This window comes from Delphinapterus leucas, chromosome 11 (assembly GCF_059928025.1).
Source record: "Delphinapterus leucas isolate spDelLeu-1000000601 "Yukka" chromosome 11, BTC_Dleu_Yukka2, whole genome shotgun sequence".
NCBI lineage: Eukaryota > Metazoa > Chordata > Mammalia > Artiodactyla > Monodontidae > Delphinapterus > Delphinapterus leucas.
This window is the reverse complement of record NC_143139.1, coordinates 50,958,527-51,013,861: the sequence shown is the minus strand read 5'-3', so window position 1 is coordinate 51,013,861 and position 55,335 is coordinate 50,958,527. Positions and strand designations below refer to the sequence as shown.

The window sequence follows — 55,335 nt, the reverse complement described above, 5'->3', positions numbered from 1 at the left end:
AGTATAGTTGATTTGAAGTGTTGTGTTAGTTTCTGCTGTACAGCAAAGTGAATCAGTTATACATACATTAATACATATATCCACTCTTTTTTAGATTCTTTTCCCATATAGGTCATTAAAGAGTACTGAAAAGAGTTCCCTGTGCTATACAGTAGGTCCTTACCAATTTTCTATTTTATATATTCTACTTCATTTTTAAAAATTCTCTTGTCTTCTGTAGACTTACTTTTTAAAAAGTAATAAAACTAAGGATGTTTCCTTTTGCATAAGCCTGAGAGTTGTGTGTATGACATTCCCAAGCACTTCCATAGTTATTTTTCCTTATACTACAGTGCTTTCACAGATTTGAAGACTTCCAGTTGGAGGGTTCAGCTTAGAGAAAATACACCTTATTTGTTAGGAACCAGGAGGTACAGCCTGTTGTTCTCAGTTGGGAATAAGGCTTGGTGGTTCACCTTGCCAGGGATATTTCCTTTGTTATTGTTATATTCACCAGTTTCTTTTATTTTTTAGACTCCACACATAAGTGATATCATACAGTATTTATCTTTCTCTGTCTGACTTATTTCACTAAGCATAATACCCTCCAAGGCCAGAGATACTTCTATTTTCCTAGACTTGGGCAGAGGGGCAGGGTAGAGCTGTTCTAGAGCTATCACAGAAATATTTGGAGCCCTAGTGTCATGGAATTTTTATCCCTAAACATTACTTAATAACTTGGTTGGGTGACCATGTCGCAGTGTTTTGGTTTTAGTTCAATGTGCACATCCTCCAACATCATCTAAAAGGTCTTTCAAAAAGTCACCAATTTTTAACAATCCACCTGCCAATGCAGGGGACACAGGTTCACGCCCTGGTCCAGGAAGATCCCACATTCCGCGGAGCAACTAAGCGTGCGTGCTACAACTACTGAAGCCCGCACTCCTAGAGCCCGTGCTCCGCAACAAGAGAAGCCACCGCAATGAGAAGCCCGCGCACCTCAACGAAGAGTAGCCCCCCACTCGCTGAAACTAGAGAAACCCAGTGAGCAGCAACGAAGACCCAAAGCAGCCAAAAAGAAATAAATAAATTTTTTTTAATTCACCAATTTAATGTTAGAGTAAATATTCCAAAATTCATCAAGGAATATTAGGCTGTCAGAATATCCCTAAATCGTTTGTTTGAAACCACGATATCAGCTGAGGAACAGCATAACCAGGCTTGGACTTAAACTGAGTTGTAGGGAAAATTAAAAGCGATTAAATATAAGGGCACTCAATAAGTGTTGTTGACTCGGGGATTAAATAGGGTACGGCCCAGACTTTGCCCACCAGCTGATCTTACTACCTCGTAGGCACATGCCTCCTTTCTCTTAACTGCTTCCTATTGGCTGATTCCCTTCCCCTCTTATCTGATCGTCCCCCCCTCCCATTTTAATCCCTGAACAAAGGGGTCCTACCAAAACCCAACGCCTGCCTGAGTCGGGAGCAAGCTCGGGTCCTGCTCCCCTATGGCTTTTCCCCCCTTTCCGCCCACTTCCGGGTTTCCCTCCCTGCTGCTGTCTCCCCTCTTCCTTTCGGTCCGGAGCCCGCCCCTCCACCCGTCACGTGACCGCATGGCGTGCTCCGCCTCCTGCCCCCGGTTCACGTGATCGCGCCCGGTTAGAAAACGCCCGGCCACAGACGCCGGCCTTCACAGTGCAGTCTTTTTTTTCCAGCTGCTCGTGGCTTTCTCGCTCTCTAGCCTTCTGCACGTCTTTCCCCTCCGCCCGGGGTCCCCCCCGGAGCCCTGTCCGCCATGCGGCTCCTGCCTCTGGCCCTGGGTGAGCCCCAGCGGGGCAGCCCTCGCCACCTGCCCTACTGCAACTCAGCGCCGCTGCTGCTGCTGCTGCTGCTGGGAGGCTGCCTGGGGGTCTCCGGGGCGGCGGCGGGCTCTCGGAGGCCCAATGTGGTGCTGCTTCTCGCCGACGACCAGGACGAAGTGCTCGGCGGCATGGTAACTCTTCTTTCTGTTTCTGCCCCGCCCCTCCATCTCCCGGGCTGACTCCCTGGTTTCTGGCCCTCGTTCCCCATTTCTAACTAGCTGCCTCGACCCTGGGTAGGTTTGCTTTTGCCGCGCCAGGCCCTTTGCGCAGGCTTATGGAGCTGCGGGACTCTATTTCCTCTTTCCCCCGAGCCTCTCCTGGGTCCACACAGAGCTTCTAGTCTGGACCTTACTCCTGAGGAGTTTGCTTCATGTCTCAAGACAAACATGTGGACGCCTGTTAGGGATGGGATGAACCAATGAGGAGCAGGTGCTGGCTAAGAGCACGCCAGCCTTGATTGTTTGTCTTTCAGGTTAGAGGACAAATCCAGCCCCTCTTTGAGGAGCCTAGGCCACTTCTGCATTTGACCCTGTGTGCAGTGTCTGTGCCTGATATTTATAAAATAAGTGCTGATACGAACTATTCTGGTAGGTAGGTTGTAGAACTCTTCAGGGTGTGCTTTGCCTCACAAGAATCAAGAAAATTCAATTAGCCTAATTGGACACCTGGCTGATGCATTAGATACTGTCAGCGTTCCGTTTTATATCAGATGGGTGGTGGGTGGTGTTATGAGACTTAATTCTTTCCCAGAGTGAATTTTGCTTCTGGATCTTAGAATTCTCGAATTTGTGACCTTCAAGAACATCTACCCAACCCTCTACTCTCGGAGGCCTAGAAAGTGGCTTGCCCCAGGCTCACGAGTAGTTGTGGCAGTCCAGACAAAATCCTGACTAGGGCTCTCATCCTGGGTATGGCATTACTCCTACCTTTTTAAAAACAAGTACTTTATTGCTTTCTTCCTTTCAGTTCCCTTTTTGCTTTCAGCTAAATGCTATGAAAGCACTTTTGGCACGAGGTTCCTAACTTTTACTGTGTGGGAACACCCTAGCTGAGTGTCTTTCAAACTGCTGATTTCAACCCATAAGTGAGTTGTGAAATCAGTTTAGTGAGTAGCTACCAGCATTTTTACTTCCCTGTGGAATAGAGTAGAATAGAAAATGTCTGTGTGATACATGAGGTCAAGGTAAGCATATCCATATATAGATATGTCTTAGTTGTGCATTAAAATGTATTTCTTCCTCAGGGCTGTGTTCAGTGGTATGAGAGTCTTTTCTAAATGATATTTAAGATGCTTGCGTTTTGACTCCCTGCTGGTTCCTGCCACATGTACCTCATTGCCTTTTAGTTTCTATCCAGCCCCACTGACAATGAAGAGTGTTGACTTAATGGCCCTCCTGGATTTTACTTTGTTTTTTCCACCATTCCAACTGCTACACTTATCCTCCACACAAAACTCCTTTTAACAGATTTTTGAGTGTGCTTTTGAAGTGTTTTGTCCAGAAAAAGCAAGCCATCTCTATCAAAACTTAATAATGATTTAGTGGCTTAATTAAAAGACCCAGGGCTTCCCTGGTGGTGCAGTGGTTGGGAGTCTGCCTGCCGATGCAGGGGACTCGGGTTCGTGCCCTGGTCCGGGGAGATCCCACATGCCGCGCAGCGGCTGGGCCCGTGAGCCATGGCCACTGAGCCTGCGCGTCCGGAGCCTGTGCTCCGCAACGGGAGAGGCCACAACAGTGAGAGGCCCGCGTACCGCCAAAAAAAAAAAAAAAGAGACCCAGCTTTCACGGCTCTGTTGAAAACAAAATCCATCACTTAAATATAAGGTATTCAGAATTCAGTTTCTTCAGTCCTTGTAGACCACCAGTGTGGTCTGTGTATATTTGAGGTTTCTTCCCTTTAGCCTGTTAATCCTATTTGCTCCTTTAAACCAGTAGTAGATTCTTTTATACGGATGTTTGTGCTGGAGAGAAGAGCCAAAATTAAGTGGAGGGAAAAAGTCAAATTTAATACTCCCAGTTCTCTGGAGAATTCTGTCATCTCCTGTAACCTTTTACAGAATACTCTAAACACCACTAATTGTGAAACAGGACTTGACGGGGAAGAACTAAGAAATAACAGCATTTGAGAACCTACTTGGAGCTAGTCAGAGTGTGAAGTGTTTTATACAGTGCTTCAGTTATCACAGGAATCCCCTGCTGTAGGTATTGTCCTTATCTTAAAAAATGAGAAACTAAAACTTAGAAGGGGTTAAGTAACTTGGCCAAGGTTCATATAGCTATAATAAGGGGCAAAGCCCGGTGTCTTACAGTGTAAGAGCCCTGAGATTATATGCTTTTTCTCCTATTCTAGAATACTATGGTAATACTGATTTACCAGATGTCATTCCACATACCCACATCAGCATAGTCACACCATAGATCAGAGATTTTTTCAGGTGACATGGAACTCCTTAATTTTTTTTTTGCATCTTTATTGGAGTATAATTGCTTTGCAATGGTGTGTTAGTTTCTGCTTCATAACAAAGTGAATCAGTTATACATATACATATGTTCCCATATCTCTTCCCTCTTGCGTCTCCCTCCCTCCCACCCTCCCTATCCCACCCCTCCAGGTGGTCACAAAGCACGGAGCTGATCTCCCTGTGCTATGCAGCTGCTTCCCACTAGCTATCTACCTTACGTTTGGTAGTGTATATATGTCCATGCCTCTCTCTCGCTTTGTCACAGCTTACCCTTCCTGCTCCCCATATCCTCAAGTCCATTCTCTAGTAGGTCTGTGTCTTTATTCCTGTCTTACCCCTAGGTTCTTCATGACATTGTTTTTTTCTTATATTCCATATATATGTGTTAGCATACGGTATTTGTCTTTCTCTTTCTGACTTACTTCACTCTGTATGACAGACTCTAGGTCTATCCACCGCATTACAAATAGCTCCATTTCGTTTCTTTTTATGGCTGAGTAATATTCCATTGTATATATGTGCCACATCTTTATCCATTCATCCGATGATGGACACTCAGGTTGTTTCCATCTCTGGGCTATTGTAAATAGAGCTGCAATGAACATTTTGGTACATGACTCTTTTTGAATTATGGTTTTCTCAGGGTATATGCCCAGTAGTGGGATTGCTGGGTCATATGGTAGTTCTATTTGTCCTTTTCTAAGGAGCCTCCGTACTGTTCTCCACAGTGGCGGAACTCCTTAATTTACACATAATACTTCGTGTGTATTATTTTCATTTTTATGGAGAGAGTGAGGTCTCTGACCCAAAACAAGATTATGAATTGCTGCCATAGTTGGCAAATAAACAAGTATCAGTCCCCAGACTAACTCCGTCAAAGGATTATAGCACTTGTATGATAGTGGTCTGATGTGGAATCTTGCGATCATCTTTGAAGTAGTCTTTTATGTGGTAGCATCATCTTTAACAGTTCATTGTATTTGTTGTAGCTTTCATCTGTGGGACTCCATTTTTAGGTTTGTTTTTTTTTTTTTTTTTGCGGTACGCGGGCCTCTCACTGTTGTGGCCTCTCCCGTTGCGGAGCACAGGCTCCAGACGCGCAGGCTCAGCAGCCATGGCTCATGGGCCCAGCCGCTCTGCAGCATGTGGGATCTTCCCAGACCCGGGCACAAACCCCTGTCCCCTGCATCAGCAGGCGGACTCTCAACAACTGCGCCACCAGGGAACCCCCCATTTCTAGTTTTTGCCCAGGGAACCGTTCATCCATTTCTTGATTTTACTTGAATGTTGTTATGGGGTGACGGACACACTGTTCTTCACTGAAGCACAGGTTAGTATTTTTAAAATCATTCTCTAGGAAAACTGACACTTGGTCAAAACCTCAAGGAAGTGAGGGAAGGAGATGTAGGGGAAGAATGAATACATCATGTCTTTGCTTAAGGCAAAGTGATCTTTCGTTGTTAAAAGTTAGCCATAGAATTATCCGAATTGTCAAAACTTTATTTCAGAGCAGCTGTATATGGGGCCCAGGAAAGCAGATGACTCCTTAGGGGTTTTTTTGCTTCAGATGAGTAAAGTAGCACATTAGTCATATGCAAGTGTAAGATTGTCTGTTTCTTAAAGAATGTAGTTTGGCCTTAACGTGACCAGCCACTATCTTTGCTTAGATCTTAAGGATCCACTTTATCATTCAGGTTAGCATGGACGCACACACACGTTTTTTGGTACAGTGTGGTTTCCTGTTTGGGACTTGTCTGATTAAGCACAGAGTATGGTTATCACTTGTACTACCATTAGCAGTATAAAGGTCATGGTTATTAATATACATTTGTTACTTAAACCAAAATCTGATTCCTATGCAGCCCTGCATCATCATCTGGCTCCCGCCTACCTCTGTGACCTGGTCTTATTACCCCATTCTTCCCTTTACTTACTGCGCTGCTTCTAGCACGCTGGCCTTTGTTCTGCCCTCACATGTGTTGCTTTCCTTCTCTGGCAGCATGTTACTTGTTCCCTCAACCTGAAAGCATCTTCTTCTGGGGCTTTGCCTGGCTGACTCATCGTGTGACTCAGTACTGAAGTTACATCCTGAAGGAGGCCTTTCCTGACCACCTGTTGAAAGTAGTTTTCCCCTTTGCTCTCATCACCTGCAAGCACATGGTCCTGGTTTATAGTACTCTTCACTGCCTGAAATAATTGTTTGTTTCCCTGTTGTTTGAGTACAAGGATCATGAGGGCAGGGACCTTCTATCTTCTGTCCACCATTGCCTAGATCAATGCCTGGCACACATTAAGTGTTTAGTAAATGTGTTATAATCACAAAATTTAGTCTTACTATAAATCATATATTCTTCGGTAGCTTTGCATAAATACCAGACAGTTTGACCATTGTTCCCTGTAATCAGCTCACGTAGTCCTTTTCCTATTTATACTTTGCATTCCTGTTTCCCCTGCCTGTGTACTACTGTAACTCAGATTCTTCATCAAACCAATGTTTCATTCAGCCCAGTGGTTTTTGCTTGAGGATAGCACCCAGTGATGTTTTGTGGGAAATCATGGCTGGTGACATTCCTTCTGAAGGTTAGCAAAGACCTTATGTATCTCTAGCATCCCCTGGCAACCTATTGTGGATCTACTGAAAATCATCAAAGACCTTTTTTTTCCTTTAAATTTATTTCTTTTATTGAGGCGTAATTGACATAAAACTTTATGTTAGTTTCAGGTGTACAACATGGTGATATTTGTATATATTGCAAAATGATCACAGCAATCAATATAGTGAACATTCATCATAATGTATAGTTACAGAATTTTTTTTCTTGTGATGAGAACTTTTAAGATCTACTCTCTTAGCCACTCTCAAATGTGCGATACAATATTATTAGCTGTAGTTGCCGTGCTGTGCGTGACATCCCCATGACTTCTTTATTTTATAACTATAAGTTTTTACCTTTGGACACCCTTCACCCATTTCACTGCACCCACCCTCACCCCTCACTTCCTGTCTCTGAAAACCACTAGTCCGATCTCTGTATCTGAACTTGGGTTTTCTTGTTTTTTTAGATTCCACATACAAGTGAGGTTATACAGTATTTGTCTTTCTCTGACTTAATTCACTTAGCATAATGCCCTCAGAGTCTACCCATGTTATCAAAATGGCAATATTTCATTCTTTTTTATGACTGAGTAATATTCCATTGTATATATATACCACATCTTCCTTTCCATTCATCCATTGATGGACATTTAGGTTGTTTCCATTGTCTTGGCTATTGTAAATAATGCTGCAGTGAACATGGGGGTATATATATCTTCGAGTTACTGTTTTCATTTTCTTCAGATAAATACTCAGAAGTGGATTTGCTGGACCACATGGTAGTTCTATTGTTAAATTTTTGAGTAACCTCCACATGATTTTTCATACTGGCTGAACCAGTTTACATTCCCACCAACAGTTGCACAAGGGTTCCCTATTGTCTACATCCTTACCAACACTTTTTATCTCTTGTCTTTTTGATGATGGCCTTTCTAACAGGTGTGAGGTGCTATCTCATTGTGGTTTTGATTTGCATTTCCCTAACAATTAGTGATGTTAAACATCTTTTCATTTACCTGTTGGCCATTTGTATGTCTTTTTTGGAAAAAGGTCTTTTCAGATCCTCTGTCCATTTTGTTTTGTTTTGTTTTAAGACTTACTTACTTATTTATTTATGGCTGCGTCCAGTCTTAGTTGCAGCACACGGGACCTTCATTGAGGCGTGAGGGATCTTTCGTTGCAGTGCACGGGCTTCTCTAGTTGTAGTGTTTGGGTTTTCTCTTCTTTATTTGTGGTGCACAGGCTCCAGGGCGCATGGGCTTTGTAGTTGTGGTCTGCGTGCTCTAGAGTGCGTGGGCTCTGTTGTTTGTGGCATGCAGGCTCTCTAGTTGAGGCACGTGAGCTCAGTAGTTGTGGTACGCAGGCTTAGTTGCCCCGTGGCATGTGGGATCTTAGCTCCCTGACCAGGGATCAAACCTGTGTCCCCTGCATTATAAGGCAGATTCTTTACCACTGGACCACCAGCGACGTCCCCTCTCCCCATTTTTTAATTGGCTGTTTTTTTGCTATTGTATGAGTTTTTTATATATTTTGCATATTAACCCTTTATCAAATATAAGACTTGCAAATATTTTCTCCCATTCAGTATAAGTTGCCTTTTCATTTTGTTAATGGTTTTCTTGGCTCTGCAGAAGCTTTTTATTTATTCTTTAATTGAGCTAGAGTTGATTTACAATGTTGTGTTTCAGGTGTACAGCAAAGTGATTTAGTCATAAATACATATATATCCTTTTTCAGATTCTTTTCCATTATAGGTTATTACAAGATAATTGAGTATAGTTCCTTGTGCTATACAGTAAATCCTTGTTTTTTAATCTGTTTTATATATACTCCCATACTCCTAATTTATCTCTTCACACACCCCCACTTTGCTAACCATAAGTTTGTTTTCTATGTCTGTGAGTCTGTTTCTGTTTTGTAAATGAGTTCATTTGTATTATTTTTTTAGATTCCACATAAAAGTGATACCATATAATATTATATGTCTTTCTCTGTCTGACTTACTTAGTATGATAATCTTCAGGTCCATCCATGTTGCTGCAAATGGCAAAATTCCATTCTTTTTATAGCTGAGTAATATTCCACTGTATATATATGTATACCACATCTTCTTTATCTGTTCATCTGTTGATGGACATTTAGGTTGCTTCCATGTCTTGGCTATTGTAAATAGTGCCGCTGTGTACATTGGGGTGCGTGTATCTTTCCAAATTAGAGTTTTTGTCTTTTCCAGATACAGGCTGAGGAGTGAGATTCTGGACCATATCATAACTATACTTATAGTTTTTTAAGGAACCTCTATACTGTTTTCTGTAGTGGCTGCACCAATTTACATTCTCACCAACAGTGTAGGAAGGTTCCCTTTTCTCCACACCCTTTCCAGCATTTATTATTTGTAGGCTTTTTGACGATGGCCATTCTGACTGGTGTGAGGTAATACAGTAATACCACATTGTAGTTTCGATTTATATTTCTCTAATCATTAATGATGTTGAGCATGTTTTCATGTGCCTGCTGGCCATCTGTATGTCTTCTTTGGAAAAATGTCTATTTAGGTCTTCTGCCCACTTTTTGATTGGGTTCTTTGGGTTTTGTTTTTGTTTTTTTGATATTGACATACATAAGCTGTTTGTATATTTTGGAAATTAACCCCTTGTTGGTTGCAGCGTTTGCAAATATTTTCTCCCTGTCTGTTGTCTTTTTGTTTTGTTTATGATTTCCTTTGCTGTACAAAGCTTATAAGTTTGATTAGGTCCCATTTGTTTATTTTTGCTTTTATTTCTTTTGCCTTGGGAGACTGATCTAAGCAAATATTACTACAATTTATGTCAGAATGTTTTGCCTGTGTTTTCTTCTAGGAGTTTTATGTTGTCATGTTTTATATTTAAGTCTTTAAGCCATTTTGAGTTTATTTTTGTATATGGTGTGAGAAAATTTTCTAATTTCATTCTTTTACATGAAGCTGTCCAGTTTTGGCAGCACCACTTAGTGAAGAGACTGTCTTTTTTCCACTGTATATTCTTGCCTCCTTTGTTGTAAATTAATTGACCATAAGTGTGTGGGTTTATTTCTGGGCTCTCTATTCTGTCCCATTGATCTACGTGTTTGTTTTTGTGCCAGTACCATACTGCTTTTTTTTTTTTTTTTTTTGGCTGCATTGGGTCTTTGTTGCTGTGCACTGGCTTTCTCTAGTTGCATCTTGCAGTGGCTTCTCTTGTTGTGGAGCACAGGCTTGAGACACACAGGCTCAGTAGTTGTGGCTCTCAGGCTCTAGAGTAAAGGCTCCGTAGTTGTGGCACATGGGCTTAGTTGCTCCACAGCATGTGGGATCTTCCCGGACCAGGGATCGAACCTGTGTCCCATGCATTGGCAGGCAGATTCTTAACCACTGCACCACCAGGGAAGTCCCACCATACTGCTTTGATTACTGTAGCTTTTAGTGTAGTCTGGAGTCAGGGAGCATGATACCTCCAGCTTTGTTCTTCTTTCTCAAGGTTATTCTAGCTATTCAGGGTGCTTTGTGTTTCCATACAAATTTTAAAATTATTTGTTCTAGTACTGTGAAAAATGCCATTGATATTTTGATAGGGATTGCATTGAATGTGCAGATTGCCTTCGGTAGTATGGTCAGTTTAACAATATTAATTCTTCCAATCCATGAACATGGTATATCTTGCCATCTATTTGTGTAATCTCCAATTTCTTTCATCAGTCCCTTATAATTTTCGGAGTACAGGTCTTTTACTTCGTTAGGTAGGTTTATTTCTAGGTATTTTATTCTTTTTGATGTGATTGTAAATGGGATTGTTTCCTTAATTTCTCTTTCTGATAGTTCACGGTTACTGTATAGAAGTGCAACACTATATTAATTTTATTAACATTAACTGTATATCAACTTTGTATCAAGCAACACTACCAGATTCATTGATGAGCTCTAGTTTTTTGGTGGTGTCTTTAGGATTTTCTATGTATAGTATTACATCATCTGCAGACAGTGATAGTTTTACTTCTTCCTTTGCAATTTGGATTCCTTTTCTTTTTCTTGTCTAATTGCTGTGGCTAGGGCTTCCAATGCTACGTTGAATAAAAATGGCAAGAGTGGGCATCCTTGTCTTATTCCTGATTCTAGAGGAAAAACTTTCATTTTTTCACTGTTGAGTAGGATATTAGCTGTGGACTTGTTATATATGGCCTTTATTATGTTGAGGCACATTCCCTCTATATCCACTTTGAGAGTTTTTATCATAAATGGATGTTGAATTTTGTCACATGAGTTTTCAAAATTCCTGAATAAGTTAGAATTCTCTAGCTAATGGATTACTTAGGTTTTCTATCATCTGTATAAAACAATGGGGATAACTTTTTTTACAGTATTGAAAATGACCCTCTTATTAACATGGTTATGTATTTGGGTTATTAGTCTTTAAGAAGTTATTACACAACCAAATACACTTAAAACTGTGTTCAGTATGGCCTCAGCTTTCACAGGAACTTCAGAATCGTTATGAACTGACTCATAATACAACTGAAATAAGTTTCTTCACATCATCCTTTCTTGCTGTCTGGAATCTCGATAAAGATCGTTAGTATTTTTTATTGTTATTACTTATATCTAAGTGACCATCTTCATACTTTTTATCCTTGCTGTAGGATTTGAAACTAGTTGTTCTCTCTACTTGTCAGGATGTTAAGTTTTGAGCAAAAGATGAAAAGCAAGGATATAAACGAAATAATTTTCTGACTAGTCTTTTGCTTGACAAGGTTTTCTGTATATGTGTTTGCCACTTAGTTCAAGTCTTTGCCTGAGGTGGTGGTTGGTCTAGTGCAGAGGGCCATGAGCTTATAGTCAAAAAGCGTGCATCTGGGCTTCACCACCGAGCGCCTGATACTTGAGTTAGTGTCGGGGCCTTGTCTGGCTTTCAGAACCTAAGTGTTGTTTTATTTCTGTTTTAAAGGATGGAAGGCTCCTTTCATATCATTTTCCATATCGTGCTTCTAAAGATGAATTAATAGAGGTAGATCTGCCCCACCTGTTTGTAAGGCAGCTGGTGACAAATAAGAGAAGGGCACCAAAATTTCATTACATTGAAATCAACATTGCTAGAATAATGCCATCAGCTGTGAACTTTCCCTTCCTGCAAGCGTTACAACTCCCTGAACTTTTGCACAGGACATAACTGACTGTAACCAAACTTGTTTGATTCATCTCCAGAATCACATGGGACACTTGGCTGTTCCTTAGTGTCAGATAGAGCTGATCATTTGGGAATAAAAGGTTGAGAGTAAGGTACAAAAAAACACGAATTTTGTTCTGTGTGTTTTAGTTTATTGGAAGAAATTGTTCAACAGATAACTGTTTACTTTACAGACACCACTAAAGAAAACCAAGGCTCTCATTGGAGGGATGGGGATGACTTTCTCCAGTGCTGTAAGTTTTGAAGCTGATTTAATTTTGTTACACTTTAATTGTGTTTATGTTCTAAGAAGAAACACTTTCTTTTGGGTCATCTACTGTAATTTCTGTGGTTTTTTTCTAATTAAATGCCTGATCTGAGGGAAGGAGTCTATTTAATGTAATATAGATTTGTTTAGTTGAAATATTACTTCTTAACAATTGAAGATTAATTACAGGTATTTTGTAAGCCATTCTCATCTACAACTCAGAAGTAGAGAAGTTTATTTAAAACTTCACTGTTTGAGGTTTGAAAATGGATTGTAGGAAACAGTTAACATTTGTACTGTGTAAATTGAGTTCCATGGTAAAAGCTTGCAGGCTACTCTGCAAAACCCAATTAACCCTGATAGCCAAACCTAACGAAGATAATAGCAGCAAAATGAAAGAAACCCAACAACAGCTGTGTGTACATGTGTGTGTACATATATGTAAATACAAATATATGTGTATATGTACACGTGTAAACATAAATACAAAGATCCAAAGTAAAATACTGACAAATCAAATTCAGGAACCATGCTCATAACCGAGTCAGTGGTAGCCCAGCTTAAGATGGGGAAATCCACTGAACAGCAGCTTGTGTTGTGGCTAAGAGCAGACTCTGGAACCAGATCACCCTGTTTTGAATGTTGTCTCTGCCTCTCTCCTAGCTGTGCGACCTTGGGGAACTTATTAACCTTTTTGGCCTTTGGTTTCCCCATTTGTAAATAGGGATACTAAAACCTGTCTCGGAGGTTAAATGGATTGTTACATGTAAAGCAAGCATTTATATCAGTGCCTAACTTAGAGTAAGTACCACTACATAATGGTGGTTATTATATTGTTCACCAGCATATCAGTGGTTAAAAGGAGGAGAATTAGATACTCATCTCACTGGATGCTTGAAAGTCCTCTGAAATGTTGGCGTCCTTTCCTTGTAACTTATTAAACTGTTACATCCGTACTATGACGAGTATTTCAAACAAATAGCACAACTTACGGTTAAGGTTAAAGTCTCAGAGCACTGCTGTTAGGGAAGAGACAAGGGCCCAATATCTCTCACTTAATGTTCTTCTGAACTGTCCAGTCATTGGCATAAGTCTTGTGGAATTCAGAGTACTTGTGGAATTCAGTACTTGTGGAATAAAAGTACTGGAAAAAGACAAAAATTGTTATTTCCACTTGTCTGGATTTTCTGCCTAGAAAACATAGAGTTGTTGGAAAACTTTTTAAATTAATAGAATTTAGTAAGGTAGAAATGAAAAAATAGAAGTAACTTTCTTCCATATGACTAGTTAGAAAAACATGGGGGAGAGAAGATCCCACTTATACAGCAGGAAAATATAGACTCTAGGAATAGCTGGTGGTGGCCAGTAATGGTTAAGACCTATAAATGTAGTTACAAAATTTTGTGAGTGATAAAGTATTGGGTTGGCCAAAAAGTTCATTACAGGTGATGTTACGGAAAAACCCGAACGCACTTTTTGGCCAACCCAATACTTCATACATAGATATGCACATCATTTTGAGTGGAAAGACGCAAGATTATAAAATGCTTATTCTAATCAGAATCCCAGCAAGATTTTTTTTAGGCTGAATTAAGTGATTAAAAAGTTATCTGGAATAATAAATAGGTTAGAATAATCAAGGTAAAATGTTTAAAGGAAGAGATTTCCCTACTGGATACTAAATGTAAGATCCAGTGAGCAGTGTGGCATTGGCCAAAAAATAGGTCAGGAAATATAAAAGCGAGAGAATTAAAAGAGTTGCCAATGTGAAAATTATAAAAGTCAAACATGTAACAAACTCAAAAAGCAAAAGTAAAAAAACGGGAAGTATTTGTAACATGATTGAATCCTTCCTTAACTCAAATTTTATGTCACAAGAGGGGAAAATGTGCAAAGCACATGAACAAACCATTCACATGAACACAGTTGGTCAGTATGCATGAGGAGAATGTTCATCCTCACCGGTATTTAAAAATGCCAAATCCAGTTTGAAAGGCCAAAGAAATGCTAAGTATTTCAAAGGGATAATATGTAATTCTGGCAAGGGCGTGCTCAAATGAGCATTCCCTCCCTGCTGGTGCGAGTATAAGCTACTATTACCCTTCTGTAAAGTGGATCGGTGATGAGTATTAAGACCTAGACAAACATTGGGTTGAATAGGATAATTCTGTTGATCACAGGAGCTAATAGCATAATTAGAGTAGGAAAAAAAATTTGTGTCCAGTGTATAAAGTGATGCAAAAAATGTATAAAGCCACAGATCAGCCTGAAAATGAACCTCTACTTCTCTGCCACATTAGATTCAAGTAGTATTCTTTATCTTTGTTCAAGACCTAGCTCCCACCATGCTGTATTCCTTGCATGTAAATATTTCTTTGGCAGATGAAATTAGAACTTTAGGTTATCCTGTAGAAAGAAACCAGCTGAAAAAGAAATGTTTCCTGGGTTCTATCTGCTTTACTGTCTCCACTAGGGGACTTAAAGCAGCTCTGAAATGTGTCATGTATAAAGAAAACCTCTATTCCATGGGAAACTAGAAATTTGACTTCAGAGCATTGAGCAGCTTGCTTTCTGTTTAGAAATGATGAGAAATCCGTCTGTCTTGTGTAACTTTGCCTTTTTTGCTTCTCTTCCATTTGTAGTATGTGCCAAGCGCTCTTTGCTGTCCAAGCCGAGCCAGTATCCTGACAGGGAAGTACCCACATAACCATCACGTCGTTAACAACACTTTGGAGGGAAACTGCAGTAGTAAGTCTTGGCAGAAGATCCAAGAACCAGATACTTTCCCAGCAATTCTCAGATCAATGTGTGGTTATCAAACGTTTTTTGCAGGGAAATACTTAAATGAGGTATGTTGAATGATCTAATTATTCCCGTTCTTTCTTTTTAAAAAACAGCTTCTTGAATGTGAATTAGTATGATTCATGTTAATTGTTTTTTAATTAGCATCCGTTCAAGTCATGTTAAACGGTTTTTGGTATATGTTGTTTTCTCTTAATCTGCCTGTTAAACCAGAACTTACATGAACGTATTTACATGATTTGGGCACTGTGGTTATTCTTTCTTTAAATAGTCTCTGGAGCATTTGTTTAAAAATTGTCTTAGGACTGCTGTGGTCTGATGCATATTCCCCCTTTTCCTCAAGAATTCTGCTTGTCCTTTGGCTGTCATGGTATCTTTGTTTCCATTTCCCCCTTTATCAGGAGTGGAGTGAAGAATTTTTTCCTCTGGGCATCTTTTCCTGAATTATAGCAGCTTAATGGTTAACCCACTTTCTGAAAACTGGGAGCAGATTGTGGAGAGATCAGTGATGAAGGAAAAGCACGCAGAGCCTGAGACATTCAGACCATTGAAGCATGTGGCCGAGTGGTTAGTGTGCTGGCCTTGAGGGCCTGGATGGAGGGAGGCCTCACTGTGACCTGCCAAAGCCAGATTTCAGGGCCTCGGGTCCACCACATTGGCCTTAGCATTTAGTCGAAGTTCAGGCTTAAAAGAAATAATGAGTTTGAGAGTGTTTGGGGTTATCTCTTAAAATAAAACTGGGGATTCAGGACAAAGAGAAGATGCACGTTTTCTTATGTACTTCATCTGTGGTTGCTAGAGATCTTAATATCTGATCTGAATTTTGTTAATTCTCCCCCTCCCCACAACAGTTGGGGGATTTGCAGCCTTGTGGATTTGATGAAAAATGAGTCAGTTTGAAAAGAATCATGAGCACTGTGATGGGTTAAAGCTATAGGTCATAAAGAGACCTTACACTACTTTGCATGTTGAAGATCATCTAACATATACAAAATTAGAAATTCTTCAAAATACAAAGACTTAGGGGACTTCCCTGGCGGTCCAGTGGTTAAAATTCTGTGCTTCCAATGCAGGGGGCACGGGTTCGATCCCTGGTTGGGGAACTAAGATCCCACGTGTCGTAGACACAGCCAAAAATAATAATAATAATAACAAAGATTTAGTTCTTAGAGGCACTGCCTTAAATGGGCAGTATTAAGCCTTGTCGAGATAAAATGGGATGATTCTGTGGTCTCTTCACTTAATTCATCTCATCAGATAAATTGAGTCCAAAAGTAGACTTCACCAGCAGGACAGCTGAAGTGATAGGCTGGTAGCTTGTAGTCTGATGATTTGGGCTGTTAGCCACAAGGTTGGCTGGACCATTCAGTCTAGGCCATCAGTAGCTCAGCAAATGAGCCATGTGGCCTAAGCTATGTGGCCTTTCCCTGTAAAGGGCCAGAAGTCAATATTTCAGGCTTTGCAGGCCATATGTCTCTATAGTGACTCTACAGTTCTGCCGTTGTAGCAGGAAAGCAGCCACAGACTTACATAAACCAATGAGTGTGCCTGTGTTCCAGTAAAACCTCACCGTGACTGAAATTTCAATCTTATGCAACTTGTCACAAAAATATTCCTCTTTTGATTTTTTTTTTTTTTTTTTTGGTGGTACGCGGACCTCTCACTGCTGTGGCCTCTCCCGTTGCGGAGCACAGGCTCCAGACGCGCAGGCTCAGCGGCCATGGCTCACGGGCCCAGCCGCTCCGCGGCATGTGGGATCTTCCCGGACCGGGGCACAAACCCGTGTCCCCTGCATCGGCAGGCGGACTCTCAACCACTGCGCCACCAGGGAAGCCCTGATTGTTTTTTTTTTTATTCAAGTATAGTTGATTTTGATTGGTGTTTATATTTTTTAATGTTTGGAAGAAAATTCTTAGCTTGCTGGCCCCACAGAACAGTAGGCAGGCTAGATTTGGCCCGCAGCCATAGTTTGCCAACTCCTGCTTCAGAAGTTCCTAGGACAATAGTGTTCTTTACTTTTTGACTGTTATGTGTTTGAGGAGATGGAGCACCTACCATGTTTCAGGCACTGATCTAAAAAGATTCTGAAAGTTTCCTGTTTCCTTCTGGTCTGGTCACGTCCGAAGCACTTCTAATGCGCTGCCTGTTTTGCTTTGCAGTATGGAGCCCCAGATGCAGGTGGACTAGCACACGTTCCTCTGGGCTGGAGTTACTGGTATGCCTTGGTGAGTGATTAATGAAGTCAGCGGCAATTCCGCACAGCCCTGCAGATGCTATTTACTTTCTGCTGTAGCTCTGATGTTGACATTATTTGGTTTGCTTTTACGATTGACCATTTTGTCTCCTTAAAAGAAAGTCTGTTGATTTGTGAGTCACTCTGTTTGTGGGATACTTTTCTTGCATTCCACAAGGTTTAGCAACATATTTTGCTGTTCTACCGGATCCATTTCTGGCTTTTTAAACTAGGACATATTACTGAAACTGTGCTAGTAGTTAATAAAACCCTAGTCATAAAGTCCAATTCAATATTGACTTGAGCAATTACCTTTTTTTTTTTGTCTTACCACTATTTAAACAGAGTATAGTTTAGCCCAGCATGGTTTCCAACTTTCATTTTGTGTGCTGACCTCATAAAAAATCTTACTTTCCTCTCTTTAATAGGAAAAGAATTCTAAATACTATAATTATACCCTCTCTATCAATGGGAAGGCACGGAAGCATGGTGAAAACTACAGTGTGGACTACCTGACAGATGTTTTGGTGAGTTACTGAAGCTCTGTCCTTGCACTTTAGCTCATGTTTAATTAAACTCTCTGCCTAGAAAATCTTTACTTGTATTTGTTAATGTTGGGTAACATGAATAATAACTTGGTCTAACCGCCAAATAATATTTCCAACTGATTAAAATAAAAACTCCTGAGGGTGTTTTTCTTTGTAATTAAGCCAGGCTCAGATCTAATGTTCTTGAAATTCCAGCAGAAAATCCCTTTTCCAAAGGGTAATCTCTAAGACTATAGAGATTACTTCGAAGAGGTTTTACTTTGTAGGGGTTCCTACTCTTGATCCCAGTTTTACTCACAAGCTACAAGATGGCAGCTTCATCATGAGGGTGGCGGGATAGGGATAGGGGAGTTCTTCAGGCATTGTATATTATACATAAAAAATACTGAAATTGGGACGGGAATTTGGGACTGTCCTTTCCTGTCTAAGATGTATCTAATGACAGCCCCCCCCCATAGGGCATTCATTCACCAAGTACTTCAGCACCCATTATAGCAGGTGTTCAGCAGTAAATGAAACAGAGTCCTTGATTCTGTGGACGGTAACCTTTTAGTGGAGGATTTTATTTACCCATATGTGTGTTGTCTTGTTAGATGGCGATTAGTTAGAGAAATAAGGCAGGGGATGGGAGTTACGTAGATAACATTTAGGCAAAATCATAAGGAGATGAGAGTGAGCTATACAGGTCAGGGGAAAGAGTGCCACAGGCAAAGGGAACAGAAAGCGTGAGGGTGTTGAACCAGGAGTGTGCGTGGCAGGTTGGAGAAACCACAGGGTTTCTTGACAGGGCTGGAGTAAAGTAAGGGGATGGGATGGTGATAAGAAATTGATAGTATCTTTTGAGTTTAGTGTTGGGAATAAATGAAGATGTAAATCAACTAGGAAATTAAAAACACAGCATGTGTGTGGGAAGCTTTCATTTTCGTAAAGTATCTCCAGGGAAGCAAATGAAAATTTTAAGTCCATATAAATTAAAACCCTGGTGTGGTGTATTTAGACTTAATATTGCTCACTTAGTTTAGCTACTTCAGCTGGCACAACTTAGGATATCTACTCTCTACATATTTTTGTAAAATTACAGTAACTGAATTCACTTTTCCCACTGTTGTGAATTAGGTTGGCTCTCTTTTTATGTTCTTTAAAGCATCAAATGTATATACTCTAAGCTGCATTAATATAAGTTAATACTAAAATGGCCAAATTACTATTTTTTTTCCTTATGGGAGGCATAACAATTTTAAGGTCATGTAAAATCATCAAAATCCTAATTGCTTTCTTCGATGGTGTGCTTTTCAATTTTTTATTGTGTTTGCCTGAAAGCCAGACGATCTGTTCCAGCAACACGCTTGCAAGTGACTGTGACATACATTGTATGCTAAGATTGGTGGAAAAGCTAATAGGGCCCTGTACCCCTGTTCACCAGAGAACAGGTATCTATCAGGTCCTCAACTGTGAAGTAGGGTAAGCAATGACAAATCTTTGTATATGTCAGGCCAATGTCTCCTTGGACTTCCTGGACTACAAGTCCAACTCTGAGCCATTCTTCATGATGATCTCCACTCCGGCACCTCATTCGCCTTGGACAGCTGCACCTCAGTACCAGAACACCTTCCAGAACGTCTTTGCACCAAGAAACAAGAACTTCAACATCCACGGAACGGTAGCTTCCCCTAGCCCTTGCATTAGGCCACGCTCGATGTGATTAGTTGTGTCACATACTTGCCAGGGAGCCTTTGAATCATATAGTTGCTCTTCCTTCTAAACCTTTTAAAGGTGATTGCACCTGTCGCTAACATACTAGGTAGTACACGCTTGCTTCAGAAGTCAGATAGGGTTCGTGCCACACACCCAGTGGGCAGCTGGAGAGCCGGCGGACAATGGTAAACAAATGCCATCTTTCCTGACTACAGGCTCTTTTGATAACCTCTGTGCTGGCACTCCTCCTGCCCGGCAGTGGCTGAGACACGTCCCTTGGGGCTGAGCTGGGCCTGCAGCAGTCTCCTTTGGGTGGCCCTTAGCAGGCCCGAGGCGTAGGAAGAAGAGGGGTGACACAGTGCAACGTGATTGGGAAGGGAAGTTGAATGGAGAAATGAGCCAGAGCAGGCCATGACCTAAATACTCTTCCCTTCATATACCACTTACCCTTCCTATGGCACAGGAGATGGGCAGTTTGCTAGTTCAGAAGCAGAAAGCTTCTACTGCCTCATGCCTGTTACCCAGAAATCTTAGTTGCTTGCGAGGTGGTAGAAAGAATGAGTCTTGGAGTTAGAGTCCGTATTACCGCTTTCTAGCTAAGTGACCTGACCATGAGCAAGATGCTTAACTTGCATTTTTCTCTCTAAAGTCGGGGATCCTGACCTCTCCTGCAACTCTTGTATGGATTAAAATACACAGAAGCGTCTAGCATGTTGCCTGGCACATTGTAGGCATGTGCTTGCCATGGATGACATTAAAGATGAGTGAACCGAGTTTGAAACCTGGGTGCCATTCTCTCTGTGTTCCAAAAGAAGTTCATAGAAGTTCCCATGACTAAGTAAGATTAGAAACTTCAGGTTAAATAAGTCACTCTGCTACAGGATTTCTCAGTTATTCGTGTTCTGACGTGAATTTGCAGCAGGAAGAGATGCTCTGTAGCATTTGTCAAGCGTGCTAACTAAAGAAGGCTTTGAGGATCACAGTTTGCAAGATGGCAGCTTAGGGTTTTATGAATGGGGAGGAGAGAATAAATGGTATTTGGCAATGTTTTGTGTGTTTTTTTTTTTAACTGTGACTCTTTTATTTATATGAGAAGCATCCTCTAGATTTGGACTTGAAGTTTTAGGAAATTGCTATGATGAAATTTTTCCCAAGGTCCAAGGATGATCGCTATCTTAGGTAGGAAAGATAGAGGGCCATGGAATGATGACTTATTAGACAAAACTTAGAGGAAGGTAAAGTGGATATTTATCCTTTTAGAGTTTGGGTGGTAGACCCAAGTTATAAATTTAATCTTCTGGTTAGTAGTTTCCAGTATCTTTCACAAAATCTCTTATTAAAGCTGCTAACAAAGGAGCCCGGGCCTTCTGCCATTAAGGAGGTGATGAGAAGAAGCTAAAGAATGAGTGATAATTTGCAGAAAGTTTTTTTTACCAACACAGGGGAGGGAAGTGGGGGTGGGTGGTGGAGGGAAAATCTGAAGTTGCTTAAACAGGCTCCAGTTAGTTCCTTTTTTGCTCGAGTAAATCATCTTTTTCATTATTCTAGTAGTTTGACTGTGGTGACTTGGTGTTAACTTCTGTTTTTCTTTTAAATTTTAGAACAAGCACTGGTTAATTAGGCAAGCCAAGACCCCAATGACTAATTCTTCAATACAGTTTTTAGATAATGCATTTAGGAAAAGGTAAGAGCTGCTCCTTTCCAGTCTAGGTGGTCTTTGAGGACCCTCAGAAGCAGCCCATGAACAGGGAACTGCACCACATGGTTATTTCTGAGAAAAAATCAGAGGGTAGCAAGATGTTGGGAGAGACTCTGATGGGAGGTCTTTACATTTAGCTACAAGGTGGTCTTTGGACCTCAGGTCTAATTAAACAGTCCGTTTTTATGACTTGTTAAAACATTGCAAATTGGAGCCATTTGGTTTCTTTTAACAATTTTCTATATCTAAAGAAAAGGTTGGAAACCTTTGTCCATCATCGGATGAATGGATAAAGAAGATGTGGCACATATATACAATGGAATATTACTCAGCCATAAAAAGAAACGAAATTGAGCTATTTGTAATGAGGTGGATAGACCTAGAGTCTGTCATACAGAGTGAAGTAAGTCAGAAAGAGAAAGACAAATACCGTATGCTAAAACATATATATGGAATTTAAGAGAAAAAAAATGTCATGAAGAACCTAGGGGTAAGACAGGAATAAAGACACAGACCTACTGGAGAACGGACTTGAGGATATGGGGAGGGGGAAGGGTGAGCTGTGACAAAGCGAGAGAGAGGCATGGACATATGTACACTACCAAACGTAAAATAGATAGCTAGTGGGAAGCAGCCGCGTAGCACAGGGAGATCAGCTCAGTGCTTTGTGACCACCTAGAGGGGTGGGATAGGGAGGGTGGGAGGGAGGGAGACGCAAGAGGGAAGAGATATGGGAACATATGTATATGTATAACTGATTCACTTTGTTATAAAGCAGAAACTAGCACACCATTGTAAAGCAATTATACTCCAATAAAGATGTAAAAAATAATAATAATAATAAAAGGTCGCTTTGTGAGAGATTAGCCCCAATATTTGCCTGAGACCCAAAGGCTTAGGCTAGAGCAGAATATTTGCCTTTGCAGTTTTTAGTTTTCAGGAAATTCTTACTTTCTCTTAAGGTGCATTTAGTTTTAGACCAGGGGTTGGCAAACTTTCTGTGAAGGGCCAGATAGTAAATATTACAGGCTTGTCGGCCGTATAGTCTGTGTCACTGTTGCTCAGCTCTGCTGTTGGAGCGCATAGCAGTCCTGGACAAGACAAGAATGAATGAGCATTGGCTGTGCTACAGTGAAACTTTATACATAAAGCAAACAGCGAGTTGTTGTTTCATGGGCGTAGAGTTTCAGATTTGCAAGGTGAAAAGGTTCTGGAGATCTGTTCCACTATGTGAATATACTTAACGCTACCGACCTGTACCCTTAAAAATGGTTAAAACAGTAAATTTTATGTTATGTGTTTTGTACCGCAGTTAAAAACAAAAACACAGACAGTGGTCAAGCTTTGGCCCATGGCTATCATTTGCTGACCCCTAGTTCGACCATTAAACATTGTTGTAGCCAGGTCTATCTGAATTCATCTCTATCAGTCAGTGCTGAGTTGACAACTTTCCCTTCCAATAGTCTTTTATTCTCATCTTCAGCCACGATAAATAATAAAGCTAACTGGTCATAAAAACCCTCATTTATTTCTGTAGAATCGGTTAAATTTGGAATCAACTAATTGTGTTCTGGAGTTTTCTAATCTGTGCTTTGCAATGAATGGAAGGAAAGGAAATAGGGGATTTGAGCTTTTGGGGAGAGTGGCTCTGAGGGGTTTTTTTTGGGAAGGAGGTTGGGAGTTTTTTTGTTTCGATTTGGTTTTGGGGTGTTTTTTGGACTTCGCTTTTTTGGCAAGATGGCAGTACCTCAGCATTGTCTCTGAAGTCCCATTGCTGCCCTCTGTTCACATCCAGGTGGCAGACTCTGCTGTCAGTCGATGACCTTGTGGAGAAGCTGGTCAAGCGATTGGAGTTCAGCAGGGAGCTCAATGACACCTACATCTTTTACACCTCAGACAACGGCTATCACACAGGTAAGGGGCACCATGACCTTGGCGAGGTGCCTTTCCTTTCTCGCTCAATCCGTAGCACTGGCAGGGAGCTCCTGTCCTTTTGCGGCAGTGGACGGGCCAGAGGGAGGGTCTTGCCCTCAGGGCCCCTCTGGTTAGAGGGCCCACTCATTTCCCCTGGTGAGAGACCAGGTTTCATTATTTGCTATTTCACAGGCCGAATTACATGGTGTTCAAGGAGCCTGAGCAGAGAGTGAGCTTGATGAGCTAGAGGCAGGCTTTATGAAGTAGGTGAGAAATTGAGCTAGATTTTAAGGAGGGTGGATCTCAGGGAATAGGGGTATGACATTTGACACAGGAAGACCACGAGAGGGTTGTCCTGGGGAAGAACTTTCCTGTGAAATGAGGTGTTTTGGTGTGTGTGAGTTTTGCTTTGTGTTTCTTTTCACAACTGCAGTATGAGTCACCCCCGTGTCCTTGACTTTCATCCTTTCTTCTTGGACCTCCTCTAGTTAAAAATCAGTATTTTTTTCTCTCTCCACTCTTTTAAATTTCCGAAACTGGAAGGGAATTAGCCTGAGGTTTGCTTGCACAGGAGCAGATTGATGAGGCGTTTCCTGCGGTGTTATGAATATTTCTAAGCGCGCACGGTAGAGACTAGTAAAATAACTCCCATTGCCCAGCTTTGGTTTCCAGCGGCACGAGACCAGTCTTTTGAATTCCTCATACCTTCTTCATGTTTCTGTTTTAGCTATAAGTTTTTGAAGAAACTCCAGATGTTGTGATTCCATATGTCAACACTTGATTCTGCACCTGACTAGTTGATTAGCTATCAGAACCTACACAAAGTCCACACGCTCCCTTTAGTTTTTATGTGTCTTAAGGCTGTCCTTTGCCACCGATTTATTGGGAAAACTCGTCTTCTGTCCTTTAGAATATCTCACATTCCAGTTGTAGCTAACTGCTCATGTGATGCCTTAACTCGTTTATCTATACTCAACATTTTCTATAGATTGGTAGTTAGATCTAGAGTCTTAATAGAAGTTCAACAAGAATGCTCTCTAGTTGATGCTGTCATGTACTTCTTACTGCTTCATTCACATCATGCCGCTGGGGTGTCTGGTTGCCTCACTTTAGGGATGCTGTTACTGTTTGATGGCTCCTGTGGTATCAACCTGAGCCCATCCTATGAACCTTTTGTGGCTAAAACGTCCATTGATGATTGTTGCTTAAATCTGTTCCCTCAGAAATTGCGAAGTTTGACTTCATAACTCTGTCCTTCTGAATTTACTGGCTGGAATTCCTCAGGAAATTCCCCTCACCAGCTGTTTGGTTATCTTGAAATAGAGTTTATTCAGGAAAGGCTGGATAAATGGTTTTCTCCCTTTATTTAGCAGCTTTTAGAGTAACTTCATTCCATTGTGATCAGGTCGAGTATCATACATAAATAGCGTATCTTTGCTTCAAATACTTTCTAGTCATTCTTTTTGCTGAATTTGCCTATTTTAGACCAGGGTGTCCCTCTAGGCATTTTTTTTTTAAAGATGAGCTCATTGTTTCCTGCCTTGTAGTAATAAGAGACCCAGGCAAATTTAAGCTTTCCATTAAAACCCCATAATTAGTAGAACAAGGCTGTTTTTGATTTTTACTGTTTCTTGAATGAATGCATGCATGAGTGACATTTCTATCTCGGTTCCATCTTTACCCTATGCATTTTTTTTTTTCAGGACAGTTTTCTTTGCCAATAGACAAAAGACAGCTGTATGAGTTTGATATCAAAGTTCCACTGTTGGTTCGAGGGCCTGGGATCAAACCAAATCAGACAAGCAAGGTAGGTTGCTGACAAGGTGATGTAGCATTTGCCTGAGGAAAGAAAGCTTTTCCTCCTAAGAGGAGGCTGATTCAATCTCTCCTCCTTTGAGGATGAAGGCTGATTGGCTTAAGATTTTTTGCAAGTGTATTTATAAGCCTTGCGAACAGTGATTCTTTTTTCTTTCTTTTTTTTTAATTGAAGTATAGTTGATGTACAATATTCTGTAAGCTACAGGGGTACAATATAGTGATTCACAGTTTTTAAAGGTCATACTCCATTCAGTTATTTTAAAATATTGGCTGTATTCCCGGTGTTGTACAACATAACCTTGTAGCTTATTTTATACCTAATGCTCTTAATCCCCTACTCCTATATTGTTCCTCTCCCATCCCATCTCCCCACTGGTAACCACTAGTTCTCTGTATCTGTTCTCTATATTTTGTTATATTCAGTAGTTTGTTGTATTTGTTAGATTCCACGTATAAGTGATATCATACAGTATTTGTCTTTCTCTGTCTGACATATTTCACTTAGCATAATACCAGTAAACTGCTGGCCACCCACTATTAGATGTATATGTATCATATTAGCATGAAGAGCTTTTGCTTGTGTTTTGAGACTAGATTTTTACTTGGTCCTCGAGCCGTGACTCTCCACCAGGGTGCTCATCAAAACTACCTTCTGAAACTGAAAGGCTCAACATCTAGAAAGGTTGAGATTGACTCACTTGAACTGGAATAGAATCCCTGCCTCTGCTTTTTTTCTTAAGTTCACAATGATTCTGAGAGGCAGCCCAGTTTGGGGCCCATAGCCCGGGAGAGCAAAGCTCTTCAGGCTTTGTTGTGTGTGCACATCCCCTGGGGGCCTTGTTGAAATGCAGATTCTGATTCTGCATTCCAGCCTGCTCCCAGGTGTTCCCAGGTGATGTCTGCTGCCGGTCTGACCTCCCTCTGAGTATAAGGCTACAGAAAGGGTGTTGTCTGAGAATTTAGTCCCCCTCCCTGTGGGACTCTTCCTCACTAATGCCTTTCTACTCTACTGATTCTGTCTCCTAGTACTGTCATAAAGTACCACGTTCTTTTGTTACCATTTCCATTTGGTTTCAAACTGAGTTCCTAATACTGAGGTACTTTGTTCCTAGAGTTCATGGGCACCTTGATCCAAAACACTGGTCCAATGTTGGGAGATAAGAATTGATAGGCTCTACCAGTTGTTTTCTCTTCCCTAATACCACAATTTCAGTCCCAGCTCTGTGAGACAAAAGAAAATGAGCAAATGGATTTATTTATTTATTTTTTTTTTTGCGGTGTGCGGGCCTCTCACTGTTGTGGCCTCTCCCGTTGCGGAGCACAGGCTCCAGACGCGCAGGCTCAACGGCCATGGCTCACGGGCCTAGCCGCTCCGCGGCATGTGGGATCTTCCCGGACCGGAGCACGAACCCATGTCCCCTGCATCGGCAGGCAGACTCTCAACCACTGTGCCACCTGGGAAGCCCAGCAAATGGATTCTTTAAGCTAAAATTGGAAAAATAGGTCAGAATTTCTGGGTATACTGGTGCTTGAGTTTAACTTGGGGGTGTAATGTTTACTCTGTTTAAATGTCTGTCATTCACTTATTTCCTTTCACAATGCTATTGATGGAATTCTGTTCAAATTCTCTCGGAAACTTAAAATGGCCTTCATAAGTGCCTTTTGAATTTTCTTTTTCTTTTAAGACCCACATTCCTAAAGGCAGTCACCTTCCACTACAAATTCATTACCCTCTAAACAGGCCTCTTCTGTCAACGGAGGTAGGCAAGCTTGGAAGACCATTCAGCCTTAAAAGTGTTTTCTTGATCTTGGTGTGGGGAGCTGGTTGAGGAGAGCGTGTCTGCACCTGTGTGCAATTCTGAGGAGCAGGGCCACGTCTGACCGGTGTGGGGAAGGCGGCTGATGAGAACAGAATGACGTGTCAGCCAGCTGCCCACGGAACAGACTGTTCCTTTTTCCTTCAAGTTAACAGTGGCACTCCATGTTACAATCAGAAACTTCACTTTCTCTAAGCCATCTAAGTGAAACCAGGTCCTAGGAAGCCATTTCAACAATAATAACCGTTATTGAATGCTTAGGATGTGACAGGTGCTGTTCCAAGTGTATTACCTGTATCAACTCAGTTAACCTTCACAGCCTTATGCGATATGAATGCTGTTATCCCCATTTTACAGATGAGGAAACTGAGGTATACAAGTTCAGCGATTTACCCAAGATGATGTAGCCAACGAATATCAGAGCCCTGCACTTGAACTCGGGCAGTCTGGCTGCTATACACTTAACCAGAGTCCGTACACTCAACCATTACACTACAGCTCAGACAACAGTATTTCTTCAGTATCTTCCTGTGCCAGCGCAGTATACCAGGAGCCTTGGAGCCACAGCAAGAGCAGTCAGAGAAGATCAGTTCTTAACTCCCTGTGTCAGGGGGAGCCAGATACCTGAGCTTCAGTTGTCGGTGAAAGTCTCTGAGGCATTTGGGCAGAGACCCGGGTGTCAAGAAGGATTGAGTCGTGCAGAGATCTGTGGGAGGGTATCCTGAGCGGCAGAACAGTGCATGTGAAGGGCACAGATAGGAGAATGAGCTTGGCCTGTTCAAGGGACAGAAGGTGGCAGTTGTCCTGAACTACTTTTACTTCCTACTTGGATCACCTCTCTCACCTCCTTGCCTTTGTACAGCTGGCTGCGCCTTCTGTGTGAATGCCCACCTCATGCCCCTTTCCCCTGGCTAAGTTCATTGTCCTTCGGGGCTTCGGTTTAGGGCTCCCCTAAATGAACGTCACTGTAGACCCCCGCCCCACGTGGAGTGGGTGCCTTTCCCAGCTTCCCAGCTGGCCTCACACTTACCACACCCGACTGAGTTTGTCTTTTTAACTCTAGGAGTCCCTAGTTGAGAGGTATTACCTGAACTTAGAATACCCAGCTTTTAGTGGGAGTTTGGAGTTAGCACATGTAAGCTATTATATATACAATGGATAAACAAGAAGTTCCTTTTACTGTATAGCACAGGGAGCTCTGCTCAGTATTCTGTAATAACCTAAATGGGAAAAGAATTTGAAAAAGAATAGATACACATATAACTGAATCACTTTGCTCTACAGCAGAAATTAACACATTGTAAATCAACCGTAATTTAAAAAAAAAAAGAATACCCAGCCCTTAACATACAATGGGTGACATCCAAGTTGTGTGCATGGATATATTACCAAGGTCACACAGTAAGTGGCAAAACCAGGTCTGAAAATGAACCGTCTGTTCTCAAACTTCCATGGTTTTTTTTGGAATTCCCTGGCGGTCCAGTGGTTAGGACTCTGCACTCTCACTGCTGAGGGCCTGGGTTCAATCCCTAGTTGGGGAACTAAGATCCCACAGCGGCGTGGCCAAAAAAAAAAAAAAAAAACAACAAACAACCATGGTGTTTGACACTCTGTGGTTTGAGAAGTATGAAGTGCCCTGCTTCCATCTAACACAGTGTGTCAGAGGTGGTGGGTGATTCATCGTGTGCTGGCAGCAGACTTTTCTTGGTGCAGGTTCTGTGTGAGGGCCACAGGGTGGTGAGTTGAGCATAATGAGCTGTGCTGGCAACAGCCCAGTAGCCAAAATAGGACACGTTTGACCAGTGGATCTGGCTTTGTGTTGGCTATTGGGGTGAGCCAGGGGCAGGTGGTATGGGTGGATGCCAAACATTGGCTGCTGAGGTCTTCTCCTCTGGCTATAAATTAATCTAGCTTTAGATTTGGTGGTAGAATTTCTTCAAACGGGCTTTAAGAAAGGAAAAGGTTAGTACGAAAATGGAAATGACATAGCATGATCCAGGGGAAATAAAACCGAACTGGGAGTCAGGAAGACCACTTATTGGCTTTAAGACTTTGGACAGACTAAGCCTTGGTTTCCCCATGTGAAACTGGGAGGATGCTAAGGGCAAATTCTCAAGTGCAACTAGGTGACGCCCTGGCTTACTCCTTGTTAGGGAAGTGGGGCGTGAGGGGCAAATCCAGATGAAGCAGCCCAAGACGTGTAGAGTTCTCTGCTTTCAGTGCTTTGCTTTTCTTTTTTTTTTTTTTTAAACATCTTTATTGGAGTATAATTGCTTTCCAGTGGTGTGTTAGTTTCTGCTTTATAACAAAGTGAATCAGTTATACATATACACTTATCTCCATATCTCTTCAATAGATGGATTTGGGGTGCTCTCTGGTGTGCTTTGAGTCTTTTTTTTGAAAGCCTTACGTGAATTCTTTAACATCAGGGCTTAAAAGTCTGTTTGAAAACCTGATGTACCCTCCTGGGAGCCCTTATTCTTTTGGGTAATTCTGCAGTACTGTCCTTCTTCCAGAGCTAAAAAAATAAGCAGGTTCAAGGCATGATATCCCTCAATCTCATGCCCCACAGAGTTTTTTAGGGCCTTATATTTGATCAAAATGTATATATACTTTAATCCTAAGAACATTCCCAAACAAACTGTGAGGCTGTGATTCATGAAATAATTTACTTGGTCTTGTCAGAGCGTTTTCTGTTCCAGTCCTTAAATGGATCTTTATAGTCAGTGATAAAAGCAATAATACCATTTTAGGAACTTGAAATGCTAATGTTTCTAGATGTCATTAGGGTGATGGGCTCATAGTATCCATTCTAATCCTTGGCTGTATAAAAACCAGAGAGAGGTATAATTCTCTCTTGAATTCTTCACTCATACTTGGTATCTACTAGAAGTCTCCCATCTCCTGACATTGTATGCTAATTTTGAGACTCTACGTCTTAGTCAAACAAAACCCAGTAGGGAGAGAATTTGTCCATCATTTTTAGGGAGGATGTGATCATTGTAGATACCTGGGAAGAAAGAGTCCTGGTGGTGGCGTTTATGGTACTTGTGCCGAACTAGCGACTTGACTTGTCCTGAATCTTGCAGACCTTTCTCCTCCCCTCCCCCCACAGAGCAAACTGCCACTAGAGGGCGCTCCCACCCATTGCTGATGGCTCGAGGCAATTCCTGCTGAGACTGGCAGTCACTGTTTTATCTCTGTGGGTTTTATTATTTTGGTGCCTTGGACATGTTAATAATACCTGTGGGACTGACTTGACTTCATTCATGTTCTGGACATCACTGGAGATCTGTCAGTCACATTTTGGAGTCTTGTTGCCTTTATCTGATTCTGGAGGTGGTGTCTCTGCTTGTCTCCTTTCCTGCTATGGTCTCTTCCGTATTCATACTCAGTCTTGTTTGCTGTATTCTAAGCCGCTGGAGAGTCTGCCTGGGGTACTTGGAACCGGGAAAGGTATCTCTAACACCGGGTCTTGTGTAATCCCTAGAGACATAGTTTTTGTGTTTTTTATCCTCAGCAACATATGGATTGCTTTTCCCGTGAGTTGCCTGCCACTGAAGGGTAATTTCCAACAGCTGCAGAGTTACACTGATTGGTTCAGAGCCAGGATATGTGTATCACTCTGCCCTCCAGGAGCCGTCCAGGAAACCTGGCTGCTACTGAACAGTGCTTCTTGCCTTTTATGTCTGTACTTTGGTTTTGTTTTTAAATTAAAAGTAATAGGATTAGATTTTTTTTCTAATCCCCATTTGGCTTCTCCTGAGATGACCTGAGTTTTCTCAACAGTTTTTGGGTTTTTTTTTTTTTTTGGCTGCATTGGGTCTTCGTTGTGGTGTGCATGCTTCTCACTGTGGTGGCTTCTCTTTGTTGCGGAGCATGGGTTCTAGGCAAGCAGGCTTCAGTAGTTGTGGCACGTGGGCTCTCAGTAGTTGTGGCCCACGGGCTTAGTTGCTCCATCGCATGTGGGATCTTCCCAGACTGGGGCTTAAACCCGTGTCCTCTACATTGGCAGGTGGATTCTTAACCGCTGCACCACCAGTGGAGTCCCTCTCAACAGTTTTGAAGACTGTTATTTATTTCCAGTAAACGACAGCTTTTCCAGTTACAGGCTGCTGACTTTGTGTCAGTTACTTCTCTTTCATTTCCTCATCTGTAAAACTGGGAAAATACTGCTTTCTAGGACTGTGGGGAGGATTAAATGAGGATAAGCATTAAGCACTGGCCCAGAATAGGTGCTCAGTGAACACTAGTTCCCTTCGTTTCCCTCGTGGATTGTCTCCATCACTCCAAGGCTTTTTCTAGCCTGTGACCACGTGACTTCTAGACTCTCTGCTACAAAAGTTCATGTGGTTCTTGAGCCAGAACATATATGGGATAGTCCAGATTGAGATGTTATAATTGTAAAATACCAGATTTCAAACACTTGGTTCAAAAGTTTTTTTAAAGTAAAATCTCATCACTTTTTTGTATTGCTTACATGTTGAAATAGTAATATTTAAATATTTACAGTGAATTTCACCTCTTTTTTTTTTTTTTTACTTTAATGTGGTCACTAGACAATTTTAAATTACACGTATGATTCCTGTTCTATCCCTATTGGACTTTGGACTATGCTGGTTTAGGCCTGGTAGCGGTATTGTATACAGAAGAAAAATAGTCCAATAAATCAAGGAGATATGGCAAGGTATAAATGCTGGACAGTGTCTTTAATTTCTAGAACCTTTGTTTAAAAACATCCAAGTTTTGGGACTTCCCTGGTGGTGCAGTAGTTAAGAATCCGCCTGCCAATGCAGGGGACACGGGTTCAAGCCCTGGTCCAGGAAGATCCCACATGCCGCGGAGCAACTAAGCCCACGTGCAACAACTACTGAGCCTGTGCTCTAGAGCCTGTGAGCCACAACTGCTGAAGCCCATGTGCCACAATTACTGAAGCCTGTGCGCCTAGAGCCCATGCTCTGCAACAAGAGAAGCCACCACGATGAGAAGCCTGTGCATTGCAACAAAGAGTAGCCCCCTCTGCAACTAGAGAAAAGTCCATGTGTAGCAACGAAGATCCAACGCAGCCAAAAATAAATAAATAAAATAAATTTATTTTAAAAAAAGGAAAATAATGGCTCCCCTGGTGGCGCAGTGGTTGAGAGTCCGCCTGCCGATGCAGGGGACACGGGTTCGTGCCCCGGTCTGGGAAGATCCCACATGCCGCGGAGCGGCTGGGACCGTGAGCCATGGCCGCTGAGCCTGCGCGTCCGGAGCCTGTGCTCCGCAACGGGAGAGGCCACAACAGTGAGAGGCCTGTGTACCGCAAAAAAAAAAAAAAAAAGAAAGAAAGAAAAAAGGAAAATAAATTTAAAAAATAAAAACATCCAAGTTTTGTGCTCTTTAAGGAAACTTATTGATGCATTGTTGGGATGAGTTTCCTGCAGTCTTCAAAAACTACTGCAAACATTCCTTACCAGTGTTGTCACTTCAAAAAACTATTAAAAAGGCTAACATCCTCATTGGTGACAAGCATTCAACCTTTAAGCCTTTAAAAAACGTCAGGAGTCAATTTGAAGTCAAGTTTAGTGAACTAATAAGAATAATCAAGTTGGAAAACACTTTGTATAAAATAACCCGACATTTTTCTCATCGTTCATAACAGACTCAAGGCAATCCTAAAGGAATCTTGAAAAATGTTTTTATCAATGGTAACAGTATGGGTAGAATAAACATTAACTTCCCAGGAGCATGTATTATAAACTTTATAAGGCTTTATGTTTTGTATTTTAAATTATTATAGTTATATTTAAATATATGCAATAGGAAGTATGGGTTGTACAAAAGATAATAGTAAGTGCTGTTTATCTCACAGGTGGGTTGCGGGGAAGAGAACTCTATTATAGATAGAAAAGGAAAATGGGACAAACTGTGTTCTAGATCAGTTGACTGTTTCTTCCTCTTTCTCATAGCGGCTCGTTGCCAACATTGACTTGGGTCCTACTATTTTGGACATCGCTGGCTACAATCTGAATAAGACACAGATGGATGGGATGTCTTTCTTGCCCATTTTGGTGAGTATAAAGCCCTAAATCAGGCCTGAGCCAAGATTCTGAAATAAATTCCAGGTTATATAAGTAGACTTAAAATTTAAATCTTAAAGCTGTTAAATTAGGGGAGCAGAGGATAGACTTTTTCTCTTATCTGTAGTGGGAAGGAGTTTTCTTAAAAAAAGACGGGACACACATGAACAGAGTTCTATATCCTCCCTTTTTCCCTTCTCCCCCAAAAGCCCCATCATAAAATCAAAACAGGTGACAAATTGGGAAAATATTTGCAACATACGTGAAAAAGGGTAATTAGTTTTAATAGATGAGTTCTTAAAAGCAAAGATTAATATCCCAGTATAAAAATGGGCAAAAGAAGTGAATAGTCAACTCCCAGAGGAATTAAAAATGGCCAAAGTCAGTGCAAAAAATTGCTTCAGTGCTGATCAAAGAAATGCTTAACTAAAGGAGGCCTCTATCACCTGTAGAACTGGCAAAGATTAAAAAGATTAATACCCTGTATTTACAGAAGTTTGAGAAAATGAAAGCTACTCAGACTCTGTTCATTGAAGTGTAGTCAGTATAAGCTATCAGTAGGCTAATTTAACAAGACCCATCACTGCAAAATACACGTCAAGCAGTCCCATCTGAGAATTTATTTTAAGAAAACAAAATTCATTCAAGAAATATTTGAGGGGGCTTCCCTGGTGGCTTAGTGGTTAAGAATCCGCCTGCCAGTGCAGGGGACACGGGTTCAAGCCCTAGTCCAGGAAGGTCCCACATGCCACGGAGCAACTAAGCCCATGCGCCACAGCTACTGAGCCTGCACTCTAGAGCCCGTGAGCCGCAACTACTGAGCCCATGTGCCTAGAGCCCGTGCTCTGCAGCAAGAGAAGCCAATGCAATGAGAAACCCGTGCACCACAACGAAGAGTAGCCCTTGCTTGCTGCAACTAGAGAAAGCCCGTGCGCAGCAACGGAGACCCAATGCAGCCAAAAATAAATAAATAAAAATTTAAAAAAGGAAATATTTGAGTACATAGCGCCTAGCACTGCCCAGAGCTAAGTATAAAAACTACATGTATTAATAGAAGAATATTGAAAACCTAAATATACAGTAGGGAATTGGTCAAATTGTGGCACAATTAAACAACAGACTATTAAACCAACACTAAATGATGTAGGTATGTATACATTGAGTTGGAAAGATGCCCACCACATACTACAGGGAGAAAAAGTTTCAAAACAGCATCTTTCTCATTAAGTATGTGTGTAAATATGTTTAAGCATAGAGAAGTTTGAAGGATCAGTACTCATTATAGATGACTCTTCCTCATTGATTTGTCTGAGTCTATCACAATTTATTATTAGGTAATATATGATTCATACAAGAGAATACCCATAACTCACATAAGTTATGAAACACAAGAAATACCCATGAACCCATCACCCCATTTAAGAACTGAAATATTCCCCATACTGATGCATCTTCCTATGGGCTCCTCCCCATTCCACCCCTTACCTGCCCATACAAATGAGCGCTTTTCTGAATTTTATGGTTGTTAATCTCTGGCTTTTATTTTTTAGTAATTATCGTGGATGTGTCCCTAAACAACATACCTGTCTTGGGGGGAAAAATACCTGTCTTGTTTTGCACTGTAAAAGTGATACTCTACCAGTTGTAATCAGGACTTTTTTCAGTTCATCATTGTTTGCAAATTGATCCATATTGTTCACAGATGCCTAATATTCCATTGTAAGAAGGAATGCATCACTACTTAATCATGTTTTTTTGTCAATGTACATTTGTGGTGTTCCCAGTTTTGTTCTAGGAACATTGCTTCTATAGAATTCTCATACATGTTTCCCAGTGAGCATGTGTATATGCACCAGGGTTATAGGAACCTCACATGTTCATTCCTACAAATATTACCAAGTTATTGTACAAAATCGTCATCAGTTTACATTCCCACGAGTAACTTATGAGAATTCCCTTTGCTCTATATGAAACTGTCCGACTACTTAATTTTTGCCAATCTAGGGGGTGAAAAAGATCAAAATTGTATTTGGTTCTATTGTGCATTTCTTTATTAATGAGGTGAATCATTTTTTTAACAGTTTAATTCACTTACTATACAATTCAGAAGTTTAAAGTTTACAGTTATTCAGAGTTGTACAGCCACACCATAATCTTAATTTTAGAACATTTTCATCACCCCAAAAAGAAACCCCCAAATACATTAGCAGTCACTCCCCCATTGCTCCCTCCCCCAGCACCAGGCAGGCACTAATCTACTTTGTCTATAGATTTGTCTACTGTGGACATTTTCTAGAAATAGAATCATACAGTATGTGGTCTCTTGTGATTGGCTGAAAAGGGTCATCCCCATTGTAACATGTATCAGTACTTTTCTTTTTATTAGTGAATAATATTCCACTGTGTGGATGTGTCACATTTATTTATCCACCCATCAGTTGACAGACATTTGGGTTGTTTCCCGTTTTTGACTATAATGAATAATACTGCTGTGAACATTTGTGTATAAATTTGGGGGCAAACTAATGTTTTCCATTCTCCTGAGTGTATCCCTAAGAGTAGGATTGCTAGGTCATGTGGTGATTTTATGTTTAACCTTTTGAGGAACTGCCAGGCTTGTTTCTAAAGTGATTGCACCGTTTTTATATTCCCACCAGCAGTGTAAAAGGGTTCCAGTTTCTCCATGTCCTTGCCAGCACTTGCTGTTACCAGTCTTTCTATTACGTCTTAGTGGGTGTGAGTGGTACTCATTGTGGTTCTGATTTACATTTCCCTAATGACTAATCATGTTGAATATCTTGTCATATGTTTATTGGACATTTGTATGTCTTTTTTGGAGACAGGTCTATTCAAATCCTTTACCCATTTTTTTAAACTGGGCTTTTGATCAGTGAATCATCTTTCATTATGCCTTTTGTGTTTCTTCCCTTGTGAAATGCCTCTTTTTGCCCATTATATTCTTGCTGTTTGTTGTCTTTTCCCTACATTAAGGTATGAGAACACAGGAGTTGAATGTGTAAATCATCTCAGTTTATGGTTAGTGTTCTTTGTGTCTTGTTTATAAAAATGCTTCTGAACCTTGAGGTCAGAAAACAATGCTCCCAAATTTTCTTCTGAAAGGTTTGTAGTTCTGCCTCTACATTCAAGTCCTTGATGTATCTAGAATTGGTTTTCTTGCGTGGTAGGAGTCAGGGATCCAGTTTCATTTTTTTCTCTGTAAATACTCAGCTGTCCTTTCTGTTCCACAGATCTGTCTCTCCCTGAACCAGTATCTTTTTATCTTGTTATAAAGCTGTATAATTAAATCTTTGCGTGGGTACACCTGTCTCATTGTTCTCAGGGGTATCCTAAGAGGCGGTTACCTCTCTTCCCTATAAACTTTAAAAACAGCTTTTCAGATGGCCTAGAAAATCATTTTGGGCTTCGGCTGGAATTACAATGAATCTGTAGATCAGATAGAGGGAAATTTACATTTCTTAACTCTTCCCATACAAATCTTAACCTGTATACCTTATTTATTTCTAATTAGGAAAAAAAAGCCTTTACTACAGGGCTAAAATCATTATGTTATTTCATAGTTAATTTCTCTGCAAAGTTTTGGAAATGGCTCTTTGCCTTGTTTTGTTTTGGAGGTTGGTCCAGTGAAACCTCTGATGTATTAGGGCTGCAGAGCAGTTTGTGGCTGTTATACCTCTAGCTCTGCCCTAATATGGCAGCTACTAGCCACGTGAAACTATTTAAATTAACTAGAATAAAATGAAAAATTCAGTTGCTCAGTGGCCATTGTTTTGGGCGACAGTTATAGAACATTTCAGTCAGAAAGTTCTGCTGGATAGGGCTGCTATAGACCAGGGGATTGGCAAACCCCTGTGGGCCAAGTCGAGCCCACCCCCAGTTTTTGTAAATGAAGGTGTATCAGAACACAGCCATGCTCCTCCATGTATGTACTGATTGGCCTGCTTTCCTGCTACAACAGCGGAATTGAATAGTTGCAACAGAGACTGTAAAGCCACAGACCATGACCCCTCCTGACCATCAGTCTTAAACTTGGTGGCACATTAGTATCACCTGGGAAACTAAAATACTAACACCTGGGTCCCAGCCCCAGTGAGCTTGATTAATTGGCCCAAGATGTGACCTGGCCCTTGGGATTTTCAAGTTGCCCCCAGTGGTTTTAATTTGCAGCCCAGTTAGAGGCCTCTGCTCTAGACCTCCCGGGCACTCTTTTTACCCCTACATACTTTGACATTGAAGTGTGGGGTTTTGAGGTCCACTCAGATCTGACAGATAAGCTTTTCCCTTGACCCCCAGCTTCTGTGGCTCGGGGTTGGCAGAGTGGTTCCTTACAGGGGAGTGGCAGCCTCTGAAGTCTCCTGTGACGCACAGTTTCGGAGACCTTCATCGGCTCAGGACTATTCGGCTTTCATCATAGAATAGTGATTAGGAAATACGTTCTTCTACGGCCTTTTGCAGGCCATCACCCATTCCCCACTGTGGTCACCAGGCTAGACAGGTCCACTCGGGTCCTTAGAACAGTGGTGCTCAAACTAGCATTTATCAGCAGTGCCTGTGGGGCTGGTTCAAACGCAGATTACTCCCCACCCCCAGGGGCAGTTAAGAATTTGTGCTTGTAACACATTCCCAGCCTACGCTGATCCTGCTGGGGGCACAGTTTGAGCGCCATTGTTTTGGAGCAGTGCTTCTCGAATTTCACAGTGCATATGAGTCACCAGAGGATTTTATTAAAATGCAGACTCTGGCTCGTTAAGGCTAAAGTAGGGACTAAGATGGTGCATTTCTAACAAGCCCCCAGGTGTTGCTGATAGACCACAAACCAGACTTTGACTACTAAGGCTGCAGACCATTTCAAGAGCCCCTTCTAACCTGGCCTCCCCATGCCTGTCTTCCCTCCATCTCCAGATTCTGCGGCTGCTGGGCTGACTTTTCTAAAGCACAGCCTTAACTGTGTTACTTCCCTGCTCAAACCCCCTTCCCCACCCCTCCTTCCCGTAGCTTCCCATCACCTGCTGTTCTTTGTAGAACAAGTGGGCAGCCTGCTATCAGGACCTTTTTCAGTTTGGTACCAGCCTGCCTCTCCACCTGCTTCCTTGTCTGAAAGCTGGATATCAGGAACCCGTACCACCAGGTGTTCTGCTTCCATCCTGTGCTCACGTTGTTCTTTTGATCCCAAACTCCCTCTTACTCCTAGATCCTTCCTCCTTTCACCATCTGTGTACCTGTCTTAAACCTTCCCATTGCAAATGCTGCTGCTTCTTTCCTTCTGCTCCACTGATGTGCAGCAAAAAGTAGAGTTTATGTATGTATGGTGTCTTCATTCTGACCATCAAGAAGTACTTCAACCCTAATACAGTCCTTAGCACACCAGCCCTGTTGAATTTCTCAATATGAGCTTAGAAGAGCTCTTACAGGGTTTGCAGACAGTATTGTTTATTCTGTTCTGAACCTTCAGCACCTTGCCCTGTGACTTTGATTCTTGTTTAGCTCCTGACCTGCTTCACAGAAGTAGTCTTGGGAGATAACTATTAAATGCTCAAAGCAATTCACATCACTTGTGAGGACTCTATAAATACCAAACATGATATTCGGTAGCCTTCAAATGTCTGTTTTAGTCATTCCCTTCAGTTACTGAACGAACAGTCCAATCTGTTTTGACTCCCAAGTCCCCTGTAGCAGTAGAATGAATAACATTATTAATGAATGACATCTTTATCACAGTCTACATGCCTCACAGAAACCACTTTTGCTCTTCCTTCTAGAAAGGAGCTAGTAATCTGACTTGGCGATCGGATGTCCTGGTGGAATATCAAGGAGAAGGCCGTAATGTCACTGACCCAACGTGTCCTTCCCTGAGTCCCGGAGTGTCCGTGAGTGCAGCCCGAGTTGGCTTAGTAGCTTTCTCACTGACAGCACAGTATGGCATTGGTTTAGACGTGCCAAGTGCTGAAACTCTTCATCTGAGTCCTCCTCCTGTCACTTTGTTACTTGACTCTGGGAGATCAGGAGATAGAGGTAAAAATAATCCTGAAAAATGATGCTTCCCACCTGTTGTCAGAAGGTGCGCTTCGAATTCTTCCAGTTTTCGGAACAAGTTCACATATCTGCTTATCTTCTTACCTTATCAGTACCCCCTCCTCTTTTTTCTCCCTTCCCAATCGCGGTACCATGTTTCATTAGGGATGTTATCAGTGGCATCCAACAGAGAGACGGGGTTTCCACCTGTAACCATGCCATGGCAAGTGTCTTGATTTGGTGGCAGCCAGGCTGGTCGTTCAGGTGGTAACAGTGACATTAGCCCCTCTTTAGAGAATGGGAAATAGGAGAGTCAACTCCAAATGGAAGCCGAACACCAGAGTGTTACAATATAGTAAAGAACCAACCAAAAGATAGTGTGGAAGATAGGATGGAATAAGAGCTAAGTCCTAGGGCTTCCCTGGTGGTGCAGTGGTTGAGAGTCCGCCTGCCGATGCAAGGGACACAGGTTCGTGCCCCGGTCCAGGAAGATCCCACATGCCGCGGAGTGGCTGGGCCCATGAGCCATGGCCGCTGAGCCGTGAGCCATGGCCGCTGAGCCTGCGCATCCGCAATGGGAGAGGCCACAACAGTGAGAGGCCCGGGTACTGCAAAAAAAGAAAAAAAAAAAAAAAAAAAGAGCTAAGTCCTATTTGGTGATAAGAGCACTCATAAACAACTTACTTACAGATCTTTCCACAAAGCTCATTTTAGCCTTTTTCTCCAGCCCTTTAGGATGAAAGATCCTAATGTACCTTCGTACTGACTCATCCGTGTATTGATTTCTTCTCCTTACCAACCCATACGTTTTACAGGTGTTCATTACAGCTAATTCTTGTCAGGAGAATAGCAGGCAAGGATGGCAACAGTCTGCAAACAAAACAACCACACCCCATGTTCCTTAATCCAGTCAGCCCTCAGTAAGGAACAAAGCCTCATATCTACTTTTGATTTACTTCTCTGTGAAAGGTTTCCTCACTTCTGTCCAGTTGTATGTCTGGCTTGAGCCAACTGCGCCCCCGTGGTAAAGCAAGTCGCATTCATTACTATAGAAGAATGCTCTTCAGGTAACTTTTTAAATGTCCCTACAGCAATGTTTCCCAGACTGTGTGTGTGAAGATGCATATAACAACACGTATGCCTGTGTGAGGACCATGTCAGAAATGTGGAATTTACAGTATTGCGAGTTTGATGACCAGGAGGTAAGAGGGCCTGCTGCCTCCCCCACCCCTTGTGTGTACTGCCAGGGCTTCGTTGGCTGAACTTCGTGGCAGAAGAACAATTCCAAGGATGCTTCCTGGGGAGGATGGGTTTCTTATCTGTACTTGACCTTGGGTTTCCATCGGTTAAGGAAATAGGATTGCACAAGGCCATACTTGACTTCTCTTAACTCACCTTGCTGGGTGGGGTTTTCTCCACTCCCACCGTCATCCACACGTACACTTTAAATGCACGCAGTTCACTTTTTTAGGATGCTACATGCCTGGTCTGTTTGCTTCCCTGATAGTTTGGGGTGAAGGTAAGATGCCTCAACTTCTATGGAGATGAAAGGAGTTGGGGCCTCTCTTAGAAAGTTTCTTGGCAACCAGCTTGGTTCAGACCCTTCTGTCGCCACCACAGTGTAGTCCAGTGCTGATCAAATAGATTAGCAGGTTAAAGGCAGCATCCTTGGAGGAAGGTGGCTTTTAGCCAGCCGGGATCAGCCTGGATTATCTGAAGGATCACACTGACTGCCGTCCCGTGTGGTTTCTTACTGTTTATCAGAGAGTGCGCACCTACCCCATCTGGCAGCCCACATCTTGCCATATGGAGCCGGTGCTCATCGTGTTTCTCAGAAATTGACTTGCTCACTATTTATTTGTAGCTTCTGAGCACTTTGGACAACAAGGAAGAGAGCTTCCCTCAAACTCGGTTCCTTCTGCTTTAAAAGTGATAGTCCGAGGGCAGCTACTTGAAGCCTTTATAGGCAAAATTTATCTACGGTACTTCTTCTTAGCCTATCACTAACTCCAGTTTGGAGAACAAAGTACAGATTAGGGGGAAATAGTGATATTAGACGTGTCTAGTTTTAGAAATAATATTGTATCTTTCCTCAATTGGTGTTATTTATCCAAAACTGCTTTTTAAAATAGGAAAACTTAACATTTTTATAACACAGGTTAGAGGACTTTGGTATCTGTTCTCATTTGAATCTTCACAATTGTAAGGCAAAGATAAACTTCAAATGTCAGCTCTCACTCAGTAACCTCATTACTAAGTATAGTTTCTGAGCCCTTGCCACTTGAGGGTCCTGCCTTCGGTTCTCTCCTTTAATTACAGAAGGTAATAAGCTTCTTCCTCTTTCCCCTCCTGACTGCCTGAAGGCACAGGGATCCTGGAGGCCCCTTTCCAGCATGTGGGCCACAGACCCAAAGCAGTTCAACCCCCAGAACAGATGCTCCATTGTCTCCTCTATACCCTTGGGCTTTTTGAGAATCTTGAGACCCGATGATATTCTCCTGGGCCTTGGTCTTTAATCTGCCTCCTTCATTCCCATTTAGAAGTAACTCACATGAGTATTTCTTCAAATGTAACCCTTGCTTTTTTCTTGCCTCTATCTTTTCATTTCCTGTAGGTGTTTGTAGAAGTCTATAACCTGACTGCAGACCCACACCAAATCAATAACATTGCAAAAAGTATAGACCCAGAGCTTTTAGGAAAGATGAACTATCGGCTAATGATGTTACAGTCCTGTTCTGGACCAACGTGCCGCACTCCAGGGATCTTTGACCCCGGGTAAGTTTGCATCGTCCTCAGAAACTTTGTTCCGTGGTCTCCAGCAGTCCTGCCATTCTTCAAGGCACAGGGAGCCTGATGGGTCCTCCTTGCTCTGAGCTGAGCTGTTTCTCTCCGTTCTGCATTACAAGGGGAATACTGCGTCCCAGCACAGCAGCCAGTTGTGCTGGGAAAACGAGCTGCTCTCCACAGCCAGTTGGTGCTATAGCTGGAGGCGCAGCCCTGCCCGTACCACGCGGGGCTCTTCTTCCTCCCTGCGATTCTTGTCATGGTACCACTTGATTGCACTGATGACATGTGGGGTTGCTTTAGTGTAAGCTGACCCAGGGCTGCCCTGTTCCCTAGTGCTTCTGAGAGCATATGCTTTCATTTCCTTTCTCAGAAGCCCCAATTACAGAAACTTGAATACTTGCCAGTAAATTTAATATATTAAATACACACAATGAAATAGAAAGTATCAACTCTCAAGTGTCGAAATAAATAAGCCCGCTGTAATATATGAAGGTTGGAAAGATATTTAACGCTCACCTACTAAGTCAGCTCTGTTCCTCCTACTCTCATTCCTCTTAAACAGTAACTTTTCATCAGTAACATGGCTGTCAACACACCATGCATTTGAGCTGTGTGTGGCAAGAAGCCTGTCATTTTTTGCTGGAAGATTATAAAATTCAAAATCAGACTTTCATTGGGAAAGGATTATTTCAGTTCTTATACTCTGATTGTAGGAGAGAGGGAAGAATGATGTCCTAAGCTGATGGAAACTAGTAAATTATTTAGCTACCTTCATGTGAAGTGGTATCTTCAATCCAAATCAGTGAGGAATGTGTGTGAATGAGTAGAGAAAGGGGATTGCAGACTATTTATTAAAGAAATGTAGTACTTTTGCTTTTAAATAGTGTATCTAGAGCCAAAGAGACATGGATGCCAGCAAGCTAAAGGTAACAATGTAAAAAAGAATATTTATCATAATTTTATATCATTTAAGCTAATTAACTTTTATATGGATAATCTTGTTAATGTGTAATTAGTAACTGATCAAGCATTCTGACCACCCAGCTTTAATCTTTCCTCCAAGTTAGTGAAATGGATCCTCATTTGGTGGCAGTTCCTTGAAATAGGAAGTTCATTCTCTAAGATAGAAGCACTAGACTTCTAATTGACACATGTTGATTTTGCAGTTCCTAACAGCTACTTTGCTCAGAATGTTTTACCAAACTAAAGTTAGATGTCTATAGCAGTCGCTGACTGACTCTAGGAATTTAAAGCCAGCATCCGACTAAATCTTGCATAGAGGGTCATGAGACTTGGACATCTTGGACTGTAATGTTGGGCCACAGAAGGTCAGATGCAGCAGCCCTGTTAAGTGTTAGAAGGACTCAACCATAGAATTCCCCTATAGCCCTTAGAGCCCAAACAGGTAAATTTCACATGAGGAACTAGTGCTTGGAGTTGTGAGTTGCCCAAAGGTCAACCGTTTGGAACTGATTTAGCAAGATCTCTTGACTTCCAGGCAAGATTTGGTTTTTTTAATTTTTATTTTATATTGGACTATAGTTGATTTACAGTGTTTTGTTAGTTTCAGGTGTACAGCAAAGTGACTCAACTATATATACATATATCTTTTTCGAATTCTTTTCCCATTTAGGTTAGTACAGAATATTTAGTAGAGTTCCCTGTGTAAGTAGGTCCTTGTTGGTTATGTATTTTAAATATAGTACTGTGTATATGTCAATCCCAAACTCCCAATTTATCCCTCCCCCCCACCTTTCCCTTTTGATAACCATAAGTTTGTTTTCTAAGTCTGAGTTTATTTCTGTTTTGTAAATAAGTTCATTTGTATCTTTTTTTTTTAGATTCCACATATAAGCGATATCATATGATATTTGTCTTTCTCTTTCTGGTTTACTTCACTTAGTATGATAATCTCCAGGTCCATCCATGTTGCTACAGATGGTATTATTTCATTCTTTTTCATGGTTGAGTAATATTCCATTGTATATATGTACCACATCTTTATCCATTCATCTGTTGATGCACACTTAGGTCGCTTCCATGTTTTGGCTGTTGTAAATAGTGCTGCAGTGAACATTGGGGTGCACGTATCTTTTCAAATTACGGTTTTCTCAGCTATATGCCCAAGAGTGGGATTGCAGGAATATATGGTAGCTCTATTTTTAGTTTTTTAAGGAACTTCCATACTGTTCCCCATAGTGGTTGTACCAATTTACATTCTCACCAACAGTTTAGGCGGGTTCCCGTTTCTCCACAGGCTCTCCAAGCATTATTGTTTGTAGACTTTTTGATAACGGCCATTCTGACTGGTGTGAGGCGATACCTCATTGCAGTTTTGATTTGCATTTCTCTAATAATTAGTGATGTCGAGCATGTTTTTATGTGCTTATTGGCCATCTTTATGTCTTCTTTGGAGAAATGTCTATTTAGATTTGCCCATTTTGGGATTGGGTTGTTTTTTTAATATTGAGCTGCTTGAGCTGTTTGAAAATTTCGGAGATTAATCCCTTGTCAGTCACTTTGTTTTTCAAATATTTTCTCTCATTCTGTGAGTTATCTTTTCGTTTTGTTTATGGTTTTCTTGGTTCACATTTGTTTTTATTTCCATGACTCGAGGAGATGGATCAGAAAATATGTTGCTGTGATTTACGTCAGAGTGTTCTGCGTATGTTTTCCTCTAAGAGTTTGATAGTGTCTGGCCTTACATTTAGGTCTTTAATCCATTTTGAGTTTATTTTTGTGTAAGGTGTTAGGGAGTGTTCTAATTTCATTCTTTTACATGTAGCTCTCCAGTTTTCCCAGCACCACTTATTGAAGAGACTACCTTTTCTCCATTGTATATTCTTGTCTCCTTTATCAAAGATAAGGTGACCATATGTGCGTGGGTTTATCTCTGGGTTTTCTATCCTGTTCCATTGATGTATATTTCTGTTTTTGTGCCAGTACCATATTGTTTTGATGACAGCTTTGTAGTATAGTCTGAAGTCAGGGAGCCTGATTCCTCCAGCTCTGTTTTTCTTTCTCAGGATGGCTTTGGCTATTCAGGGTCTTTTGTGTCTCCATACAAATTAAAATATTTTTTGTTCTGGTTCTGTGAAAAATGCCATTGGTAATTTGATAGGGATTGCATTGAATCTGTACATCGCTTTGGGTAGTACAGTCATTTGACAGTATGGATTCTTCCAATCCAAGAACATGGTATATCTTTCCATCTGTTTATGTCATCTTTGATTTCTTTCATCAGCATCTTATAGTTTTCAGAGTACAGGTCTTTTGACTCCTTAGGTAGGTTTATTCCTAGGTATTTTATTCTTTTTGATGTGACGGTAAATGGGATTGTTTCTTTAATTTCTCTTTGTGATCTTTCATTGTTAGTGTATAGAAACGCAACAGATTTTTGTGTATTAATTTTGTATCTTGCAACTTTACCAAATTCATTTATGAGCTCTAGTCATTTACTGGTAGCATCTCTAGGATTTTCTGTGTATAGTGTCATGTCATCTGCAAACAGTGACAATTTTATTTCTTTTCCCATTTGGATTTCTTTTGTTTTTCTTCTCTGATTGCTGTGGCTAGGAATTCCAAAACTATGTTGAATAAAAATGGAGAAAGTGGACATCCTTGTCTTGTTCCTGATCTTAGAGGAAATGCTTTCAGCTTTTCACCATTGAGTATGATGTTAGGTGTAGGCCTAACAATGTAGGCATTGGCCTTTATTATGTTGAGGTAGGTTCCCTCTAGGCCCACTTTCTGGAGAGTTTTTATCATAAATGGGTATTGAATTTTGTCAAAAGCTTTTCTGTATCTATTGAGATGAAAATATGATTTTTATTCTTCAGTTTGTTAATGTGGTGTATCATCACACTGATTGATTTGCAGATATTGAAAAATCCTTGCATCCCTGAGATAAATCCTACTTGATCCTGGTGTATGATCCTTTTAATGTATTTTTGGATTCGGTTTGCTAGTATTTTGTTGAGGATTTTGCATCTGTGTTCATCAGTGATATTGGCCTGTAATTTTCATTTTTTGTGGTATCTTTGATTTTTGTATCAAGGTAATGGTGGCGTCATAGATTAAGTTTGGGAGTGTTCCTTCCTCTGCAGTTTTGGAGAATAGTTTCAATGGAATAGTTTCAAAAGGATAGCTGTTAACTCTTCTCTAAATATTTGATAGAATTTGCCTGTGAAGTCATCTGGTCCTGGACTTTTTTGTTCATTGGGAATTTTTTAATCACAGTTTCAATTTCAGTACTTGTGATTGGTCTGTTCATATATTGTTTCTTCCTGGTTCAGTCTTGGGAGATTGTACCTTTCTAAGAATTTGTCCATTTCTTGCAGGTTGTTCATTTTATTGGCATATAGTTGCTTGTAGTAGTCTCTTATCATCCTTTGTATTTCTGTGGTGTCAGCTGCAACTTCTCCTTTTTCATTTCTAATTTTATTGATTTGAGCCCTCTGCCTTTTTTTCTTGATGAGTCTGGCTAAAGGTTTATCATTTCAAAGAACCAGATTTTAGTTTCATTGATCTTTTCTATTGTTTTCTTCATCTCTGTTTCATTTATTTCTGCTCTGATCTTTGTGATTTCTTTCCTTCTACTAACTTTGGATTTTGTTTGTTTTTCTTTCTCTGGTTGCTTTAGGTGTAAGGTTAGGATGTTTGAGGTTTTTCTTGTTTCCTTAGGTAAGCTTGTATTGCTATGAACTCCCTCTTAGAACTGTTTCTGCTGCATGCCATAGGTTTTGGATCGTTGTGTTTTCGTTTTCATTTTCATTTGTCTCTAGGTATTTTTTGATTTCCTCTTTGATTTCTTCACTGATCCATTGGATGTTTAGTTGCATTTTGTTTAGCCTCCACGTGTTTGTGCTTTTTACAGTTTTTTTCTTGTAGTTGATTTCCAATCTCATAGTGTTGTGGATGGAAAAGATGCTTGATATGATTTCAATTTTCTTAAATTTATTGAAGCTTTCTTTGTGGCCCAGCATGTGATAGGTGCTGGAGAATGTTCCATGTGCACTTGAAAAGAGTGTATATTATGCTGCTTTTGGATGGAATGCTCCATAAATATCACTTAAGTGCATCTGGTCTAATGTGTCATTTAAGGCCTTGTTTCCTTATTGATTTTCTGTCTGGATGATCTGTCCATTGATGAAAGTGGGGTGTTATTTTAAAGTCTGTTTTGTCTGATATGAGTATTGCCACTCCAGCTTTCTTCTGATTCCCATTTGTATGGAATACCTTTTTCCATCCCCTCACTTTGTCTATATGTGTCCATAGATCTGAAGTGGGTCTTTTGTAGACAGTATATGGGTCTTGTTTTCGTGGCCATTCAGCCAGTCTGTGTCTTTTGGTTGGAGCATTTAATTCGTTTTCATTTCAGGTAATTATCAATATGTATGTTCTTATTGCCATTTTCCTAATTGTTTTGGATTTGCTTTTGTAGGTCTTTTTTCTCCCCTTCCTCTTTTGTTCTCTTCTGATTTGATGCCCGACTTTTTATTGTTGTGTTTGGATTCCTTTTTCTTTTTTGTGTGTGTGTATCTGCTGTAGATTTTCAGTTTGTATTTACCAGGAGGTTTTGATATAGCAGTCTGTATATATATACAAGATTATTTTAATTTGCTGGTCTTTTAATTTCAAATGCATTTCTAATATCCTGGATTTGTACTCTTTTCTTCTCACAGTTGCTGGTTTTGATATCATATTTGTGTGTGGATGATTTCCTACCTTTACTGTATGTTTGCCTTTACCAGTGAGCTTTCTCATTCTTAATTTTCTAGTTGTGGCCTTTTTTTTTTCCCTGCCTAGAGAAGTTCCTTTAACATTGGTTGCAAAGCTGGTGTGGGGATGCTGAATTCTCTTAGCTTTTGCTTCTCTGTAAAGCTTTTGATTTCTCCGTCAACTCTGAATGAGAGCCTTGGTGGGTAGAGTAATCTTGGTCGTAGGTTCTTCCCTTTCATCACTTTAATATATTGTGCCACTCCCTTCTGGCCTGCAGAGTTTCTGCTGAGAAATCAGCTGATGACCTTATGGGGATTCCGTTGTATGTTCTGTGTTGCTTTTCTCTTGCTGCTTTTAGTATTTTTTCATTGTCTTTAATTTTTGTCAATTTGACTAATATGTGTCTCGGTGTGTTCCTCCTTGGGTTTATCCTGCCTGGGACTCTCTGCACTCCCTGGACTTGGGTGATTGTTTCCTTTCCCATTTTAGGGAAGTTTTCAGCTAGTATCTCTTCAGATATTTTATCAGGCCCTTTCCCTCTTCTCCTTCTGGGACCCCTATAATGCAGTGCATTTAATGTTGTCCCAGAGGTCTCTTAGACTGTCCTCATTTCTTTCCATTCTGTTTTCTTTATTCTGTTCTGTGGCAGTGATTTACACCATTTTGTCTTCCAGCTCACTTATCTGTTGTTCTGCCTCATTTACTGTTACTGATTCTTTCTAGTGTATTATTCATTTCAGTTTTTGTATTCTTCTATCTTCTCCATCTGTGCCCCCATTCTTTTTCCAAGATCTTGGGTCATCTTTACTATCATTACTCTGAATTGTTTTTTGGGTAGATCACCTATCTCCGTTTCACTTAGTTCTTCTGGGGTTTTATCTTGTTCCCTCATATAGGACATATTTCCTCTGCTGTCTCATTTTGTCTAACTTTTTGTGGTTGTGGTTTCCATTCTGTAGGCTGCAGGATTGTAGTTTGTCTTGCTTCTGCTGCTGCCCCCTGGTGGATGAGGCCAGTCTAAGAGGCTTGTGCAGGCTTCCTGTTTGGGAGGGGTGGGGGGTGGGGACTGGTGCCTGCCCAGTGGGTGGAGCTGGGTCTTGTCCCTCTGGTGGGCAGGGCCACGTCAAGGGGTGTGTTTAGCCAGCAGTTGTGGGCTCAGGAAGACTTTAGGCAGCCTGTCTGCTGATGGGGAGGGGTTGTATTCCCACCCAGTTGGTTGTTTGGGCTGAGGCATCCCAGCACTGGAGCCTATAGGCTGTTGGGTGAGGCCAGGTCTTGGTGAGAAAATGGTGGCCTCCTGAAGGGCTCACACCAATGAGTGTGAGCTACCCAGAACTACTGCCACCAGTGTCTTTGTCCCTGTAGTGAGCCACAGCCACCCCCTTCCCCCCGCCTCTGGAGGAGACCCTCCAATACCAGCAGGTGGGTTAAGCCCAGACTCTTGTGAGGTCACCGCTTTTTCCCCCAGGTCCTGGTGTGCATGAGACCTGGTGTGCACCCTCCAAGAGTGGAGTTTCTCTTTGCCCCAGTCTAACCCCGCTGGCCTTCAAAGCCAAATGCCCTGGGGGCTCCTCCTCCCAATGCCATATCCCCAGGCTGGGGAGCCTGATGCAAGGCTCATAACTTTCACTCCTGTGGGAGAACCTCTGAGATATAATTATTTTCCAGTTTGTGGGTCACCCACCCAGCAGGTATGGGATTTCATTTTATCGCGATTGCACCCCTCCTATTGTCTCATTGTGGCTTCTTTGTTTTTGGATGTAGGGTATCTTTTTGGTAAGTTCCAGTGTTGTTTTTTGTTGATGGTTGTTCAGCAGTTAGTTGTGAATTTGGTATTTTCATGAGAAGAGGTGAGCTCACATCCCTCTTCTCCGCCACCTTATCTCCATCCTCAAAACAGCTGTTGATCTTTGGTGCATTATCTTAATTGAACAAGCCTCAGTTTCCTTGTATGAGAGGCTTGTCTTGGGCAGCTGAAAGATGAGTAGATCTCCGCACCCACCTGGCAGAATCTTGAGGTTTATATAGAGGCTTTAATGGGGCTAAGTCACATACCCAGTCCAAATGGTCTCAACAACACCTTACTCTCTCAAGACTTCTTCCATGAAATTCCTTTGTTTTTTTAACCATAACTAACTGTCTTGCACACATTCTGGAGGCTTATCACTAAGATTCTAGATGCTGGCCTTGCTGATGTTAGCCTGAGCTATTTAAACTCCACCTGGTTTTCTTTCCTACCAAACGGTTAGGCCGATAGAATCTTCTAGAGTGGGTGCCAGCAGACTAGATATTACAGGCCCACTCCAGACGCCACCAGTTGGAATACAGTGCACACAGATATTTATGTATTGCCTGGGGCTGCTTTTGCACTTCAGCGACAAAGCTGAGTAGTTGGGACAGAGACTGTGTGGCCCACAAGCTCTGAAATATTTATTATCTGGCCCTTTACAGAGAAACTTGGCCAGCCCCTGCTATAAAATAATACTAAGAGTTAGTATCTGTTACCAAAGGTAGCAGATCAAAGTAAAATACAATGTTATTTCCAGATCACACAAAGTCCAGCCAGCCTGTGGGGTTTTTTTTTGGCCACGCCCTGAGGCATGCGGGATCTTTGTTCCTCAACCAGGGATGGAACCCGTGTCCCCTGCAGTGGAAGCTCGGCGACTTAACCACTGGACCACCAGAGAAATCCCCAGTCTGTGTTCTTCATGTCTGCCAGGTCTCAACTCAAGTTACCATTGGCATTCATTCTTACTTCCCCACGGGAGGGAAATAAGTGATTTTATGTGCCACATATTTTACATGAGTTGCCTTCCTGTTTTGTTGGTGGCCAGAGGGGTCGATGACTTACCTAAGTTCATAATGAGCCAGATTCAAGCTCCCGTCAGGTGCAGACCTGTGTTCTTACCCACCACAGTCTGTGTATCTAAACTGAGAAAGAAGACAGGGCTTTGAAAATGTTGGAAGGGCTTTCAGCAAGGACTAGACTCTTCCCCAGGCTGCTTTATAGTTGAGGGATCGCCCCCGCCCCCCCCCCCAAAAAAAGTAAGCTCAAACCTTTCCTCCTAACCCCTTTCAGGATTAGCCTTACTTCTGTTTCTCCTCTCCTCTCCACTTCTCCTCTCCTCTCCACTTCCACTATATTATTTTGTGCTTGCTGACTTACGATGGAAATGCTCTTAATTACTAAGTACTCTTGCTTTGTACTACAGACTTTCCCACTAGATCCCCTTCTGGTGACTTAATTTTTCCTTTTGTATCCCTTCCTGCCATTCTTTCCAGTTGATATTCTGAATGAAGTACTCAATGGCTAATTGTAGTTAATGTGACATTGTTTTTTTCTTTTTCTCTGCCCAGATATAGGTTTGACCCTCGTCTCATGTTCAATAATCATGGCAGTGTCAGGACTCGAAGGTTTTCAAAACATCTGTAGCACCTCTGCGGTTGGATCCCTTGCACGCCTCTTTCTGATGAAGTGATTGTAGTAGGTGTGTCTGTAGCTAGTCTTCAAGACCATGCCTGGAAGGGTTTCTGGACTGGCTTTAAGTCCTGTTTGAAAAAGCAACCCAATCAGCTGACTTCCTTGTGCAGTGTGTTAAACTGTGAACTCTGCCTGTGTGTCAGGAGTGGCTGTCCCTGGTCCCTTTATTCCACTGATATTGATACTCCTGAGGTCTTTGTTCTCACCAAACCCTTTCTGTCCTGGGGCCACAGTTCTTGATTATTCCCCATGTGGTCAAAGTCTAGATTTGTAAATCCATTCAGATAAATGGCAATGCTTTAAGGGGGGCAAGGTTTTTGGTATACAGCTTGACCTAAAATCAGAGGACCTGCATAGCATTCGAGACTGAACACGTCACTATCAAAAATACTAATATCACATGGCTTGAAGCATAACCATCAGAGCTGAACCATCTGATTAATAACCATCAGAGCTGAACCATCTGATTAAGAACAAATACCATTGTTTTTAGATCAGTAGAAATACACTTTATAATATCCATCACAATGGATCACAAATTCAAAACGCATCAGTGAAGCTCTGTTCATTTTTTGGCAATTCTGGGCTGGTGCTACACTGAAATAGAACAGTAGCAAGCTTTTGGTAAAGGCTAATTCCAGGTAGTTACCGAAGGTGATGGACATCTACTTTCCAGTGGCTGCTAATCACATGGAGTGCCAGTGAACACCAGGGGTATCTGGGGAATGTCTCTTCTGTTGGTACTTTCCTTTCTCGGATCTGAAATATAAAGTGGGTTAAGTATTTCAGCAGAGAAGAACTTCCAAGGGTTGGTGAAGGTTGTGTTTTCTGAGGGCCTTCTGCAGGTAGGGCTCTCTGGTTAACAGGTTGAAGGGCTATAAATCAGGGTGTAGTAAGTGCCTGTCCGGCAGGGAGCCTGGGTTCTAGTCCCATGTGTGAAGTTGTGAGACTCCCTTTGCATATTGCTGACATTCTGTTCATTTGTTATAAGATGTAAGAATTCCTTAGAGTTGATGCAGAGTACCAACTACTTACCTTCTTCCCTTTCAGCAAAACAACTTCTTGAGTTTTTGGAGTCTTGTGTAACTTGGGCCTAATTCACTATTCCTCTGTCGAAACCTGATCCTCTTGAGATTTCCTCACTGTTTAGAACACCTGCATTTCTGTCTCTTGGCTCGAAGACCACTCCCATTTCTTGTGTTTTCTTCACAAGAAGGTTAATTGGTGATGTGGCAGCGGGGGAGGAGGAGGAACCGTGGTTTATAACCTGTTCAACTCAGGCAGTAGTGATTTTAGCTTTATGTAAGGTCCTAGGTTGAGCTTTAAGCACTTTGTAAGACATGGCCATAAGTAACTCACAATTCCAGATAGCCATGTTGGGTTAACAGCCATTGGGTTTATTCCTTTACCTCATACAATCCCAGTAACTGTGGTGGTATTTAGAGGTGAAATGGGCAAGTGAAATGAATACCTCTGCTGTGACCATTTTAGGAAAAGAAATTCTAACAGTTTTGTAACTAAAAGCAAACTACAATGTTGAGTATGGGTATTGGCTTTATTCTACACTTTTGAGTCTTCACATTCATCAGTCAGCTTCCACATTAATGGAAGTTGACCATATGGTTATTCCTGAATAAAGAGAAAACAACTCTTACCAGGTCTTCTACTGTGATGTCATATTATTCAGTTTTATGATGCTCGTTCCTGAAAGCAGATGACGTAGTAAGAGTGACACAAATCAGCCGGTGATAGTATTCCTGTCCCACTGCTCTTACATTCATCAGACTTTTGTCTGGGGGGCAGGCAGGGCAGGGAATGCAGTGAAGCCCTTTTATTTTTGTACCCCTGATTTTTGAATGGCCTCTAATTTGACTTTTTCTCGTGGACTGGTTGCATTCTGGATCTACACTAAAATCATCTCTCATAAAGAGACCTCAGTTTCTAGGCCAGCAGACCACAAAATGCACTGGAATTTTTCAGAATGATATGTACAAGGGCCCCACTGCAAGAGGCTTGCCTTGTTTCTCTCTTAATTGTACTGATTTGAATTTTGATTATTTTCCCTTTTAAGAAGACCAGGTCCATATGTATTGGTAATAGAAAACTGTAACCATTAGGAACGAACAGAGGTCTTGGGGAAGAATAGAGATTTTGCCTTGTAAGATTTCCTATTACAAAGCTCTCCCGCAAGTAAAATTACATTCCCTACGACTACAAAGTAGGGCATGCCTTTTCAGTATCTTTGAATTTGACCAATGGTGCTGTTGCAAAATACATTTTAATTGACAACAGTAGGGTTTTTGTACAACATAGTAATGATAGCCATGGAAGGTTATATTTTTGTGTCTAAGGAGTAGCGTTTTAATGAAAGAAGATAAAATTGTCCCAGGATCCTTACTAAGAGAAAGCAAAGGGTATTTGAACTGATCCACCAGTGGAACTAGGTGGGAATATTTGGGTCTTTTGTTTCACCACCGCTTAGGTCCAACTGAATTTGTGAATTCCTGTGTTTGCATTATCTGTTCTTAGAGGTTATTCTGCCCTGGCTCTGTGTCGTCTCAGTCATGTGACTAAGGAAGTGCCCTTCGAAGGACCCTGTTCACTGCTGCACTTTTCAATGAATTAAAATTTATTTCTGTTCTAGTGGGAATGTGTCCTTTGTTTTAGTCCACAAGCAGTAATTTTGACAAAATGTTCTTTGCTGTACACTGTTTAATGTCTTAATCACTCACCCAGTACTAGAGATGGGCTGTTTCGCACTGGGTACCAGAGTCCCTACCTGGAAACCTCGTTCGTGTATATGTGTGGTCCCTGCTATCCAGTATCCCTGAATGAGCACCATGTAGAAAATCCTTACTGATAAATCTTTATGCATTTACAGTTTGGAGAGAAAAAAACAAACTTACCTTGACCAGCTTTAAATTAGATAAACGAAGCTCACCGTCAAGGGTGCCTTGCCTTGATGTTCAGTCACGTGATCCACTGCCCTAAATGAGAAGTAAGTCCTACTGGAGTTGACAAACTTTTTCTTAAAGGGATAGTTAATATTTTAGGTTTGCAGGCTATGTCTCTATCACAGCTACTTAATTCTGCTTCAGTACAAAAGTAGCCATAGACAACACAAATGAATATGCATGGCTATGTTCCAACAAAACTTTACCAAAAAAAAAAAACAAAACATAATTTGCCAACCCCAGACCTAGTAGGTTGCCTCTTATAAGTTCTGAAGACCAAGCAGAAAAACAAGATGTTAGAAGATACCCATACCATAGAGTTTCCAGACTACTATACTATCAGAAAAACAAGTAATTGAGTTTATCACAGTATCAAACCAAGGAAGAGAACATTTATTTACTTAGACTCAAAGTGAGGGTAAGTACAGACTCTACTAAATCCATTTTTCTAATTTGCAGCCCCCCCCCACCATTCCCACTGAGACCGTACCCTGCCCTGTAGAACCAAACACTACAGATTTAGTATTTGTTTCACCTTCTTTCTCTGCCTGCCATGGGTTTAAAGGGCTAGTCACGTGTGTACCTTGAAGTCTGTAGTGGCAAGAGCAGAGAACCTAGGGGCCCCAAGCTGAATGCACTGTGCAGACACCTTTACTGATGGCCTAGGAATTACTATATAAGATTTGCATGTGGGACATGGGAGCCGGTTTCAGGAGTACCAGAGTAGATGACAGTTCTAAATCTTAGTCTTTGAGAGGAAGCTTTCATTACCACCTTCTGCTGGTGAGACCTGAGCTCTTATATATCCTCACCACCTGCCCCTGAGACTGATGCTGATAGGTCCTCAAAGGGCAGAGAAATACACAGAATGGTTGTAATTAGTATTTATTGTGATAAAAATGGCTCCGCCAACAAGCTGCTTTCCTCAGCTTAGTTTATCCAAGCTCACAAAGCTCATTAGTCAAAGAGTCAAGGTTTCAAAGATGTGGCTTTGAAGACATCTATTAAACTCTGCTCTCGCTCTGATCTAAGAAGGATTTTACCCTCCCTCATATGTCTGAGTGAGTGCCTACTCTGCCTGGACGTGGACTGGGTTATGAAAGGAAAGTACTCTCTTCCTGACCCCCAGGACATTACTGTGTAGATTGAAAACTCATCCCTGATATCTGTAGTTACAGGGAAAACACAGTTTCAGACTAAGAAGGGGAGCTGACACTACGATTCAAGTGGCTTCTCAAAGTGAAAACAGCTCCTCTGACAAACCCTTAACTAGACTCACCAAGAATAAAAGGGGCTCAATTAAGTAAAATCAGAAGTGAAAGGGGAGACATTACAACTGTACCACACATATACAAAGGATCATAAGAGAGTACTATGAACAACTAATTGTATGCCAACAAATTGGATAACCCAGAAGAAATGGATAAATTCC

The 55,335-nt window shown here is 41.4% G+C and overlaps 1 protein-coding gene across 2 annotated transcripts; it reads left to right on the top strand.

The window, feature by feature from the left end:
* Positions 1–1,628: 1,628 nt before the first annotated feature.
* On the top strand, positions 1,629–53,592 carry GNS (glucosamine (N-acetyl)-6-sulfatase). Of its 2 annotated transcripts, XM_022571619.3 has the most exons (14): positions 1,630–1,974; positions 12,269–12,328; positions 14,985–15,191; positions 17,304–17,369; positions 17,806–17,904; positions 19,418–19,585; positions 21,222–21,304; positions 23,115–23,233; positions 24,937–25,040; positions 32,820–32,921; positions 38,708–38,815; positions 40,052–40,162; positions 41,575–41,735; positions 50,826–53,592. In XM_022571619.3, the coding sequence occupies exons 1-14, from the start codon at positions 1,777–1,779 to the stop codon at positions 50,899–50,901; spliced, it is 1,662 nt and encodes a 553-aa protein (XP_022427327.1). In that variant the 5' UTR covers positions 1,630–1,776; the 3' UTR covers positions 50,902–53,592. The 2 variants fall into 2 exon arrangements, with proteins under 2 accessions (XP_022427328.1, XP_022427327.1); XM_022571620.3 differs by lacking the exon at positions 38,708–38,815 and having other exon boundaries at positions 1,629–1,974.
* The last annotated feature ends 1,743 nt before the right edge of the window (positions 53,593–55,335 follow it).

Coding starts and splice junctions, on each gene's coding strand:
- GNS (XM_022571619.3), top strand. CDS start 1,777: ATGCGGCTCCTGCCTCTGGCCCTGGGTGAGCCCCAGCGGGGCAGCCCT. Junction 1,975..12,268: donor ACGAAGTGCTCGGCGGCATG/GTAACTCTTCTT, acceptor TTTACTTTACAG/ACACCACTAAAGAAAACCAA. Junction 41,736..50,825: donor CCAGGGATCTTTGACCCCGG/GTAAGTTTGCAT, acceptor TTCTCTGCCCAG/ATATAGGTTTGACCCTCGTC.